A 72,089-nucleotide genomic window follows, 5' to 3' on the forward strand; every position below is an offset into this window, starting at 1 on the left:
CATATGGTCTACCCAGGAGTAGTCATCCATCTATATTTCTAAAATATTTGCTAGGATTTATTACTTTTATATTTATTATTTATTAGCTTTATTACCTACAGACTGTTCCATGGTGAGCTTAATTTAATTTTGGTCGATGGTTGTGCTTATGTTTCCTTGGAAGATAGATATTTATTTTTTATCATTGCACAGATGTATCAGTATGTTTTTGAATTTATGTTTTTGATCCATGTTCATCAAAGACTAAGAACTTGGATTTTCCTTTGCTGTTTACTTCTAAGAGATATAGCATTGTTAATGCACACACAGTCTTCCACACCACCAGGTATTTGTGTAGTTTTACTTCTTAGTTTGGCATCTTAGACTTTGCCTTTGGGTCGGAGTAGCTGATTTAGTCAGTAGTCAGAGACTGTGTTTAAGTCCCTTGTACCAGTGAGAACTACACTGTTGATGCATCTGTGTGTAGCTTGAGGAATGCTTTCACATCTACTCTACTCTTGCTCTGATTACAGTCTAGCACCTGCATACAGGAATTCTGAGTGGCAAGATTGACTGTGATCCCTTATTTCCAGGGAGGGCTCTTCTTGACTTTCTTTTCCCTGTTTCCTTCTATTAAACTTCTCGTTGCTATGCTATGCCATTATTAGTATTTTGGAGCTATGTTTCCTGCTCTCCTAATTGCTCTTCATCCAGATTTCCATTTTAAAAATAACATCTTTAGGTATTCTAAGTTCTCTGTTTCCAATAAAGTCTGTCTTCTCAGGCAGATCTGGAGAGTTCTTTGTCATCATTACCTGCTTATTTTTTAAGATAAAACTGCAGAAGATATTCATCCACTTTTCCCAGAGTGATATCACTGTTCTATGAAGGGACGCTAGTGGGTGATTGGCCAAATTGGCTTACTATTCATAACTTGGAACCTCTGTTTTGTGAGTAATTACCTCTAGTTAGGGTGACTCTCTATGAGGGTGATATGAATCTTATTGACCTATTACAGCTGGCGTATAGTTCTGTGATATGATTTGGGCCTGGTTGAGAAGAGACATCCAAATGGTTTGCCCTTAACATCGCCATGGGAAAGGTACGTCATTGGGATGTCTCATATTCAGTGCAGCAAATCTAATGTCCTAGCTGCTATCCAAGGGTCTAGCTTTAAACTAGCCTGCTTCTGGAAGCTGACAGGGTCCTCTGGGAACTTAAATGGGTGTGTGGGTACTTGTCGAATTATTTCTCCCCAGGGAACTCCAGTGATAAAATAAAGCCTCCAGTTTCTCCCTGGAAGGAGTGGAATGACCCATATAGTGCCACAACTTTTATGGTGGCACCTGAAGGACTGACTCCTAGATTTCCTAACCCTGGGAGCTGACAAAGAATAACATTTACTAGTCCCTTAGGACCACAGGAAAAAGTAGCAGTTTTAAGTGAGGATCCAAGTACTTCATATGGCTCTCCACCCTGACTGAACACAAATGAGCTGCAAACAAAGTCTAGCTTCCTGTCTGTCCCTGAAAGGTTTATACTACACATCTAATGCTCTGACTTTTGAAGGTGCTACCTGAGGATCTGGTTACTAACCATCTTGCATCTGGGAGCCCAGGGGGTCATTTGGGAGCTTGAAAAAGTGTTTGGGAACTTCATGCAGCTTTTTCCTCCAGCTTGATCCATTGATAAAACTGAGACTCTAGTCTCTACCTGGAAGGAGTTGGACTATATAACTAGTTCTCTGACTATTCCAGTTGTTGTCCAAAGGCCTGTCTTCTAACACTTGTCCCTAGGAGCTGACTGTTGCTGGAATTTGCTATGCCTCTCAAGGTGGCAAAGAGTGAAGCAAGAATTTTAAAGAAAGCATGGTCTGAAAGAATGTATGCTACAGCTTCTCTTCATACATTACTGCAGAGCAAGTTGGTGATAAACTCCAGTTCCAGTTTCTTTGTGAGATTAGAAGAAATTAAACTACGTATCTAGTGTCCCAACTTTGGGCTTCTATGTGAGGGATTAGCTTCTATCTTGTCTGTCTCAGACAACTGACAGAATTTGGGATACTATAATCTCCTGGAGGCCAGTAAGAACAAAGACAGTATTTGGACAAACACAGGCACCCGTATTCTTTGGTTAGGTTGATCAGTAAGGTTAATTTCCTATATAAGGCCAGTCTGTAAAGACTGGAAAAGGAGACTGTTTTAGCTAATGTGTAGAAACAAACAACATCAGAGAAAATGAAGAAACAGGAAAATATTTTCCAAATAAAAGAACAAGACAAATCTTGAGAAACCAACATGAATGAAATGGAGGTATATAAGTTACTTGACGTATAATTCCAAATGTAAGTTATAAAAAATGTTTACCAGGGCCAGAAAAGCAATAAATGAACAAACAGAATTTCAACGCAGAAAATATTTTAAAAGTACTAAGTAAAATCATACAGCTAAAGAATTCAATAACTGAACTGAAAAATTCATTAGAGGGATTAAGTGGAAGACTAAATCAATCAGCAAAAAGAATCAGCAACCTGAAAGATAGATAATTGGAAATTATCCTGAGGAGAAAAAAGGAATACAATGTGGAAGAAAGCTGAAGAGATTTACGGGGTTCACTAAGAAAACCAATAAAAGTGTTATGGGAGTCCCAGAAGGAGAAAAGAAAAAGGTTGCAGAAAGGTTATTCAGATAGCTAAAAAATTCCCAAACCTAGACAAAACCTAGATAAAAAAAATGGATATCCATATCCAGAAATCCCAATGGAAATTAAACAAATGAATCGAAAGAGATATTGAGACACATAATCAAACTGTCAAAATTTAAAAACAAAGATAATTTTGAAAGCAGCATAAGAAAAACAGCTGTTTGTATATAAGGGAACCCCCTTAAACTATCAGCAGAGTTTTCAGCAAAAATACTGTTGGCTGAAGGGAGAAGGATGATATATTCAAAGTGCAGAAAGAAATAAATAAAGAAGACTATTAAGACTATTATACCTAGCAAACTTATCCTAATCAATCAAGACTATTATACCTAGCAAACCTATCCTACAAAAATGGAGGGGGTATACTTTCTCAGACACACAAAAGCTGAACGTGTTCATCACCATTTATCATCACCATTTACGATAAATGCTAAAAACAATTATTCAAGTTGAAAGGATGCTACATAGTAACATAAGAGAAAAAGAAAGCATAAAACTTATTGGTAAAGGTAAATATATAGAGAAAATCATAATTACTTTATTAATATATTGCTGTATTACTAAAATTGTGGTTGGTAAATCACTACTAACTCCAGTATAAAAGTAAAAGAATTATAAATAATTATAATTAAACTATATTAATGGATACATAATATAAATAGACATAAATTGTGATATCAATAGCATATAAGGTAGGGGAAGGAGAGATAAACGTGGAGGACTTTTCTATGAAGTAAAATTATTATCAGCTTAAAATAGACTGATATACATACAAGATATCTTATGTAAGCCCCATGGTTTTCACAAGAAAAATATCCACAGAAGCTTCACAAAATAAAAAGAGAAAGGAATCAAATGTATCAATACAATAAACAAACACAAAGGAAGACAGCTAGAGAGAAAAAGAATGATAAAAGAACTACAGACAAACAGAATATATTTAAAAAGATGGCAAGAGTAAATCCTCCCCTATCAAAAATTACTTTAAATATAAATGAATTAAATTCCCTAGTCAAATTATAGAGATTGGATGAATGAATAAAAAAGCAAAATCCAGCTATATGCTGTCTATAAGAAACTGATGTTAAATTCAAGGACACACGTAGGGTAAAAGTAAAGGGATTAAAAAATGGTAACCAAAAGAAAACAAGAGTTCTATACTTAGACAAAATAGACTTTAAGAGAAAACAATCTCCAGAAACAAAGGTCATTTTATAGTGATAAAAAAGAAAATTAAACAGGAACATATGAACAATTTTAAGTATATATGCACCCAACATCAGAGCTCGTCAGTGTATAAAGTAAAAATTGAAATTTCTGAGAAAAAGAAATTGAAAGCAATAATAGAAGACTTCTCTCCCTCATTTTCATTAATGGATAGAACATTCAGACAGAATCCATAAAGAAACAGCAAGCTTAAAAAATATCACGGATCAAATGAAACTAAAAGACATACACAGAACTTTCTGTCCAACAGCAGAAGAATACATAGTCTTGTCAATCACAAATATAACATTCTCCATGATAAATCGCATGTTATATTATAAAACAAGTCTTGGGGCGCCTGGGTGGCGCAGTCGGTTGAGCGTTCGACTTCAGCCAGGTCACGATCTCGCGGTCCGTGAGTTCGAGCCCCGCGTCAGGCTCTGGGCTGAGTTCGAGCCCCGCGTCAGGCTCTGGGCTGATGGCTCGGAGCCTGGAGCCTGTTTCCGATTCTGTGTCTCCCTCTCTCTCTGCCCCTCCCCCGTTCATGCTCTGTCTCTCTCTGTCCCAAAAATAAATAAAAAACGTTGAAAAAAAATTTTTTTAAAAATAAAAAAATAAAATAAAAAAAAAAAAACAAAAACAAGTCTTGACAAACTTTAAAAGACAGAAATCATATTTTTTGACCACAGTGATCTGAAGGTAGGGATCAATAGCATCAAGAAAATGGGAAAATCACAAGTATGTGAAAACAAAACCTCACACTCTTTTTTAACTATTGGGTCAAAGAGGAAGTAAAAAGTAAATTAAAAAAAATATCTAGACAAACAAAACTCAAAACACAATATACCCAAATTATAGGATGCAGCAAAATAAGTACTAAGAGGGAAATTTATAGTGATAAACACCACCATCAACAACAAAAAGAATAATGTCAGATGAATAACCCAATTTTACATTTTAAGGAACAACAACAAAAGAACAAACTAAGCCCAAAATTGGCTGAATAAAGGAAATAATAAAGATTACGGCAGAAAAAATTCAAATAGAGAATAGTAAGATAGAAAAAGAATCCACAAAATTGATAACTTATTTTGTGGAAATGTAAATAAAATCAACAAACCCTTGGTTACAGTAAAGAAAACAGGACAAAGAGCTTAAATAAATGAAAATTTAAAAATAAAAGAGGAGACTTTATAATGTACACTGCAGGAATAAAAAAGATTATAAGGGACTCTAACAATTATATGCAAATTATATGCCCTAGAAGTAACGGGTAAATTCCTAGAAATGTACAACCTATGATGACTATATCAAGAAGAAATAGAAAGCCTGAACAGACCAAAAACTGATAAGGAGATTGAAGCAGTAAAAGCAACAATCAAAATCCTTTCAACAAATAAAAGCCCAGGGCCAATTGGTTTCATGGTGGAATTTTACCAAACATTTAAAGAAGATTTAATATCAATCCTTCTTAAACTCATAAGACACATAGAAGATGAAACATTCTAAAACTTCTTTTTTTGAAGCCAGCATCACCTTGTGACCAAAGCCAAAGAAAGACATTACAAGAAGACTATAGGATGATATTACCAATGAAAATAGATGCAAAAATCTTCAAGAAAATACTAGCAAACAATATTCAACAGCACATTAAAAGGATGACAAAATGGGATCCATGGGATACAACTTACACAAATTGATTAACGTGTTACACAAATTGATTAACGTGATATACTATATTAACAAAAGGTAACATAAAAGCTATATGATTATCTCAATGGATATAGAAAAACATTTTACAAAATTCAACATCCATTCATGATTCACACACATGCACACACACACACAATAGGTGTAGAAGGAACATCCCTCAACATGATAAAGGCCATGTATTAAAAAGCCCACAGATGATATCATAGTTGATGAAAAAAAATTGAAAGCTCTTTCTCTAAAACCTCATACAGGGCAAGGATACTCACTCTTACCACTGCTATTCAACATAATACTGAAAGTCCTAGCCAGAGAAATTAAGCAAGGAAAAGAAATAAAAGGAATTCAAGTTGAAAAGTAAGAAAAATTGTCTTTCTTTGCTATGACATGATCATATATGCAGAAAACCCAGAAGACTCAATGACAACAATAAAAAACTGCTATAACTAATAATTTAAGTATACTTCTAGGGTACAAAATCAGTATAAAAAATTGGTTGAATCTATACACCAACAAAAAACTATCTGAAAATGAAATTAAGAAAATAATTCAATTTACATAACAACATAAAGGAATAAAATACTTAGAAATAAACTTATCCAAGAAAGCATGCACTAAGAACAATAGAACATTATTGAAGGAAATTAAAGCAGACACACATAAATGGAAAGACATCCCATGTTCATGGATTGGAAGGATTAATATTATTAAAATGTCCATACTATCCAAAGTGATCTACAGATTCAGTACAACTTTTATAAAAATCCCAATAATATACTTTACAGAAATATTTAAAAAATCCTAAAATTCATATGGAACCACAAAAGACTGCATAGCCAAAACAATCTTGAGAAACAAGAAAACGGCTGGAGGCATCACACACCTTGATTTTAAAATGTATTACAAAGCTATAATAATCAAAACATTTTGATACTGGCATAAAAAGAGACACATAGATTAATGGAACTGAATATAGAACCTAGTAATAAACACACACATTTATAGTCAACTGATATTTAACAAGAGTGCCAATCCCATACAATGAGGAGAGGATAGTCTCTTCAATAAATAGTGTTTGTAAAACTGGATATCCATATGCAGAAGAATGAGATTAGATCCTTATTTCATGTTATATACAAAAATAAACTCAAAATGGATTAAAGAATTAAAGGTAGGACTCCAAACTATAAATCTGCTAGAAGGAAATATGGAAACATCTTGAGATTTTTCTTGGCAACACTTTTTTTTATCATGACACCAACAGCACAGGCAACAAAAGCAAAAATACGTGAAATTGCACCGAATTAAAATCTTCTGTAGGAGGGAAAGGGAAGATGGTGAAGTAGGAGGATGCTAAAGTCATCTCATCCCATGGGTACAACTATATAACATTCACATCAATGTAAATAGCCCAGAAAATTACCTCAAGACTGGCAGAACAAACTCCATAACTAAAGGTAGAGAAGAGACCATATCAAAAAGAGTAAGGAGGGTAGAGATGCAGCTGGGAGCTAAACAGACCATGGCCATTCATAGGAGGGAGCCACAGATGTGGAGAAGGGAGAGAAACATACTATCACACCAGGGAGCCAGCATGGGGAAGATGAATTCCTATGATATTTAACTTTGAAAACTAGAGGGACCAAATTTTATGAGCTCTTAATAACCAGTGGAACTTAAAAAAATCAGTAAGTTCCAGTCCTGGGAGAGCCTGAAGGGTGATAAGCTGAGTCCCCATCCTTAAAGACACAACATAACAAAGAACCTGCAGAAGTACGGCATAGAAGCAACAGTTTGAAAAAATGCCTGGGGCATATGGCAGAGAGAAATATTTACTAATCTCAGAACCTGTGCCAGAGAGACAGAGATCATAGGGAGACTCCTACAGGAACTAAGGAGATGGCAGGTGCCATTTTCCTCCCCCAACCTCCAGCATAAACTCACAGCCATCTGTGGGAATGGACAGTGTATTGATTTTCACTACCTAAATTGCTTACACAAAGTCCCACCCCTGGCAGATCTTCCCTGTCCTGACCAGCTTGCCTCAATCCTGGTGCTGTGGGTCACTTCCCCAGAAGACAGGCCCAAACCTTGTCAATATGATGTCACCTGGCCTACATGCTTTGTGGGGCCTTGGTCTCAGCAGAAGCAGTGGTGGAGGCAGACCCTGTGATAGACCAGTGTGCGCCTCATTAAAATTACTTACCCCACCCAGCTAGTCAGGTCCCAGGAGCAGCAGCAGCCCATCATCTCTCACTAGTGCCACAAACATTGTGAGCACTATGTGACCTGTTCCCCGACCTCCAATATGCTCAAACTGGGGCTACAAACCTGGCATTGTACAAGCATGACTGACAGGGAACTGCATCATTCCACAGTGATTCCTGCCCTGGTCTGAGGGGAAGAGAACCACACTCAGATAACAGCCTCCAGCAGTGGGCTAGAGGCAGACAGCTCGTCTGATTGTAGACCCTAGTCAGCAGTGAAAGCTTCTCAGGGGACAACACTGGGAAAGTTCCCTGCAATTTGGTGCAACTGCATCTCTGGCAAACATCTGGTCTGATTAAACTCAAGATCCAGGGAGCCCCAGACTAGTCCACTAACACCTTGGGGACCAAACACTGCTCACAAAAGGCAAAGAGAGAGCTACTGCAGATGACTGGACTGAAAGAAAAGCAGCCAAGACTCAACAGCAGGATGCACACAACACATACAGGAGACTCCTCTGAAGTGCCAGGTTCTGGTGAATGGGTGACACTGCACTGCAGGGCACTATAAGACATCTTCTTCATAATGCTATTACTTTCAAAAGCAGGAGTTTCCTAACACACAGAAGCAGACACAGACAGTTAGATAAATGGGGAGGCAGAGGAATATGTCCCAAAAGAAATAACAGGACAAAATCATAGCAAAAGACCTAACTAAACAAAATGAAGATAAGTAATATGCCTGATAGAGAATTTAAAGTAATAATCACAAAGATACTCACTGGATTTGAGAAAAGTGGAGGACTTCAGTGAGAACCCTAATAAAGAGATAAAAAGAAGCCAATCAGAGATGAAGAACACAATTAATGAAATTAAAAATAAACTAGTTGGAATAAATAGCAAAGTAGAGGAAGCAGAAGAATGAATTATCCACCTGGAGGACAGAGGAATGGAAAATAATCAAACTGAACAACTGAGACAAAAAAATTATGCAAAATGAGAATAGACTTAGGGAATTCAGTGACTTCATCAAGTGTAATAACATTTGCATTATAGGGAGTCCCAGAAAAACAAAAAGAAAAAGGGGCAGAAAATTTATTTGAAGAAATAATAGCTAAAAACTTCCTTAATCTAGGGAAAGAAACAGATATCCAGATTCAGAAGGCATGGAGATTCTCCCCCACCCCACACACAAAATCGATCCATGGAGGTCCACAGTAAGAGAAATAGTAATTAAAATGGCAAAAAGTAGTGATGAAGAGAGAATTCTAAAAACATCAAGGAAAGAAGACAGTTATATAAAAGGAAAATCTCATAGGGTATTAGTGGATTTTTCAGCAGAAATTTGCATGCCAGAAGGGAGTGGCATCATATATTCAAAATGCTGAAAGGAAAAAAAAAAAAAACAAAAAAAAAACCTTCAGCCAAGAATCTCTATCCAGCAACGTTATTATTCAAAATAGTTTCCCAGACAAACTGAAGTTAAAGGAGTTCATGACCACTAAACCAGTTCTATAAGAAATGTTAAAGGAGACTCTGAGTGAAAAATAAAGGCCACAAGCAAGAGTAAGAAAAGTAGGAAGGATAAAAGCAGCAGGAAGAAGTATATCAATAAAAATCACAAAATAATAAAATGATAAGATAAGATAAGATAAGGTAAGATAAGATATGGTAAAGTGTGACACCATATACTTAAAATGTGGTGAGGACAGGAATTAAGAATGAATTAAAACTTAAGTGACCATCAACTTAATATAGATTGCTATATGTAGAAAATGTTATAAACAAACCTAATGGTAATAGATCAAAAACTAGTAACAGATAAACAAAAATTAAAGAGAATGCAATCCAAGTATATATTTAAACAAATCCAGCAAACTGTGAGAGAAGAGAGTAATAAAAGAAAGGAACAGAGAAGAACTACAAAGAAAAAAAATGAAGCAAATAACAGAATAGCAATAAAGCATACCTATCAATAATTATGTTGAATGTAAATGGACTAAACACTACAATCAAAAGACATAGAGTGACAGAATGGATTAAAAAAAAAACAAGAACTTTCTATGTGCTGCTTATAAGAGACCCATTTCAGACCTAAAGATACATGCAGATTGAAACTAAGAGGATGGAAAAACATTTATCATGCAAATGGATGTAGAAAAAAAAACAGAGTAGCAATGCTTATATTCGACAAAATGTACTTTAAAACAAAGACTGTAACAAGAGACATAGACTTTTAATAATAAAAGGGGACAATCCAACAAGAAGTAATAACAATTGTAAATAATTATGCACCTAAATGGAAGCACCCAAATACAGGAAACAGTTAATAACAAACATAAAGGAACTAATCAATAGTAAAACAATAACAGTAGGGGACTTTAACACCCCATTTACATCAATGGACAGATCATTCAAACAGAAATCAGTAAGGGAACAGTGGCTTTGAATGACACAAACGACCAGATATATTTAACAGATATATTCACAATATTTCATCCTAAAACAGCAGAATTCACATTGTTTTCAAATGCATATGGAACATTCTTCAGAATAGAACACATGTTAGGCCACAAAACAAGTCTTAGCAAATTCTAAAAGACCAAAGTCATACCATGCATCTTGTCTGACCACAATGCTATGAAACTCACAATTAACCACAAGAAAAATTATGGAAAGAGCACAAATACATGGAGGTCAAATAACATACTATAAAATAATGAATAAGTGAAGCAAGAAATCAAAGAAGAAATTAAAAAAAATACATGGGAAAAAATGAATATAAAAACACAAAGATCCAAAACCCTTGGGATGCAACAAAAGCTGTTCAAGAGGGAAGTTTACAGCAATGCAATAAATCTTATTTCTAGGGGCACCTGGGTGGTTCAGTTGGTTAAGCATCCAACATTGGCTCAGGTTCATGATCTCACTGTTCATGAGTTCGAGCCTTGCATCAGGCTCTGTGCTGACTACTCAGAGCCTGGAGTCTGCTTCGAATTCTGTGTCTGCCTCTCTCTGCCCCTCCCCTGCTCACACTCTGTTTGTCTCTCTCTGCCTCCCAACAATGAATAAACATTAAAAAATTTTAAAAAATCTTATACTTAAAGGACCTAGAAAAAGAACAAGGCACAAAATCCAAAACCAGAAGAAATAAGGAAATAGTATTAGAGCAGAAATAAATAATATAGAAACTAAAGGCAGAAAAACAATAATAGAACAGATCGATGAAGCCAGGAGCTGGTTCTTTTTAAAAAAATCAAGAAAATTGATAAACCTCTAGCAAGACTCAACAACAACAAAGAGAGAGAGAGAGTAAGAGAGACAGAGAGAGAGGACTCAAACCAAAACAGAAATGAAAGAGGAGAAATAACCAATATCACATAAAATACAAACAATTGTAACAGAATATTATGAAAAAATATATTCCAACAAATAGAACAACCTAGAAGTGGATAAATTCCTAGAAACATATAACCTACCAAAACTGAAGTGGGAAGAAATAGAAAATTTGAACAGATCAATTACCAGCAATAACATTGAATCAGTAATCAAAAAATTCCCAAGGACCAGATGGTTTCACAGATGAATTCTACAAAACATTTAAAGAAGAGTTAATATCAATTCTTCTCAAACCATTCCAAAAAATAGAAAAGGAAGGAAATTTCCACATTTATTCTATGAGGCTAGAATTACTCTGATACCAAAAGCAGATAAAGACACCACAAAAAAGAGAACTGCAGGCCAATATTTTTGGTGAACATAAATGCAAAAATTCTCGACAAAATACTAACAAGCTGAATCAACAATACATTAAAAAATTATTCACCATAATTAAGTGGGATTTATCCCCAGGATGCAAAAGTGGTTCAATATTTTCAAATCAATCAACATGATACATCACATCAATAAAGATAAGTATCATGATGGGGGGTGGGAGGGAGGGGAAGGTAGGTGATGGGTATTGAAGAGGGCATCTTTTGGGATGAGCACTGGGTGTTGTATGGAAACCAATTTGACAATAAATTTCATATATTAAAAAAATAAAGATAAGTATCATGTAATCATTTCAATGGAAACAGAAAAAACATTTGACAAAGTACAACATCCATTCATCATAAAAACCTCAACAAAGTAGCTTTAGAGGAAATATACTTCAACACAATATAAACCTATATAAAAAACCCACAGATGGGGCTCCTGGGTTGCTCAGTCGGTTGGGCGGCGGACTTCATCTCAGGTCATGATCTCGCGGTCCGTGAGTTTGAGACCCGCTTCGGGCTCTGTGCTGACAGCTCAGAGCCTGGAGCCTGTTTCAGATTCTGTGTCTCCCTCTCTCTGACCCTCCCCCGATCATGCTCTGTCTCTCTCTGTCTCAAAAATAAATAAACGTTAAAAAAATTAAAAAAAAAACCCCACAGCTAACATAATACTCCATAGTTAAAAACTGAGAGCTTTACTCTAAGCTAAGAACAAGATGGGAATGTCTACTCTCACCACTTTTATTCAACATAGTACTGGTAGTCTGAGCTACAGCAGACAAGATAATGGAATGCAAGACATCCAAATAGGTAAGGAAGAAATAAAACTCTCACTATTTGTAGATGACATGGCACTCTATGTAGAAAACCCAAAAGACTCTACCAAAAACCTACTAGATCTCATAAATGAGTTCAGTAAGGTCATGGGACACAAAGTTAATGTATAGAAATCCCTTGCATTTCTATACACCAATAATGAACCAGCAGAAAGAGAAATCAAGGAATCCATCCCATCTACAATTTCACCCCAAACCATAATATACCTAGGAATAAACATAAACAAAGAAATGAAATATCTGTACTCTGTAAACCATAAAACATTGATGAAAGAAATTATAGATGACACAAAGAAATGGAAAGACACTCCATGCTTATGGATTGGAAGAACAAATATTGTTAAAATATCTACACTACTCGAAGCAATGAATTTAATGCATTTAATTAAGCTAACCAATTAAATGCATTTAAAGCCATTTAATGCAACCCCTATCAAAATACCAATAGCATTTTTTATCAGAACTGTGGGAAATAAGTTTAAGAATTCTGTATGCTAACACCAATGGGTTAACACGGCTTAGGGCAGAAAGATGCCACAGGGCAAAAGCGCTCAAGGCCAGTCATTAAATAAGACAAAGCGTAGAGGCAGAAAGTGCAGCCAACGCCACAGCCACCGGGCAGAAGGGCCCAAGTAAAACAAGGCTTAGGGTGGAAAGCCACCTCCACAGGAAGAAAGCATCCAAGAACAGTTGGAGGTGGAAAGCTGATATGGGGCGAAAGTGCTCAGGGTTAGCTAGTGAAAAGTGCCTTGTTAGCCTTGAGGCAGCATGCTCTGGCAATCTTACACTTTGGAGAGAACAGTTACTTTGCTGTATCTCCCACAGAGAAACACTGTCCATCTGGCATCTGGCACTAATATACCATTGTGCTTTAATCTCAACTTCTAATGCCATTCGCCGCCCCCCCTCCCAACCCTTTGATTATGACACACAAATTAATGGTCACTATCTTACTGTTTTCTTCTGCACATTCACCACATATGTAAAACCTTGAAAGCTCAATAAATACAGAGACAAAACCCATGTTCAGGAATTTGTTTCTTCCTGGACATTAGCCACTCTCTGGTATTCAATTCTGCATTTGCTGTCTTGCTGGACAAAAAAGAACTCCAGACTCAAAGTCTGTGACACAGAACTAGAACAAACCATCCTAAAATTTTCATGGAATCACATCACGATTCCAGACTTTGAGTTATATTACAAAGCTGTAGTAATCAAAACAGTATGCTTACTGGCATCGATATAGACACGTAGATCAATAGAACAGAATAGAAATCCCAGAAATAAACCCACAATTGCATGGTCAATTAATCTTTTCCAAAGGAAACAAAGAATATGCAATGTGAAAAAGACAGTCTCTTTAACAAATGGTGTTGGGAAAACTGAATAGCTACATGCAAAAGAATGAAACTGGACTACTTCCTTATACCATACACAAAAATAAATTCAAAATGGATGAAATATCTAAATGTAAGACAAGAAACCATTAAAATCCTAGAGAATAATAGAGGCAGTAACTTCTTTGACATTGACCATAGCAGCTTCTCTTTAGATATATCTGCCACGGCAAGGGAAATAAATGCAAAAATTGAGATTGCATCAAAATGAAAAGTTTCTGCACAGTGAAGGAAACAATCAATAAAATTAAAAGCAACTTTTCAGAATAGGAGTAGATATTTGCAAATGATATATCTGATGAAGAGTTAGTGACCAAAATATATAAGGCACTTCTACAACTCAACACCAAAACCAAAACCAAAACCAAAAAAAAAAAAAACAACAAAAACCAAAACAAATAATCTAATTAAAATAGGGCATAAGACATAAACAGATGTTTCTTCTAAGAAGATATACAGTGGGCGCCTGGGTGGCGCAGTTGGTTAAGCCTCCGACTTCAGCCAGGTCACGATCTCGCGGTCCGTGAGTTCTAGCCCCGCGTCAGGCTCTGGGCCGATGGCTCGGAGCCTGGAGCCTGTTTCCGATTCTGTGTCTCCCTCTCTCTCTGCCCCCCCCCCGTTCATGCTCTCTCTCTCTCTGTCCCAAAAAAAAAAAAAAAAAAAAAAAAAAAAAAACGTTGAAAAAAAAAGAAGATATACAGTTGGCCAACAAACACAAGAAAAGATGCTCAACATCACTTATCATCAATCATCAAGGAAATGCAAATTGAAACTACCATGAGATTTCACCTCACACCTGTCAGAAATGGATAAAATCAAAAACTCAAGAAACAACAAGCACTGGCAAGGATGCAGAGCAAAAGTAACCCTCTTGTACTGTTGGTGGGAATGCAAATTGGTTCAGCCACTCTGGAAGACAGTATGGAGGTTCCTCAAAAAATTAAAAAAAAAAAAACTACCATATAATCTGGTAATCACACTACTGGGCATTTACCCAAAGAATTTGAGAACACCAGTTTGAAATGATATATGCACCCCTGTGTTTATTGCAGTATTATTTATAACAAATTATGGAAGTAACCCAAGTGTTTATTGATAGTAAAGATGTAGTGTGTGTGTGTGTGTGTGTGTGTGTGTGTGTGTATGTAATGGATATTATTCAGTCATGAAAAAGAATGAAATCTTGCCATTTGCAACAACATGGATGGATCTAGTGTACAATGCTAAGAGAAATAAGGCAGTCAGAGAGACAAATACCATATAATTTTATTCATATGTAGAATTTAAGAAATAATACAAATGAACAAAGAAAAAAGAGACAAATCAAAAAATGGACTCTTAAAAATAACAACAAACAATGGAGGTATTGGTGTGATGAATGAAATAGGTAAAAAGTATTAATAGTACACTTATCTTGATGAGCATTGAGTAATATATGGAATTGTTGAACCACTAATGTATACCTGAGACTAATATAACACTGTATGTTAACTACCCTGGAATTAAAATTTTAAAAATAATAAAATTAAGTGCAAATATATCTTAATAGGTAAACAAAACAATATAATGTCTTCTGCACAACAAATGAAATAGTCATGAGAGTGAACAGTCAACCTATGAAATAGGTTAAGTATTTGCAAGTCATATATCTGATAAACAGTTAATATCAAAAATATATAAGAAACTCATATAACTCGGGGCACCTGGGTGGCTCAGTCAGTTAAGCACCTGACTTTGGCTCTGGCCATGATCTCACCCCTTGAGAGTTTAAGCCCTGCGTTGGGCTCTGTGCTGAAAGCTCGGAGCCTGGAGCCTGCTTCCAGTTCTGTGTCTCCCTCTCTGTCTGCCCCTCTCCCACTCATTCTCTGTCTTTTTCTTTCAAAAATAAATAAACATTAAAAAATTAAAAAAATAAAAAAAGAAACTCATATAACTCAATAGGAAAAAATCCAAATAACCCAATCAAAAAATGGGCAATTGAACTGAATAGACATTTCTTTTATTTTTATTTATTTATTTTGAGACAGAGAGAGAACACCAGTAGGGGAGAGGAGGAGAGAGAGAGAGAGAGAGAGAGAGAGTGAGAGAATCCCAAGGAGGCTCTGTGCTGTCCATGTGAAGCCTGATGCAGGGCTTGATCCCATGAACCGAGAGATCATGACCTGAGCCCCTGAATAGACATTTCGTAAAAGAAGACATACAAAAATAGGTACCATGAAAGGTACTCATGAAGGTACTACATGAAAAGGTACTCAACATCAGTAATCACCAGGGAAACACAAATCAAAATCACAATAAGACATCACCTCACACCTGTTAAAATGGTCATTCTCAAAAAGACCATACATAACAAGTGTCATTGCAGAATGTAGAGCAAAGAGAACCCTTGCATTCTCCAGGTGGGTATGCAAATTGGTCCAATCATTATGGAAAACAGTATGGAGGTATTTCAAACAGTTAAAAATAGAACTGCCATATGATTCAGCAATCTCACTTCTAGGTATATATGCAAAAGAAATGAAATCTGGAACTGAAATGATAGCTGCACTTCTGTGTTTATTGCAGCATCATTCACAATAGCAAAAATATGGAAATAATCTAAATGTCTACCAATGGAAGAATGAATAAAGAATATAAAGATCAATGAGTTATGGAGATCTAATGTACAACATGGTGATAATTAGCAATAGTGTATTGCATACTTGAAATTTACTAAGAATGTTGATCTTCAATTAAATCTTAACACACACAAAATGATAAAACTATATAAAGGTAATGAATACATTATTTAGCTTGATTGTAGTGATCTTTTCACAGTGTATACATACATCAAAACATGAAGTTTTAAACTTTAAATATACATAAATTTTATATTTCAAAGATACGTCAATAAAGTTGTTTAAAAACACCTCTAGAAAGAAGAATAAACATTATATTTTCTAGTTTCTTCTAGAATTCTAAAACTTTGCCTTCCTTTACTTGCCCAATTCCCAGACTTCATTCTGTCATTTCTCACTGTCAGCAAATGTCCTTTGGGAGTGAATGTGAGAAATTTCCCTTTAGAGTGGAAAATTTATTCTGCATCTCAGTCTACTGCAGATTCCAATCTGTTCATTTTTTAACATTTAAATTCTAGTTAGTTAACATATAGTGCAATATTGGTTTCAAGAGTAGAATTCAGTGATTCATCACTTACATACAACACCCAGTGGTCATCAAAAGTGCCGTTTTAAATACACATCATGCATCTAGCCCATCTCTCCACCCACCTTTCCCATCAACCCTGTTTGTTCGCTATCCTTAGGGGTCTCTTGTGGTTTGTTTCCCGCTCTTCTTTTCCTTCCACCTTCCCATGTTTTAATCTGTTTTGTTTCTTAAGTTCCACATATGAATGAAATCATATGGTATTTGTCTTTCTCTGATTGACTTATTTCGCTTAACAAAATACATTCTAGCTCCATCCACATCACTGCAAATAGCAAGATTTCATTCTTTTTCATAGCTGATCAATATTTCATTGTATATATGTATATATATTACATCTTCTTTATCCATACATCCGTTGAGGGACATTTGTGCTCTCTCTGTAGTTTGACTATTGTTGATGATGCTGTTATAAACATTGGAGTCCATGTACCGTTTCCAATCTGTATTTTTGTATCCTTTGTGTAAATATCTAGTAGTGCAATTGCTGGATCATAAGATAGTTCTATTTTTAGTTTTTTGAGTCACCTCCATACTGTTCTCTAGAGTGGCTACACCAGTCTGCATTCCTACAGACACTACAAGTGGGTTTCCCTTTCTTTGCATCCTCACCAATACCCGTTGTTTCTCGTGTTGTTAATTTTAGCCATTCTGACAGGTGTGAGGTGATATCTTATCATGGTTTTGGTTTGTATTTCCCTGATGATGAGTGATGAGCATCTTGTAATTTGTCTGTTAGACAACTAGATGTCTTTGGAAAAGTGTCTATTCATGTCTTCTGCCCATTTCTTAACTGGGTTGTTTTTTTGGGTGTTGAGTTTGATAAGCTCTTCATACATTTTGGATACTAAATCTTTATTGGATATGTCATTTGCAAATATCTTCTTCCATTAGGTAGGCTGCCTTTTAGTTTTATTTACTGTTTCTTTCATTGTGCAGAAGCTTTTCCGTTAACCTCAGCCATAGCAACTTCTTACTAGATATGTAGCTAAAAGGAAGGGAAACAAAAGCAAACATGAACTGTTGGGACTTCACCAATCCTTTCACTTTTAACCAAGCCAAATCTGCCTGTCCACATCTTGATTGAGCAGTTGCCCCACAGAGGTAAGAGGCTGCTGGTGTCTGCTCATTGCAGAAGAGCATATCCCTCCTGGGAATGTAGTTCTCCTAGGCTTCTTTACATCCACATTTCTCTGGTATATTTAAAAAAGATACTTATTTTACTTTATCCTCTGTTATTTTTTGGTTGTTAAAATGGGAAGTTTGATGTTCTTCTTCTTTTTCTTAATGTTTATTTTTGAGAGAGAGAGAGAGAGAGAGAGTGAGCACAAGCAGGAGAGAGTCAGAAAGAGAAGGGGACAGAGGATCTGCAGTGGGCTCTGCACTGACAGTAGCAAGCCTGATGTGGGGCTCGAACTCACAAACTGTGAGATCATGACCTGAGCCGAAGTCAGACACTCAACTGACTGAGCTACTCAGGTATCCGAATGTTATTCTTTTATATATCCTAGCCAGACTAGAAAGTTTTTCTTATATGACATTTTGGAGGGATTATCTACCTCCCTTTCCCCAGTGCATAAAGTCCATTTCGGGAAGCACTTTTGCCTGATGCTGGAACAGACTTAAGGTATGTGGGAAAGATAAATGGAGATAAGACTTACAAAAGTGCTGGTAAGTCATATCCATTAGTTGGGCTTGTTTTGCCTCATTTTAAGCTAGGAAAAGAGTGCTCACCTCTGTTCCAAGGCAGTTTCCTTATACCACTATAACACAGAATCAGTATGTGTCTCATGAGGCCAGTGCCTCCGTTGCCCCATGTACTAGATGAGCTCCATGGATTTGTGGTCCTTAAACACTAACATATTATTCTGTGGATTGAAAAAGAGAAAGATATGTAACTGAGAACGTACCTTAATGCTTCCTTAAAAAAAATGATGATGAAAAATGATAACTCTCACTTGATTTGATGGAAAGAAATTAGAATATGTTTAGCAAACATGACCTACAAACTGATTAATGTCACAGGCAAGGATGCTTTTTCCTCAGGGCATGGCTTTATTGCAGTTGCCATTGAATCCTGCTGTAATTATGCCATTCTTTATTTGATTTAAATTAGAAAACAAAGTCTCAAAGGCTGAAATGGCTTCTAATGTTACACAGCAAATAAGTGACAAAGCCAGTTGTCTAAACTCTGGGGTTCCTGACTCCCATAGCAAGACCATATTCCTTTGACATTTATAAGATGCCTCCTGTTTGATGGGAACCATGCTAGGCCCTATTATACTGGCGCCCCTCTCCCATATACATTCATCCCACTCCTAGATCCTCAAAGGCAGAAAAACTTGTGTTTCTTTCATTCTACTGCCTTTAGTCCTCTACCTAGTAAGCACTTGACAGGTGTTGAGTTCAATTAGAGTTGGGGCCCTGAAGAGGAATTTTTCTTTGTCTTGATTTGGGATATGTTTATGGGTAGAATTATACTTCCCTTCACCAGATCCATAAACTCCAGTTCTAACCCCAGTACCTCAACATGTGCCCTTGTTTACTAATAGGGTCACTGCAGATACAATTAGCAAAGTCATGTAATAAAGTTGTGTCATTAGAAGAATTGTGGTATGGCTCAGCTTCCTGTAATTGAACCCAAGGTCAATAGAAAGGGCTCTAATAAAATATGGCTGCTGTCTTATTAAGAGAGGGGATTTGGATACAGAGGAGGGCTCACATAGCGGGAAGACAATGTGAAGAGATATAAGGAGAAAGCTATCTTTGGGCCTGCAAGAGAGGCTTGGGAAAGAGTCTCCCTCACAGCCTCTGAAGGACCAGCCCTGCTAACATCTCTGCCTCAGACTTCTAGTCTCCAGAGCTATGAGACAAATTTCTGCTTTTTTAATTTAAAAAATTATAAGATAAAGTGGAATTTTTACTGTTCTACTGTGACAAATGACAATCAGAATTAAGGGAGAATAATAGTCAAATTATGGAAGCAGTACAAGTGTCCCTGGGTAGATGAATGGATAAAGATGTGGTATATATATAATGGAATATTATTCAGCCATCGAAAAAATGAAATCTTCCCATTTGTAATGGTATGGACAGAGCTGGAAAGTATCATGCTAAGCAAAATAAGTCAGAGAAAGACAAATACCACATGATTTGACTCATATGTGGAATTTAAAAAACAAGTGAGCAAGGAGAAAAAAGAGAGAGAGACCAATAAAATGAGTCTTAACTATAGAGAACAAACTGATGGTTACCAGAAGGGAGGTGGGTGGGGTGTGGGTGAAATAGGTGATGGGGATTAAGGATGCACTTGTGATGAGCACTGGGTGATGGATGGAAGTGTTGAATCACTATATTGTACACCTGAAACTAATATTACACTATGTTAACTAACTGGAATTTAAATAAAAACTTAAAAAAAAAGAATTAAGGTGTTAAGGCAGAACAAGAAATCATGTCTATTTTCTTACAGGAACCTCCAGGTTATTAGTTGATAATTCTATACCTTTTTAGTTTATGTCAAAAAATGTTTACTGAGCATGTACTATGTGACAGGCACTATGCTGGGAATACAAAAGTAAGGTATGATGCATTCATGAGAAAAGCTAAGAAACTCCAGTATGAGAGGCAGATGAGGATGCTGTTGGAGCCCAGAACAAAGTCAAAGAAGAATTTCTGGGAGAAAATATCTAGGAAGAGTCTTACAACATAAATAAGACTGTATGCTTACAGCCTCATGTTTGGAGCCTCAGCTGCAGATATGGAGGTTTTTTGTAGAGGCTTTTACCATATGAAATAACTCCTGCCCCACTCCCACTTGTGTTACCTTGTGACAGAGGAGCAGGTGCTTCTGTGAAAACATCTGAACATCTACTTATTTCAGGAGATTTGCACACCTACCGAAATAGTACAGAGACAAGTAACTTTATGCTTTAATTATTGCACTAATTGGGGAATGAAAAGGGGGAGAGGAGAAAGAGACACACACCGAAAGAGAGGATGCGCTTGAGGGAGGCAGTGGAATCAGAGTGAAGTGTGAGGTCCTTGGCTGTCCCTGAGGCTGTGGAGGAAGAGCAGTTTGGAGAGGCAGGAGGGTGTTTGAATAAGCGTATTGGCTCCTGCAGGGGACACTTCTGTTGAACATTAGCTGCTTGGGAAGGCAGCCTGTTGGGGAGGAGAGAGCTGCCAGCCTGCTTCAGCAGCAATGAAAATCACAGCTCATTAGAACTAACAATGCTAACAGTTAATGAGCAATGAAAACATTCTGGCGGCCCTGGAGCTGACTATTGTGGTGCTGCCCAGGTGCTTGTAGCTGGAGGGCCTTCCTGTATCACTTACCTGGTTCTGAACACACAGTGCAGTGTTCCCTCAAAGGTTTCTAGTCTTCAGATCAATGAAGTCCAGAGACTAGCAGTGTTCTTCAAACCCTATTTTCCTTGGCAAATTGGACAAGTTCAGGGGTTCCGGGTAAAAGGGCATGAAATGACTTAATTATGCAATTCATAATCATTATGTAATTCATAATAGTGTGGAGCCCTTATCTGACTCCACGTTATTTCAGAGGGAGAGAGCATACAAACATGCTAGTGATTTCACTTCTTGGTATCAGTGGTAAGGAATATACCAAGTATGATTAACAGGCAAGAAGAATGTTTAGTTCAATTTTTAAAATTTGAAGCAAACTAATACTCAAACATAGGAAATATAAAATAAATAAGATAGTTCAGTAGGCTTTAAAATTATAAACTGATGAAAAATATGTTTCAGAGAATGTATTGATACTGGGAATTTTCATGAAATAATGCAAGGTAGAGTATCAGGATATAGAATTGCAAGAGTATGTATTATGTTTTTAACTTAAAAAATAGATATATAAAAAGATTGCTGTCAACATCTTAACAAAAATTGCTTCTGAGAGTGGGATTAATGATTTATGTTTTCTTATTTCTGCTTTTCTGTGGCTTCAAACTTTTATACAAACATATATCACTTTCATTGTCAGAAAACCAACCATAAGCAACATTATAAAAACAAAGTAAAGTGATACACTGACCATCACAAAAAGGAAAGGCCATAGCTCATTTGGTAGGATTATCTTGAATCTCACAACTGCTATGCTTTATAGGTGTTAAAGGCAGATGGTTATGTTAAGATGTCTCCTCCCAGGAACATTATTTTTATGGTAGTTGTAAGGTAGGAAATTTACTTATTTGCTAGGTAAAATTGGTGAAAGAAGCACTAGGGTACATTAGTTTTCTACTCACGCACAACAAGTGACTATAAACTTAGTGGTATAGAAGAATAAATCTGACAGTTCTATAGGCCAGAAGTCTGGGCAAGCACGGCTGAGTTCTGTGCTCATATTCTTGTGAGGTTAAAATTAAGATGTTGGCAAGGCTGTGGTCTCCTCTGGAACTCAGAATCATCCTCTAAACTCATGTGGTTGTGAAAAATTTTATCTTGTGGCTATAGGACTGAGGTTCCTGTTTTCTTACTGGCAGTCAGCTGGGGACTTTTCTTAGCCCCTAGAGATCCTTCACATCATGAAAGTCAGCAAATTAAAATGTCCCTTATGCTGAATCTTACTCATGCTTTGAACCCCCTTTTCAAGGAAGAGCTCAGTATCTTTTAAGGATTCATCTGATTAAGTCAGGCCCACCAAGGGTAATTTCCTTCTCCTAAAATCAATTGATTTGGAACCTTAGTCGCATCTATAGCAGCACCTACATCAGTGCTTGAAAAACAAGGAGATTGTTGTGTGGGAATCTTGAATTCTACCAACCAGGATAACAATGTGGGGCTATTCTGAAAGTTGCTACCTTTCAGTACCCATTTTTTTTTTATAGGTGCTTGCATGAATCCAAAGCAAATCAATGAAAATAAGAGTTGAAAATATGCCATTTGTTGAGTACATTCAGTGCATAGGAACTTTGCTAGGTGCCATAGCTAAGGTGCCACTATTTTCATAGACTGAGTGAGGGAGGATCCCTACATTTCAGAAAAATAAAATAAGACCCAGAGACTTTATACATGTGCATGTTACCCAGCTTGTGAGTAAAAAGTCGGAATTCATATTCAGTCTCCTATTTTTTCTCATTGCTTCCTTAAGACATCAGCAAATACGTTGTTTTCAGATTGAGTGATTGGGCCAAAATTTGAGATACTGAATTATTTCCCTGACCCTGGAACCCTGAAAACCTTAATGCAGTTTTTGCAAGGTCATGTGCCAGTATTCCCACTTGCACTCATGAAGGACAGCACGTTTTAATAACACTGAAGCATTCTACTCCCTGAATCAGGAGGTGTTCAGCCTCACAACTTTTCTCACTGCAGTGCTGTGGGAAGCCCTTAGCTGGGGACTAATTGTAACACAGCAGATAATAACTAGTGTTTGAGAACCTGGACTTTAAATATATTAAGATGAAATAAATAACACAACAGAAAGAGATCTGGGTTTAATCAACACCTTTGAAAGCCATTGTTTCTTGTGTCTATGTTACCACTTGTCTTTCTGGCTTTGAACATTAATGAAATCTCCTTATTCATCACATTTTCTTACTCCTCTCTGTCTTCATCATTATCACTGATTCATCCGCTTTTTTTTTCAGTCATCTATCGGACAAGTACTGACTTCCTCCTGTGTAAAAGTGAATGTGCTAAGTCGAAAAGAGACAGTGGCCTCTGCCCTCTATGAGCTTGTAACTAATAAAAGTCTAATATGATTTACTTTGACTTCATTTTCAAATATTTCTTCTACATTGTGGGAATCCTCTCTGGCCCCTTAAGGATCAAATACCCACTGATTTAGTTGTCTGCGTAGAATTCTAGGGCTTCTTGAAGCTTGGACTAAGAGAAAATTAGGAAGAGATTGAAAGAAAAATTCTGGTAGCTAACTTGAGGCCATTTATTCACTGACTTATTACATACACATGCATTCAACATGTTTTTCCTGGGCTCCTGAGAGTGCTGATAATTGTAGCATGTAAAGGTGAATAAAGCCCAGTACCTGCCCGTAAGGTACTTATGATTCATAGGGAGGAGTTTACAGATATCTACACTACAAAGAAGTGGCAAATAAGTATCATGAGTTTAACAAACACTTACAAGGAAAGAGAAACACTAAAAGCTTTGTGAAATGGCCCCTTCTCCAGACAGTCTTCAGGGTGCCGACTCCCACACCTCCTTCCCCTGCACCCTGTCCTGGCTCACACCTGTCCTTCCCTCTATGAGTCCTGCTTCTGTCCACCTCTGCCAGTCTAGCTTCTTCCTGTGCTGACACACATCTTCCCAGAGCCCTGCATGTTCTTTCACAGTCCCCTTTCTCTGAACCACTCCCTGTGGGACTCTACAGTACTCCCATCATCCTCTTCTGTAGGTGCTGTGCATTAGTCCAAAGCAAATGAATAAGAATGAGAGCTGGCAAGAGGGGCCCCAGGCTTCTCTGCAGGATGCACAAGGCCAGATATGACTTGACCACATCTTGCATTCTAGCTCTGTTACCATTTCCTTCCATAACTCTCTCTGTGCTACAACCATCCCTAAATCCTGGGGCTCTCCCAAGCTTGCCCAGCACACATATCTCCTGCTTCTGCAGTCAGCCCCTGCTTTTCTCAGGCTCTCCTTAAGGTTTAGTTTATGGCTCACATTGGTCTGGGCATGTTGCACACCATCCTGTAAACCCCTGGGAGATCTTACTGCTCATCTCCTGGTGCCCTCACCATACACTACAGAGACAGCAACCCAGATGCCTGTGGTATGTTGCTGGGTGCATTTTTTGTTTATTTACACAACCCTGTCTCCACATCCTTGGAAATGGCTTGAGGAAAAACAACATATCTGCTCTGTGCCCCACAGTTAGATACATGCCCTGTGTTGGATAAGTGGATAATGAATGAATTTACTAATACCCTACTGCAATTAAGAGGAGGGAGAGAAGATGAGTCTGACATAATTGAAGGAAGTATTTTATCCTACAACAAGGCGATTCATTAGAGATGTATTGAGACCTATGTGTGCCAGACGCAGTTTTGGGTTCTGGAAAAAACATTTGAATAAATTTTAGAATTGTCATGGGTGTCATATAATAAGTTTTAGAATTGCCATTTATTAAATGGTGACTTCTGGGTTAAAGGAACAGGGGAAATAAAGTTATAAAGGTAGGTAGGTACAAAATACTCTTAGGAAAGAGAAGTTTAATTTAGCTTCATTTTCTTTTCTTTTTTTTTTTTTTATTCATAAAGTCACTTGTTCATTCATTCCCACAAAGTTTTTTGACTGTCTCCAGTAGAGCACTGTAAGACTAGGATGAATCTGTGTTGTTTTGTGCCCTCATGAAGCTGGTAGATTTCTGAGATAGAGAGAGATGCCCATAAATAATTATAAGAAGCTTTGCTGGGAGGAATTCCTGGCCTCGAGAAAAGAGCCCAGGAAAGATGGTATTTGAGCTGAGTTTAGCTAGATGTCAGTCAGAAAGCCAGCAGCCCTGGCAAGGTGTAAGGTGCAGAAACTCTTGGAAAGCAAGCAGCAGTACATAGCCTCTCACTCTCTTGTTTAAGCTTAGAGTGATAGAAAGCTAAATGTCTTAAAATCTTGTACTTTTGTTGGGTTTTCCACAATGAGAACGTGGTGTTTGATTTTAGGAATGTGACTTCAGAGATCAAACTTGCTTTTATGCTTCAGCGACAGCATACAGTGCCTGTAGCCTGGGTGGGGAGAGGAGAACATTGACACCTGTCAGAGGAAACCTTGCATTTCCCAACAATTACCCCATGCTGAGTGATGCCTGAGCACCATTTGCTGGCAAGAGGCTGGTCTTCTACTAAGGGGTATTTGAAGACTGGGTTCAGGCAAGACACAAATGTCTGCAGCACATTTGAGAGCTACCTTCCAGGAAGACAGAGGGCCTTTGGTGGAAGGCCAAGGGGTGTCTAGCCCAGCAGGGGATGTCAGGGCATATGGGGAGTTATGATATGTTATGGGCTAAATTGTGTCTTTTCTCCCAAATTTTGTAAGTACTAGTCCCTAGTACCTCAGAATGTAACTGTATTTGGAGGTAGGGCCTTTAAAGAGATGATGAGATGATAAAGAGATGATTAAGTTAAAATGAGATCATTAGGTGGGACGTAATCCAATGACTGGAGTCTTTATTAACAAGAGGAGATTAGGGTGTAGACACACACAGAAGGAAGATCATGTAAAGACACAGGGAGAAGAAGACCATCTACAAGCCAAAGAGAGAGACCTAAGAAGGAATTAATCCTGTTGACACCTTGATTTTGGACTTCCAGCCCTTAGAACTATAAGAAAACAAATTTCTATTTAAGCCTCTCAGCCTTTTGGTAGTTTTCATGGCAGCCCTAGAAAATGGATATGTACTGTAATAGATGGCAGATCCCTAAGGCAGAGGGGCTATGGAGAAAGTGTAGCTTTTTTTTTTTTTAAGTTTATTTATTTAGAGAGAAAAAGAGATAAAGAGAGAGTGAGTGGGGGAATGGGGAGGGGCAGAAAGAGAGAGAATCCCAAGCAGGCTCTGCACAGTTAGTGTAGAGCCCAATGTGGGGTTCATACTCACACCACAAGATCATGACCTGAGCTGAAGTCAGACACTTACCTGACTGTGCCATCCAGGCGCCCCAAGAGTAGCATTAAGAGACATTTCAGGACCTAAAGAGTGTTCTCTTATTTAAGGAAAATGTTTTGTGCTCCCAGAAACAGAGGAAGCTTGAGCTTGGTGGGTGAAATAAGCAAACATTATGAGCATATTTTTCATTATCCCACAGCTGGGTGTGCTCTTGTTACTTGGGGCCTGGGCCGAGCCCCTAAGGGCTGCACACCCAATCTCTTCTAAGTGTCTATTTCAGTTTCTGTCATGCTCATACTTTCGGGGGTGGGGGAGGGATGTACAGAGATGACTGGCATGTTGTCTCTCAGCAACTCCCTACATCAATTCTGAATGAAGAAACCTGAGCTACTCTAACCACAGTCAGAGACCCTTCTGATACTCCAGTGCTGGGGAAGTAATGGGCAGTAGGACTAATGACAATCAAGTGCTCTTCAGGGGCGAGGCATGTGCAGGAACTAGAAGTCCTTCTGTGAGGTCAGATGTACAAAGGGAAAGCAGGCATGGGCTGGATCTGTCTTAGATGGATCTCAGTGGGAGCATCCACTTTGTTGCTGTGGTAACAGAACCAAGTAACCGTGGTTCACAGAGGGCATGGATCCCTGCCTTTATCTGTCTTTTTCCTATTAAGCAGTTCTACAGAGGACAGTGAAAGTTGATAGCCTTATAAACATTATGTATTACAGTTCACAGGATGGAATACTTCTATATTCATGTCTCTTCAAATCAACCCTCCTTAGGAGACAGAGCCTATACTCCCATTTTACACAGGAGCAAATACATCTCAGGAAGCTGGTGCATCTTAAGATCTTTGGGCTGTTGAGTCAGACCTGGATCCCTCCTGTACATGGATGCTTGCGCTTCTCCTTGAAGCTAGATTTGAGGCTCAGGCTGATTCCTGGGGTCCCACTCAAGTTAAGTCCTTCACCATGATCACCTGGACCTGTGACAGTGAGTCCCAGAGTTTCTTTGTATCCTATGATGCAGAATGATTTCTCCAGGAAAATGAGCTTCAGAGAAAATTGTCTCTGTTTTCTTATGTATCAGAAGTGGGAGCATGTTGGCACACTACAGTGGTGACCCCAGCATGAGCCTTGCGTTGAGTTCTGACCTCTCTCTGGCATTTAGAGAAAGGGACATGTAGTAGGAAAGTCAGTCTAGGTACTGGGAGGCCAACTTGGCAGGCCAGCTCCACCACTACGTGCTCCAAGCTGTGTCACAGGTTGTTTTGCTTAACTTTTCTGAGCTTCAGTTTCCTCATCTGTGAAATGGGTGGATAATTCCCATCACTCATGACTATTGTAAGAATTAAAGCAAATGGAACGTATGGGAAGTGACTGATATACAAGTGGGCCCAAGGTTCAGGCTTTTCGGACAACAACACAAAATAGAACAAAACACAATCCCATGGTATTCATTGTACTCAAACTACTATGTGTCTCTCCCATGAACCAAGCTCATCTGTGTTCTGGCTTCTTTGGAAGTTATAAAATATACAAAGTGTACATAAAAATATACTTTGTCAACTGTTAGCATTTTGCTGTTTTTTTTGAAATCAAGAGTCGGACGGTTTACTGACTGAGCCACCCAGGTGCCCCAATGTTTTTGAATTTATAAATTGGGTAATAATTGACATTTTTATGATATTGAATCTTCAAGTTTATGGACATATCATATCTCCATATATTCAGGTTTTTTAAAAATAGCTTTCAGTCATGAATTTTAAGTTTTTGTACAACTGTTTTTCACATAATTCTATAAATGTGAAAGTTTTTTATTACATATTGTAATTGGTAATTATTGATGTGCAGAAGTACTATTTATTTCTGAATGTTAATCTTATATCTAGTCAGCATGTTATTCTTCCTCCTTAGTTATGATTTTATACATAGCTCCTTTTTGATTTTTTACATGGCCTATCATAATTTCAAATAAGGAATGATTTAACTGCTTCCTTCACAATTTTGATACATCATTTTGTTTAATTTTACAGCCACATCTTTAATGAACATACTTTTTGCAAACTTATATGTACACTGGTTAAAAGTTTTTAAACTACAGAAAAGTAGAACGAAGAAAATGAAGCCCAGGATGCTGCTACCAGAGTAGACTATTACTTATTTTTTACTATTTAGAAACTTAAAATATGTATACGGTAAAATTTATTGTTTTTTTTTACATACACTTTTATGAATTTTGAGAAATGTATAGAGTCTTGATACACTACAATCAGGATACTGAAAAGTTCCCTCATTCCCAAATTTTCCTTCTTGCTTCCCCTTTGCAAAGAAACCCTCCTTTTACTTCTAATCTCTGGCAACTACTGATCTGTCCTCTCTCCTTACAGCATTGATGTTTCCAGAATGCCATACAAATGGAATCATATTGTATGTAACTTCTTTCACTTACAATAATGGATTTTAGATTTATCCATCGATAGGTGTATCAATCATTCATTTTTTGAATGTTGAGTAGCATTGCATTGTATAGATATACCACAGTATGTTTATCCATTCAAGCAGTGAAGGATTTGAATTGTTCTAGTTCTTGGCAATTATGACTAATGCTGCTATAAACATCCGCATGCAGGTTGTTGAGTGAACATAAGTTTTCTTTTTGGATAAATACCTAAGAGATATGAGAAGTATACATTTGAAATATAAAAAACAAAACAAAAAAAAAAAACCAGCCTATTTTCCATAGCAGCTTTACTGTTTTGCATTCCCTCCAGCAACATATGAGATTTCTAAATGCTTCGTATCCTTACCAGCACTTGGCATTGCTTTTTTTTCCTTATTTTCTTTTTTAAATTTGAACTTTTCTCATAGGTGTATAGTGGTATCTCACTGTGGTTTTGCTTTTAATTTTCCAAATGACTGATGATGTTTAGCCTCTATTTATAAGCTTATTAGCCATCTGTCTTCTTTAGTCATGTGTTTTTTCAAATCTTTCATCGATTATTTAATAGTTCTGAAAAAGAACTATTGAAAAAGAACTTATTGCTGACTTTTGAGAGTACTTTATATAAATTCTGAATACAAGTCCTTTGTCACATTTGTGATTTGCAAATATGTGCTCTTCGTCTCTAATGTGTTTTTCCATCCTTTCCACAATGTCTTGCAGAAGGTGAAAGGTTTTTTTTTTTATTTAATGAAGTCCAATTATTATCTTTTCTTTTGATTATTATGCTTTCGACGATGTATCTTAAAATCTTCACTAATCCAAGGACACAAAGATTTTCTTCAATATTTTTCCTCAGAGCCTTATAGTTTTTTACCTGTTAACTTTAGGTCTATGATCCATTTTAAGTCACTTTTGTATAAAGTTAGAAGTATAGGGTAAGGTTTATTTTATTTTAAAGGATACACAACTATCCCAACATCATTTTGGAAAATACTTCCTTTTCTCCACTGAATTGGTTTTGAATCTCTGTTCAAAGTTCAGTGGCCATCTTTTGTGACTCTATCTCTCGACTTCCTTCTATTCTGTTGATACGTGTCTGTCATTTCCCCAGTACCACAGTCTTTGTTACTGTGGCTTTAAGCACTATGTTTTTTTGATGACTACATTTCCCCAGGTTCCAGAGAAAGAGATTTCCTGAGCTGTAGAACTAACAAGACACTGGGGCAATATTTACATACATTTCAAAATGGACAGCGAGGGGACTTATAAGTTTCCTAAAATAAATGCTCTAAGGAATGGGAGGGCAGGAGCCTATGGGCAGAAAGAAGACTAAGGTTTGGTCAAGCTAAGGGACACTTGAAATCTGTCTTGGTTACCCCTGTGAGAAACAATTTTATCATTAAGAACTCAGTGCATAAATGCAAATGGTTTTGCCATTATAGATGCCACACATTTTCAAAATTACTTCCTTCAGCAACTTTTTCTCCACTCTCTTCAGTAAGGTTGTTCTGTGTGTTTGCAATAGAGTTAGATTTTTTTTTTTTTACATTCTTCTTTTCATACTGGGATGCTTCAACCTCCTAATTTAAAAATAATTTGTGTATATTAAGGTTTACTTTTTGTGTGGTGAAGTTCTATGGGTTTTGGAAAATAAATAATGTTATGAATCCACTGTATTATTTTCCTAGGGCTGCAAAGTACCACATGGTGGGAAGTTCAAACAACAGAAACTTATTTTCTCAGAGTTCTGGAGGTTAGAAGTCCAAGATCAAAGTGTCAAACAATTTGGTTTCTTCTGAGGTCTCTTTCCTTGGCTTGTAGCTAGCCACCTTCTTCTTTCTGTGTTTCTCTGTGTCCTTATTTCTTATATGATACCAGTCATATTGGATTAGGGCCTACCCTAATGACCTCATTTTAACTTAATTACCTCTTTACAATCCTGTCTCCAAATAAAGTCATCTTCTGAAGTATTGAGGGTTAGAACTTTAATATATGAATTTTATGGGGACACAATTCATCCATATCTACCATTAGAGTATCATGCAGAATAATTATACTGCCTTTAAAAATCTCATAAGCTTTATCCATTCCACTGCCACCCCAATCCAAACCCCTGGAAATCACTGATTTTTTTTTTATTGTCTCTGTAGTTTTGCCTTTTCTGGAATATAATAAAATCACACCATATGCAGCCTTTTCAGACTGACATCTTTCAGTTAATGATATGTATTTAAGATTCATCTATGTCTTTCTGTGGTTTGATACCTCATCTCTTTTGGTTGCTGATTCTTTTCATCTATTTGATGAATGCACCACAGTTTGCATGTCCATTCGTTTACTGAAGATTATCTTTGTTGCTTTAAGTTTTTGGCATTTATGAATAAAGCTGCTATAGACATGCATGTGCAGGTTTTTATGTGGATGTAATTTTTCAAATCAATTGGGTAAATATCTAGGCACATGATTTCTGGATTATGTGGTAAAACTGTGTATAGCTCTGTAAGAAACTATCAAACTGTCTTCCAAAGTAGCTATAGAACTGTTTTTTTATCTCACCACCAATAAAAAGGGTTATTGCTCCACACTGCTGTTAGCATTTGGCATTGTCAGCTTTGGGATTTTAACCCTTCTAAAAGAATGTAATGGTCACTCAAGTTTTAATATTATATTCCTGAATACCAAATAATGTTGAGCACCTTTTATCTGCTTATTTTCTACCTTCTCTGTATGTGCTTTGGTGAGATGCCTCTTCAGGCCTGTTGCTTAATTTTATTTATTTATTTATTTATTTATTTATTATTTAATTATTTAGAGATATAGGGATTATTTTTATTGGCTTGTTCACTTTATTACTTTTTAATTTTTGTAAATTTTATTTTGCTAGTTTTTTGAGGATTTTTGCATCTATGTTCATCAGGGATATTAGCTTGTAGTTCTCTTTTTCAATGGTGTTTTTATCTAATTTTGGCGTTAGGGTTAGACTGGCATCATAGAATGAATTTAGAAGTTTCCCTTCCTTTTCTATTTTTTGGAATAGTTTGAGAGAATAGGTTTTAACACTTATTTAAATGTTTGGTAGAATTGCCTGTGAAGCCATGTGGTCCTGGACTGTTGTTTGTTGGGAGTTTTTTGATTATTGATTCAATCCTTTCTGGTTACCAGTGTGTTCAAGTTTTCTATTTATTCCTGTGTCAGCTTTGGTAGTCTATATGTTTCCAGGAATTTATCCATTTCTTCCAGGTTGTCCAATTTGTTGGCATATCGTTTTATGTAATATTCTCTTTTCGTATTTTCATAACTGTATTTCTTTGGTGTTGCTTGTTATTTCTCCTCTTTCACTGGTGGTTTTATTTGAGCTCTCCCTCCCTCTCTCTCTCTCTCTTTAGTCTGGCTAAAGGTTTACCAATTTTGTTGACATTTTCAAAGAACCATCTCCTGGTTTCATTGATCTCTTCCATTGTTCTTTTAGTTCTATATCATTTATTTCTGCTTTAATCTTATTTTTTTCTTTCTTTCTGCTTGTTTGGGGTTTTGTTTGTTGTTCTTTTTCTAGTTACTTTAGGTAGCAGGTTAGGTTGTGTATTTGAGATTTTTCTTGCTTCTTGAGGTAAGCCTTTATTACCAATACCTTCCCTCTTAGGATGTCTTTTGCTGCATCCCAAATGTTTTGGCCCATTATGTTCTCATTATCATTTGCTTCCATGTATTTTTTAAATTTCTTTTTTGATTTCCTGGTTGATCGATTAATTGCTTAGTAGCATGTTGTTTAACCTCCATGTATTTGTGACCTTTCCAGATTCTTTTGGGGGGGTTGATTTCTAGTTTTATAGTGTTGTGGTAGGAAAAGATGCATGGTATGACTTAGATCTTTTTGAATTTGGTAAGATTTGTTTTCTGGCCAAACATGTGATCTACCCTGGAGAAAGTTCCTGGTGCACTTGAAAAGAATGTGTATTCTGCTGTTTCAGAATGGAATATTCTGAATATACATGTTAGATCTATCTAGTCCAGTGTGTCATTCAAAGCCACTATTTCTTTGTTGATTTTCTGTTTGAAGGATATGTCCATTGATGTAACTGGGTTGTTAAAGTCCCCTACTATTATTGTATTACTATCAATAAGTTTCTTTATGTTTGTTATTAATTATTTTATGTATTTGGGTGTTCCATGCTTGGTCATAAATATTTACAATTGTTATATCTTTTTGTTCGATTGTCCCCTTTATTATTATATAGTGTCCTCTTTGTCTCTTGTTATAATCTTTGTTTTCAAGTCTTTTTCTTTCTAATATAAATAATACTTCTCTTTCTTTTGAAATCCATTTGCATGATAAATGTTTCTCCAGCTGTTCACTTTCAATCTGTAGGAGACTTTAGATCTGAAATGAGTCTTTTGTAGGTAGGATACAAATGGGTCTTGATTTTTATTCACTCTCTTAGTCTATGTCTTTTTATTGGAGCATTTAATCCATTTACATTCAAACTAATTATTTATTAATATGTATTTATTGCCATTTTGTTACTTGTTTTGTAGTTGTTTTTGTAGTTTTTCTCTGATGCTTTGTCTATTTCTCTCTTTCACGGTTTGCTGGTTTTCTTTAGTGATATACTTGGATTCCGTACCTTTATTCTTTGCATATCTATTACTGTTTGTTGATTTGTGGTTATCCTGTGGTTAATATATAACATCTTTATAGAGCAGTCTATATTAAGCTGATGTTCGATTAATGATGAACTCATTCTTTACTCCTTTCCTCTCCACATTTCCAAATATATCCAAATGATATATTGGTATCATTTTACATCCTTTTATTTTGTGCTTCTGTTGACTGATTTTTCAAGTATACTTATTTTTATTTATTTATTATTTTGCTTTTGTACTTCCTATTTTTCTTACTCTTACTTATGATTTTGTTTTCCACTGACAGAGTCCCTCTTAACTTTTCTTGTAGTGCTGATTTAGTAGTCATGAATTCTTTTAAATTCTGTTTGTTAGGGAAACTACCTTTCCTTCTATTCTGAATGATGGCCTGACTGGATAAAGTTTTCTTGGATGCAAATTTTTCCCGTTTAGCACTTTGAATGTATCATGCCACTCTCTTCTGGTCTACAAAGTTTCTGTTGAAAAATCAGCTGATAGCCTTATGGAGTTTCTTTTGTGTGTTACTGTCTTCTTTTCTCTTGAAACCTTTAAAATTATTTCTTTATCAGTTTTATTTTTTGTCATTCTAATTACTATGTGTGTTGTTGGTGTGGACCACCTTGGGTTGAATTTGTTTGGTGATCTCTGTGCCTCTTGAATCTGGATCTGTTTCACTCCCCAGACTGAGGAAGTTTACAACTATTATTTTTTTCAAATGCGTTTTTTTGCCCCAACTTTCTCTCTCTTCTTCTGGGACCCTATAATGTGAATGCTATTATGCTTGATGGAGTCACTGAGTCCTCTAAGCATATTCTCATTATGCAGTAATTTTTGTCTCTCACCTGTTTAGCTTGATTGCTTTCCATTGACTTTATCCCACAGCTCGATGGCACATTCTTTTGCTTCCTGTAGCCTATATTTACACCATCTATTGTATTTTTAATTTCATTGATTGCTTTCTTCATCTCTGATATGTTATTTTTTATCCTTCTGTCTAGGGTCTCACTGATGTCCTTCATCCTTTTCTGAAGTCCAGCAAATAACTTTATGATCATTACTCTAAATTCTTCATCAGGCATATTACTTATGTTTCTCTTAGATTTCCTACTGTAATTTTGTCCTGTTCTTTCATTTTGGGATATATTCCTCTGTCTCTTAATTTTATCCACCTAACTGTGTCTATTTCTCTGTGTTAGGAAAGTCAGCTACATCTTCTGCTGTTGAAAGTAGTGGTTTTATGAAAAAAGGTCCTGTAGTTCCCTGAAGTGGAATATACTTTGTTCATCAGAACCTGACGCTTCAGAGGAGTCTCCTATGTGTGTAGCTTGTGTCCTGCTATTATGTCTGAGTTGCTTTTTGCAGTCCAGATGTCTTAGCTGACTTTTGGCTTGCTGTGGACCATGGTTGCTCTCTGTGGTGTTAGTGAGACCCAGACAGACCGGTTCTGAGGGGGCATGACCACAGGAGGGCTTGGGGACAGGGTAGTAGTATTAGCAAAATCAGTGTTGAGCTGCTAGTCCTAGGCTGAATTCCCCAAACGTGGTGGCTGCCAGGAAGTATGGCATTTAGCAGTCAGGGCACAGTGCCTGTGAGCATGGTAGCTGGGTGGGGCACACACAGCATTGACAAAATTTGTGCTGATCCCAGGAATGAGGCCAGCATGCTTGGAGTGGACAAGTCCTCAGGATAACTTTTGGGTGGGGCACACTGCTAGCAGGTTAGGTGGTGTCTGTGCAGTGCTTCTTCCCACAGGTTGTTGCCTATTTTTTGAGTGGTTTCTTTTGTTATTTTTGAGTTTTAAGATTTTCTTTGTATATTTTGGATTTCTTATCCTTTATTAAATTTGAATTTTTCACATATTTTCCCTCATTCTGTGACTTGTTTTATGTTTTTAGTATTGTTTCCATAATGCATAACTTTTAATTTTAATAAAGTTGCATTATCCATCTTTTGTTTTTCAAGGATCATTCTTTGTTGTTGCATGTAAATACTCAACACCAAATCCAGCCTGAGATAGTTGAGTCCACAAACATTGTTCTTCTTATTTGGTATTGTGTTAGTTACTCTAGGTCTTTTGCCTTTCCATATACACTTTAAAATTTGATTGTTGATATTTATGAAAACTTGGCATAAGGTTTCTAGGGATCCCAAGTAGCCAGAACAATCTTGAAAATAAGAGAAAAAATTTAGAGGACCTACACTTTCTGATTTCAACACATACTACAATCTTACAGTGACCTAAATAGTTTGGTACTGACATAAGAATAGACATACATACCAGTGGCATAAACTGAGATTCCAGAAATTAATCATTATATTTATGGTCAGTTGACCTTTAACAAGAATATCAAGACCATTCAATAGGGGAAAGAATAGTCTCTTGAGTAACATGTGCTAGGATAAATGGTTATCCACTTTCAATACAACGAGTTTAGCCCCTTATATCACAACATATACAAAAATTAACTAAAAATACAACAAACACCTAAATGTAAAAGATATAATTATAAAACTCCTGGGAGAAAACCTAGGAACAACTGTTGTTGACCTCAGACTTGACAATTGATTCTTAAATGTGGCATCAAAAATATAAGGGACAGAAGCAAAAATAAACACATTAGATTGATTTAAAATTAAAAATGTTTATTTATCAGTGGACAATTTCAAAAACATGAAAAGTTAATATATAGCATGGAGGAAATATTTGCAAATAACATGTCAGATAATGGTCCAGGATCCAGAATAGATGGACCCTTAAACCTCAACAATGAAAATATAAACAACCCAATTAAAATCTGGAAAATAAATAAATGTTTCTCTAAATAAGATATACAAATGGTAAAAAAAAAAAAGCACTTGATAGTATAGTCAATATCATCAATCTTTAGGAAAAGGTAAATTAGAACCACAATGGGATAATAGTTCACACCTGCTAGGGTAACTATAACAATAATTTTAAAATAGAAAACGTTGGTGAAGATGTGGAGTAATTGTAAGTTTTGTACATTTCTGGGGGAAATATATAATGGTGCACCTGCCATGAAAACAGTTTGACAGATGCTCAAGAAAGTAATGTAGAGTTACTATTTGACCTAACAATTCCACTCCTAGAATTTAACCCCAAACTGTAAACATATATTCAAACAAATGTCATGCAGAAATGTTTATAGCAACACTATTCCAAGGAAAAAATGAAGTACTGATACATGCAATAGTGGATGAGCCCCAAGCAGAGTATATGAATTAAAAAAATCCAGACACAAATGATCACATATGATTCCATTTGTATGAAACATTCAGAAAGATAAATCCATACAGACAGAAAATAAATTAGCTATTGCCAGGGGATGGGAAAGAGAGGAAATGAGAAGTAATTGCTCTAAGGACAAAAGAAGTAACTGCTTTAGGGGTTTCCTTTTTTATTTTAATGTTTATTTTTGAGAGAGAGACAGAGAGCAAGCTGGGGGAGGGGCAGAGAAAGAGGGAGACACAGAACTCAAAGAGGGCTCCAGGCTTCATACTGTCAGCACAGAGCCGACTTGGGGCTCAAACATATGAACTGTGAGATCATGACCTGAGCTGAAGTTGGACGCCCAAAAGACTGAGCCACCAAGGTGCCCCAGGGGTTTCCTTTAAAAAAAATGTTTATTGGATCTGAGAGAGGACAGAAGCAGGGGATGGGCAGGGAGAGAGGGAGAGAGAGGATCCCAAGCAGGCTCCATGCTGTCAGCACAGACCCGAACACGGGGCTAGATCCCATGAACTGTGAGATCATGACCTGAGTCAAAATCAACAGTCAAATGCTTAACTGACTGAACCACACAGGTACCCCCTTTTTCTTTTATTTTCTGAATTCTGTGAGTTTCCAACATTTTCCTGTTGTCAGTCATTTATTCTGTAAGATTTCTTTGTTTGCTCTTGTTTGAAACATTTTATCGTTCTTTCTTAACTGTTTTTATTTTATTTCTGATTTTAATTTGCTTCTAACTCTCTAAATTCCTATTTTTTTAAAAAAATTCTGTCTTTATGAGCATGTGGCATTATTTTGTATGAATAATTGAATGAGTTGACTCATCCTGGGTCATTTGCTAGCAGAAGAACCATATTGTTGGGGTATTTAAAGCCACTTTTCCATTTGTCCACTAAAGATCTCTCTCTTTTTGTATTGTATCTTTCATATTCAGCTGTCTCTTTAATTTTCCTGCATTTCTGTTATCTCAACTTTTCCTTTTTTGTTTTTTGTTCTTCTCTATTGGTTTTCAAATGTATGTGATAAATTACCTATATTGGTCATAGATGTATGGTATTTTTTTCTGGATTCTTAACTGATTCTATTTCATTGGCCTGTATGTCTATACTTGGGCCAATATCACACTGTATTGATTAATACAAATCTGTAATAAAATTTGAAATTTGGAAGTGTGAAATCATCAGCTTGGTTCTATTTTTTCAATATTATTTTGCCTGGGAGTCACTGATAATTCCATATGAATTTTTAGTATTATACTTTTTAATTCTTCAGAGAAGGCCATAAGGATTTTGATAAGAATTGCCTTGAATCAGTGGGTGCTTTGGGAGTTTGCCATCTTAACATTAATTCATTCAATTTATGAACATAGGGTATTTCTGTTTACTTAGGTCTTCTTTATTTTCTTTCAATAATGTTTTGTGGTTTATAGTCTGGGTCTCTTCAGTAAAATTTATTCTTAAGTATGTTATTATTTTAAATGCCATATAAATTAATTGTTCTCTTAATTTTCTTTCAGATTGTTTATTGCTGGTATATGGAAACACAACAATTTTTGCATGTTCAGATTCTATGTTGACATCATGCTACATTAATTTATTAGCTCTCAAAGGTTTTTTTTTTTTTTCTGGTGTATTATTTAGAAGTTTTTACCTATAAGATCATGTTATATGGAAATAGAGTCATTTTACTTCTTTCTTTCAATTTGGATGCCAATTATTTCTTCTTCTTACCTGCCTTCTCTGGCTAGAATTTCTAGTGCATGTTAGAAATATCAAAAGGATACTAACCCTTTAACAGATATGTCATTTGCAAATATCTTCTACCATTCCAAAGGTTGCCTTTTAGTTCTGTTGACTGTTTCCTTCGCTGTGCAGAATCTTTTTATCTCGATGAAGTCCCAAAAGTTTATTTTTGCTTTTGTTTCCCTTGCCTCAGGAGACACTGCTAGTAAGAAGTTGCTACAGCTGATGTCAAAGAAGTTACTGCCAGTGTTCTCCCCTATGATTCTGATGGTTTCCTGTCTCACATTTAGGAATTTCATCCATTTTGAATTTGTTTTCTTGTATGGTGTAAGAAGATGGTCCAGTTTCATTCTTGCAGATAAAGGGGAACCCTCTTGGGAATGCAAACTGGTGCAGCCACTCTGGAAAACAGTATGGAGTTTCCTTAAAAACTTAAAAATAGAACTACCCTATGATGCAACAACTGCACTGCTAGGTATTTATCCCAAGGATACTAAAATACTGACTCAAAGGGACAAATGCACCCCTATGTTTATAGCAGTATTAGCAACAATAGCCAAATTATGAAAAGAGCCCAAATGTCCATGAACTGATGATTGGATAAAAAAGTATATATGGAATGTTACTCAGGCATCAAAAATAATGAAATCTTGCCATTTGCAACAATGTTTGGATGGAGATGGAGAGTATTATGGTAAGTGAAATAAGCCAGTCAAATACCATATGATTTCATTCATATGTGAGATTTATGAAACAAAACAAATGAGCATAGGGAGAGAGACAGACAGAGAGAGAGAGAGAGAGAGAGAGAGAGAGAGAGGCACACCAAGAAACCAAGAAACAGACTTTCTTAGAGAGAACAAACTGCTGGAGAATAGGTGGGTGGGGGTGTGGGCTAAATGGGTGATGGGTATTAAGAAGGGCAGTTGTTTTTAAGAACACTGGAGGTGATGAATACCTAAATTCTACATCTGAAACTAATGTTACAATATATTTATGTTAATGTAATTTTAATAAACACTTGAGAAAAGAGTAATTCAAAGCCATAAAAAGAAATATCAAAAAGAGGCACCCTCATCATGATCTCAATCTTCAGGGAAAGCTTTCAGTATTTCACCATTGAGTATTATGTTAGTTGTGAATTTTTCATATATTCCTTATTAATGTTGAGGAAATTTCCTTCTATCACAAGTTTCTTGAGTGTTTTTATTGTGAAAAGATGTGGATTTCTCAAATGCTTTTTCTGTATCAGTTGAGATGATCACGTAGTTTTTCCTTTATTCTATTAATGTTGTATATTACATTGGTTGATTTTCATGTGTTGACGCAGTCTTATGTTCCTAGGAAAGCCCACTTTGTCATGATGTGTCATTGTCTTAAATATACTACTATATTCATTTTGCTAGTATTTTGTTGAAAATTTTGCATTTGTATTCACAGAGATATTAGTATGTAGTTTTCTTTTCTTGTGATGTCTTTGGTATTGGGGTAATTCTGACCCCATAGGATGAGTTAAGAAATGTTACCTCCTCTTCTATCTTTTAGAAGAGTTTGTGAAGTTTAGAAGAATATTAAGTCATATTTAAATATTTGGTAGAATCATCAGTGCAGTCATCTGGTCCTAACTTTTTATATTTTGTGAGATTTTTGGTTACTAGTTTAAAATCTTTACTTTTTATATATCTATTCAAATATTCTCTTTCCTTTAGTCAGTTTTGATAGTTTTATATTTCTAGAAATTTGTCCATTTCACCTAAGTTATCTAATTTTTTGGATACAATTGTTTACGATATTCTCTTAAAATACTTTTTATTTCTTTAAGGTCTGTGGTAGTGAGCCCACTTTCATTTTGTTAGGCAACTTAAATTTTTCCTCTTTTTCAAGTTTAGATAAGAGTTTGTCTATTTTGTTAATATTTTGAAAGAACTGACTTTTGATTTTATTTTCTCCATTTTTTTAATATACTCTATTTTGTTTACCTTTAGTTTTTATTATTTGCTGCCTTCTGCAAGTTTGGACACCACTTTTTTTTTAACTTTTTTAAGGTGTAAAGTTAGGTTTCTGATTTAAGATTTTCTCTACGTTTTGGCACTTACAACAAAACATTTCCCTTGAGCACTTCTTTCACTATTTCCCATTAGTTTTGATATGTTGTGATTTCATTCATCACAAAGTATTTTCTAATTTCCCTTATAATTTCTTCTTTTATTTCTTAAGAGTATGTTGTTTAATTTTCACATATTTGCGAATTTTCCAGTTTCCTTTCTGTTATTGATTTCTGGTTTATTTCTATTGTGGTTAGAAAGATATTTTGTATGATTTTAGTCCTTCAAAATTTTTTGAATCTTGTTTTCAGGCCTAATGTATGTTCTATCCTGGAGAATATTTTATGCACGCCTAATAATAATGTTTATTTTGTTGGTGTTGGGTGAATTGTTTTATCTATGTCTATTAGGTTTCATTGGTTGATAGTATTTTTCAAGTCCTCTATTTACTTGTTGTTCTTCTCTCTAGATAGTCTAACCATTACTGTAAGTAGGATATTGAAGTATCCAACTATTATGGTAGAACTGATTATTTCTCTATCCATTTCTGTTAATGGGTGTTTTAGACTGTTGTTAGGTGTCTATATGTTTGTAATAGCTATATTTTCTTCACTGATGGAACTATTTCTCAATATATAAAGTCCTTTAACTCTTACAACAATGTTTAACTCAAAGTCTATTTTGTCTAATATTAGTATAGCCCCTCCTACTTTCGTTTGTTACTATTTGCAAGAAATACTTTTTTAAATTTATTTTACTCTTATAATATTTGTATCTTTGGATTTAAAGTGAAGTTATTGTAGACAGAATATAAATGGATTCTGTTGTTTTATTCATCATGTCAATCTCTGCCTTTCAGTTAGAAGTGTTAATTCATTTACATATAAATAATTATTGATAAGAACAGATTATTTCTGATATTTTTGTTTGTTTCATATGTTTGTTTTCTACATGCTTTATATCTTTTTTATTCCTTAGTTCCCAATTATTACTTTCTTTGTTACTTAATTGATGATTTTTTTTTTGTATTACAGCACTATATTTCACTTTTAATTTTTTCCCTGAGTACTGTTGTTGTTGTTTACTTGAGAGTTACTTTGAAGTTTAAATTAAGATCTTAAATTTATAACAGCTAATTTAAATAAATACCAATTTAATTTTAACAGTATACAAAAAGTCAACTCTATACATCCCTGTGGCTCCTTATTTTGGTTGGTATTATCACAAAATACATCTTTGAACATTGTTGTGCCCATTAATATAGATTTACAGTGAATTTATATTGTCTTTTATATAATATAGAAAAAATAGGAATTACAAAGCTATCAAAGATATGCTAATACTGGATTTATATTTGCTATGTGGTTATCTTAACCAGGTATTTATGCTCGTTCAGATTTTTTTTGTTAAATGGTTGTAAGTCTGTTGTATGTCTAATTATAATTCCATGGAAGGTGATATAATTTGACAAATGACAGCTCTTAAAATTGGGCAGTCTTTGACAGTTTTCAATTTTTACTACAATGTATTTACATATTATCTTCTTTTTATTTAGTTGCTGTAATTCATTGTTTTTCCTGAATGTGAGAAAGGATGCTTTTAATCATATTTGAGAAATCTAGGCTGTTTTCAAATATTGTTACTCTTCTATTAAATATTTCCCAAAATTCACATGAGGCATAAATTAGATCTTGTAAGTCTATCTTTCAAATATTTTAATTTCTCTCTATATCTCTGCAATTATTTTAATTTCTGTTTTTTTGTAATTTTGGAAATTAATTTTTTTCCTAGTGTTTTTTTCTTACCATTTTGATTTCTTTTATAGATTTAATCATTTAAATATATTAATTGTATACTCTTTTATTATCTGAAAATTGGATGACTATTTTGATTCTCACTGAAGATCATGAATGATTATTTATCTTATGCATTTTATTACTTTGGATTATGTTATTTTTTTAAAAATTTGTTTAAGTAATTTCTACACACAATGTAGAGATCAAACTCACAACCTGAGATCAAGAGTCTATGGTCTTCCAACTGAGCCAGATACCTCATGGATTGTGAACTCATTTTAAAATGGTGCTTAATCTGTGGGAATTCTTCATATCCTGCACTGAGAAATTTCTTAACAATAAGCTTTGGAATTGGCTCTATAAAGCACTCTAGGAGCATCACTGGACTAAGACCAATTTTTATGTTAATGTTGTAGGACCATGTATTATTCCAGGTTCTTCAGAAAACAGAACCAATAGGATATCTATTTTTCTATATATTACCTATATTTCTGCCATCTACTATCTTTTTTTATATATTTATCTATTTATTATCTTCATCATATATAATGAGACTTATTATAAAGAATTGGACAATGCAATTATGGAGGTCACCAAGTTCAAAATCTACAGGGCCAATGTCTCAGGTTGAGTGTGAAGACAGAAGATCCTATAGAACCAGGAAGAACTGATATCCCAGTTTGAGTCCAAGGCTGTTGTAGAACCAGGAAGAGCTGATGTCCCAGTTTGAAGGTATTCAGGCAGGAGAATTACCTTTCACTTGAGAAAAGGTCTGCTTTTTGTTTTATTTAGGCTTCCAAATGATTGAATTAGGCACATCTACATTATGGAAGGTAATTGTTTTACTCAGTCTACTTATTTAAATGTTAATGCCATCCAAAAGCATACTCAATGAAACACTCAGAATAATGTTTCACCAAATATCTGAAAACCTGTAGTCCAGTCAAGTTGACACATAAAGTTGACTATCACAGACTATGATGATAGAATAAACTCAAATTTCAGTTACAAGTGTGAAACAGTTATATTATGTATTCTTAGGGGAGAATTATTTTGTCTTCTACCCTGAACCAAGGTGAAATGAACAGTTTTTTTTCCCTGTCATGTTGGTGGGTTAAATTATTTCAAATTAAATAATTGACTAAAAATATAGATATATCTAAATAATGGCTTTAGTTCCAATTTCCTATCTAACGTTCCTCTAAGATATAGTCTATTATCTCAAAGATAATATTAAATTTCAGTTCTTGAGTTGCAAATACTGGAGACCTCCTCAGCCTATCCTTCTCCATATTGCTGTTTATTGGTCTTTATTTACTTTCTCTTCTCTTAGATTCTGAGGATTTTTTCATCGCTCACATAATTTTGTGCCAGCTAACTTCTGCATTTAATGTAATGTTTATTAAATAACTCCCTAACTTTTCTAGGTGTTTGTCATAGGAAATTTTCAACATATTTATTGTCTATTATGCTAATACCCAGAAATCAAGTCAATTATTGCTATTTTGCAATTTGGGGAACCAGTCTACACAAATATAGCATTACTATGTTATAAAACTAGTGGAGTAGAGCCCGTAGTTTCTGAAACTACCTAAACCAAATCATGATCCCATTCAGTTAAATTCCTTTCTTTATTGTAACAGTTCTGTATTCTTTACTTCTAAACTTGAATTTTTAGCACAGTTTAATTGTAAAATTGTACATGGGTAATTAGGCAAACATACTTTACTTTTATTTATCCTCATAGATATAAAATTAAGATTAAAAGAAGAGGTAAGTGTTTTTGTTTAATTTTATTCAGAAAAATTATGTTTAATGGTTTTATTGTATTTACTGGGAAACAAAATCACAAGCTTTAATAAAATCTCTTGATACATACTTGATGTATAGCAGTCTATGTTTTAAAAGTCAATAGGAAAAGTGAGATTTTATTCCCAAGGATGATATATTATTCCCTATAGGGTCACCCAGGACACAGAATGATAAAATACTCCTTGCCTCAATTCCTACTGAGTCCCTTGTATGGAGACTTTTAATTAGATTCTGGTGTTGGTTTGATCTTCCACAGAGAGAGGATTGCTGAATGTGGTTATTCATTGCAGAGTTAAAGCTCAAAGCAGCTGGGAGATCCAACTGAGAAATTGTAGAAATATGGATTCCAACATGGCATTTGCAGGAAAGACCATTATCCCAGACCTAACAGGAATAGTCCAGGGTTACTTTGGTGGCTCAGGAAGTTAAAGATAGGGCTACTTTTTAAATGTATTAAATAAGCTATTTTATAATGGATTTTAGTTTATAGAAAAGTTACAAGATAATACATAGATTTCCCTTATAATATAGACTCAGTTTCCCTTATTATTATTTTTTTTATTTTTAAAATTTGTATTTATTCTGAGAAAGGTGGGGGAAGGGAGGGAGGGAGAGAGAGAGAGAGAGAGAGGGAGAGAGAGAGTTCCAAGCAGGCTCTACACAGTGCAGAGCTTGACACAGGATCTGACTCATGGACCACGAGATCATGACCTTAGCCAAAATCAAGAGTCAGTTCCTCAACTGACTGAGCTACACAGGCACCCCAATTTCCCTCATTATTAATATTTACATTACTATGGCAAGTTTTCACAATTAATGAACTACTACTGATACATCATTATTACCAAAGTCCATACTTTATTCAGAATTCCTAGGTTCTGCCTGTAATCTTTCAAGATCCCACACAGGATAACACATTACACATAGTCATCAAGGCACTTCAGGCTCCTTTTGGATATGATAGATTTTCAGAGTTTCCTTGTTTTTGATGAAATTGAGTTTTTAGGAGTACTGGCCAATTGGAATTTGCCAGGTAATTTTCTCATGATTGAGATGGAGTTATGTGTTATGAGTTCACAAATGTGAAGTGTCATCTTTATCACATCATATCAAGTGTGCACACTATCAATATGACTTTGTCACCTTGATCACCATGCTAAAGTAGGTTTGCAAAGTTACTCTTCCTTCTTTTTAATACCATACTCTTTGGAAAGAAGTCAATATTCACACTTTGTACTGTGGGGAACTATACTCCACTACTTGAAAGCATAGCATCTACATAAATTATTTAGTATTCTGCTTGAGAGATTTTTTTTTATGTTTCCCTTTTTAAGAAATTAATTTTAGGGGAGCCTGGGTGGCTCAGTTGGTTGAGCGTCCAACTTTGGCTCAGGTCATGATGTCACAGTCTGTGAATTCGAGCCCTGCATCCAGCTCTGTGCTAACAGCTCAGAGCCTGGAGCCTACTTTGGGTTCTGTGTCTCCCTCTCTCTCTGTTCCTCCTCCACTCGTACTCTGTCTCTCTCTCTCTCAAAAATAAATATTAAAAAATATTAAAAAGAATAAATTAATTTTAATTAAATTAATCATTTATTTATGTAATTATAGACTCATGGATATTTATGTCATACTTAGGCTTATAATCCAAAACTAACTTACTTGGCTTTTTTCTTTTTTTTTTTTTTTTCTGATTTGTTTCCAGGTTTGAGCATTGGGGATCACTTATGTTTGCTACTATGTCATTTGGATATATCCCTATCATTGTGGTTTATTGTTTGAGAACTTCATTAATTTTTAAATTTTCCACACTCATCTTGTGTATTTTCTAATCCAGTTCTAGAATCAGCCATTTTCCCAAGGATTGATAGTTCCTTTTATTAGAGAATGGTATTAGAAACCAAGATTTAGGCACTAGGTGTGCTCATTTTCTCTGAGGTATCATGGTTTTTAGGGCCTCTCAGCTGAAAGAGAAATATGTGTGAATGTATACATGTATACATATATCAATAAATATATCTATTTTTACAACCTACGTAAAATAACCATGAGTTTATGCTGTCTCCAACTTCAATTCATTACCTTTCCCTACTTATCTGGAACCTTCTACTCTAATAGCGAGAAAATGGCTCCCAATGTCTGCCATGTATTTATTTAATTTTCCAATTCCAGTACACATGTATAGTTGTTATAAAAGTGTTTAATCCACACCCTATGTGAAACTACTTTATCAATTATTACAGTTCTTATGTGCAGAACCTTTTGCCTTTAGTTTACAGACTTCACACTTCCAAAGCTACTTCAGTCAATAGGTTTCCTCACATTCCTTTCAGTGATGGGAATTAGGTTATTTCATCATATTCTGAATTCCTGAGGTCTGCTGACTTCCACATTTTTAAACTTTGCATACATAAGTAGTCATGCTTCTGGCTATAGAATTTTATGAGTTTTGACAAATGCTTAGTGTCATACATCCATCATTACAGAGTCATATAAAATAGTTTTCCCACTCTAATAAAAATTTCCTATTTATCTCCTACTGAACATTTCTCTCCCTGAACTTGGGGCAACCATTGATCAGTTTCTCATCTCTGTAGTTTTCCATTTTTTGTAATGTCATTAACTTGAGTCATACACTATGCAGTCTTTGCAAACTGATTTCTTTCACTTAGCAATATGCATTTAGACTTATCATGTCTTTGTATTACTGGATAGTTCTTTTTATTGCTGCATAGTATTGCATTGTATGGATATACCACAATTTGTCTATCTACTCCTTTACTGAATACTGGTTGCTTCCAGTTTTTGGTGATTATGAATAAGCTGCTACAAACATTAACTTGCAAGTTGTTGTGTGAACATAGCTTTCAAAGGGGTAAATGTGTAGATGTACAATTACCAGATTATAAGTTATGGTAAGCTGAGTAAAGACCCCCAAAGATATCCACAGCCTAATCTTTAGAACTTGTAAATGTTACCTTTATGGAAAAATGGACTTTTCAGATGTGATAATTAAGAATCTTGATGAGGAGATTATCCTGGATTATCTTGCTAAAGTCTAAATGCAATCACAAATGTTTTATATAAGAGGAAGAGAGAGAATTGATTACAGTGTAGAAGATGGTGTGACAAAAGCAGTGATTTGAAGATACTACAGTGCTGGCCCTTGAAGGTGGAAGAAAGGGTCAAAAGCCAAGTAACGCAAGGAATGCAGCTCTAGAAGCTGGAAAAAGCAAGGAAATGAATTTTCCCATAAAACTTTTGGAGGGGGGCTGGACAACACCTTAACTTTAGCTCAGCAAAATTGATTTTGTGTTTATGGTTTTAAGAATTATAAAAACTAAATCTGTGTTGATTTTAAGTTAATAAATTTGTGCTGATTTTTATAGCAATTTTAGAAAATGTATATGGTAAAACTATGTTTAGTGTTGGAACAATCTGTCAGCTGTCTTCCATTGTGACTGTACCATTTTGCATTCCAACCACTGGTAAGCGAGAGCCAGTGTTCTTCCTTAGCATAGCCAACAACGGGTAACATCAGGTTTCGTGTGCGTGCACGTGTGTGTGTATGGTGTGTGTTTAACTTTAGATATTCCATTAGGTATGTAGTGGTAATTCATTATTGTTTGAATTTGCATTTCCTGATAACAAATGGTGTTAATGATTTACTTACATGCTTGTTCTCAATCTACATAGTTGTTTTGATGATAACCGTTTGGATCTTTGGCAAAGGTATTAATTACATTACTTGTTTTGTTATTGTTGACCTTTATTTTATTTTCTTTAATTTTTTAAAATTTTATTTTATTTTATTTTTAATATAATTTATTGTCAAGTTAGCTAGCATACAGTGTATACAGTGTGCTCTTGGTTTCAGGGGTAGATTCCCATGTTTCATCACTTACATATAACACCCAATGCTCATCCAGCCAAGTGCCTGACTTTTAAAAGATTTTTGTGTACATTGGGTACAAGATATTTATGACATATGAATTTTTCAAATACTTTCTCCCCATTTATAATTTGTATGCTTATTATCTTATCTGTGTGTTTCACAGAGGAAAAGTTTTTATTGTAATAAATTCTAATTTATCAACTTGTTCTTTTTTTGGATTATGTTTATGGTGTCATGTCTAAAAAGTTATCATTAAAATAAAGTTACTTAAATTTTCTTCTATTTTTTCCTATAAGTTTTAGATATTTACATTTTGCAATTAATTTTATAATACATTTTGAGTTAACTTTTACAAAAGGTATAAGATTTGTATGTATGGAAATTTATTTTGTATACTGTGGTAGAAAATTTGACTTTAAGATTCAATATTATGCACTGTCTTTGTATCTTTTAAATTGGGAGGGTCTTGGATAACCAAACTGAAAGTCTTCTTCCCCAGTCTGCTCACATCGATATGGTCTCCCAGCCAAAAAAAACAAAAACCAAAAAACAAAATAAAAGGGAAAAAAACACTTTCCTTATCATGGGAACAAGGCATAGTCTCTTGTTATTCCTGAGTAGTGGGCTTCAGTTCACTGTCAGCCTAAGGAATTAAACCAATCAAGGCCTCCAGAGGTGACCAGGGGTCTTTCCATCTTTTTGTGAATATAAAGCCTGCCCCTCACAGCCCCTGCTTTCTCCAAAAAGTCTAACTCCTTTGCGATACTGCATAGTTCAATGTCCTTTTCTTCCAGGCTGTGTTCATATATGAGTAGTAAACTGTCACTCTCATCTGTCTGGTGTCAGATGAGTTTGTCCATCTAAGGAAAGGAATGGCAATCTGTTACTCACCAACAGGTTGAAGATGATTCCAGTAATATTTGTTGAAAAGATTGTCACTTTCCCATTGGATTGCTTTCATGCTTTTCTGAAACATCCGTTGACTGTATTGTTGTGGGTCTATTTATGAGTTCTCTATTCTAATTCATTGATATACATACCAATATCATTCTTCACCAACCACACTGTCTTGATTACTGTACCTTTGCAGTAAATATTGAAATTATATGGAGTGCATTCTTCAATTTTGTTTTTCCCCTTCAGATTTGTATTCTAGATCTTCTTCTCTTTTATATAAATTTTAGAATCAGTTTGTCAATATCTACAAAGTAGTTTGTGAATAATTTGATTAATATTGGACTAAATCTTTATGCCAATTTGGGAAGCATTGACAACTTAAGAATACTGTGTTTTCCAATCCAAGAACATGGAAAATCTTTCATTTATTTAGATCTTTGATTTATTTCCTCAGGGTTTTATAGTTTTCTGCATAAAGATCCTATACATGTTTTGTTAGATTTATAGTTAAGTATTTTATTTTTAAAGTGCTAATATAGTTGGTATTTTTCAAATTTCAATTTCAGTTGTTCACTGATGATACATAGGAAAACAACTGACTTTTAATGTCAACTTTACATCTTTTGACCTTGTAAAACTCAGTTATTGGTATTAGAAGGTTTTTTTTTCTTTCTTGATAGATTTTTAATTGTTTCTAATGTAGATCATGCTATTTATAAACAAAGATAGTTTTATCTGTTTCCTTTTTAATCTATATACAATTTATCTTTTACTTGCTTTATGATAACTGGGTAAGAATTCTGGAATGATATTGGATAAGAAGTGGTGATAGACAACATTCTTACTTTGTTCCTGACCTTAAGAGGAAAGCATATCCTTTTTCATAATACTAAAAAAATAAACACATCTATCATCTCACAATGTTATATGTTGTGCATTAGATCCTCAAGACTTATTAATCTTAAAATTGAAAGTTTGTAACCTTTGACCAACATTTCTTCCACTCCCCAGCTCCTGACAATTAGTATTCAATTTTATTCTACTGAGTTATTTATTTATTTTTTTAAAGGTTACACATAAAAGTGATACCATACAGTATTTTTATCTTTCTCTATCTGGCTTATTTCACTTAGCATAATGCCGTGTAGGTTCATCCATGTTGTTGCAAATACCAGTATTATTATGTTGAGGTAGATTCTTATATATTTATTGATTTTATTGAGAGGTTTGATCTTGAAAGAATGTTGAATTTCTCAAGTGCTTTTACTGCATCTATTGAGATAATCATGTGATTTTTATTCTTGATTCTGTTAATGTGATATACCACATTTACTGATTTATATACATTGAACAAGTCTTAATTCCTAGGGATAAATCCCACTTGATTATGGTGTATGATTTTTTCTGTATACTGTTGAATTTGCTGTAAATTTGTTTCTTGTAGTGTGCTTGTCTGGCTTTACTATCAGGGTAATTGTGATCTTGCAAAATGTGTTTGGAATTGATCCTTCCTCTTCAGTGTTTTGGAAGAGTTGGAGAAGGGTTGCCATTAATTCTTATTTGAATATTTGATACAATTTACCCATGGAGCTCTTTTTTTCTGGGTGTTTCTTTTTTGAGAGGTTTTGATTACTGATTCAAACTCCTACTAGTTCTTGGTCTTTTAAGATTTTATTTTTCATCATGATTCAGTCTTTGTATGTTGTATGTTTCTATGAATTTATCCATTTCTTTTAAGTTGTCCAATTTGTTAGTATATAATTGTTCATACTATTTTCTTATGATCCATTGTATTTCTTTGGTATCAGTTGTAATGTTTCCCCTTTTCCTCTCTAATTTTATTTACTGAGTCTTTTCTCTTTTTTTCTTAGTCTACTTAAAGGTTTGCCAATTTTGTTTATATTTTCAAAAAGAAAACTCATTTCATTGATCTTTTCTATTTTTTTTTTCAGAGTATGAAGAAGTACTTTAATAGCTCAAACTCAAAGTCATTGTGCCCCCAGTTCTGAAGAGATTCCTAAAAGAGGCAACTTCGGCCGTTTGGGAAGCCAAGAGTCACCGGCCTGTGGTCTCTGGTGTCCATCTCTTCTGGGTGCTGACCGCGAGAAAAGCAAAAACGTGCCCAGGACCATTCTGGCCCCCATGGGGCCTTCCTCCACCTATGCGTTATATCAACTGCCTTAGTTGGACTAAGATGATGACTCAGTTAAAGCGAGAGACAAATGTCGACTGTCTAAGCAGGAACAGTCCAAGCCGGCAAGGAAAAGCACACTGCATACATAGGAATACAGAAGGGCGAGCTTCTGCCTACGGATCTATTGTGTTTCTAGTCTTTGTTTCATTTATTTTTACTCTGACCTTTTTTGATTCCTCATTTTGTCAACTTTAACCTTATTTTATTGTTCTTTTTATAGTTTCTTGAGGTCAAAAGTTAGGCTGTTTATTTGAGATCTTATGTTTATTAATGTAGGCATTTATCAATGTAAACATCCTTACATGTATATCCTTAATGTAGGCATTATAAACTTTCTTCTTAAAACTGCTTTTGTTACTCCCATTAGTTTGGTGTGTTTACATATTTGTCTCAAGATATTTTTTACTTCCTTCTGATTTTTTTCTTTTACTCATTGGCTGTACCTCAGAATGTTAACTTCTGCATATAAGTAACACGTATTACCAGTTTTCTTCCTGTTATTGATTTCTAGTTTCACACTATTGTGATTAGAGAGGATATGCCAAATTTTCAATCTTCTTAAATTTGTTAAGATTTCTTCCGTAGCCTAACATAGAATATGTCGTGAAGAATGTTCTCTGTGCACTTGATAAGAATGTGTATTCTGTGGAATGCTCTGTATATTCTGTATTCTATCCAATATGTTCAAGCCTAAAATTTCCTCATTTATATTCTATCTGGACTATCTACCAATTGTCAAAAGTGAGGTATTAATCCCTATTATTGTGTTGTTTTCTATTTTCCTTTTCAAATTGTTATTTGCTTAATATATTTAAATGCTTGATATTGAGTGCATACACACTTAGAATTGTTAAATTCTCTTGATTATTTGCTATCTTTGTCATTATATAATAACTTTCTTTGTCTCTTGTCATTTTTTAATTTATTTTGTCTGATAAAAGTATAACCACTCTCTCTTTCAGTTTTCATCTGCGTAGAATATTGCTTTGCATCCCTTCACCTTAAAGCTGAAGTGAGTCTCTTGTAGTTAATCTCTTGCCTTTTTTAAATTCCATTCACCCAACTCTATGTCTTTTGATTGGATAATTTAATCTACTTAATTTAATGTGATTATTGACAGGTGAGGACTTACTCTCCCCATCTTAATTGTTCTCTGACTTTTATAATTCCTTTCTTTCTTCCTCTTTTGTGTCTTTCTTCGTAATTTGATTATTTCCGTAGTGATAATGCTTTGATTCTTTTTTCTTTATCTTTTATGTATCTACAAGTTTTTTCTGTCATTACCATGAAGCTTACATAAAATATCTTAAACTCATAACAATCTATTTTAAGCTGATAATTTCAACTGCATAAAAAACTTTGCCTTTATTCTCACTCATTATTTATTTATTTAATGAATATAATTTATTGTCAAATTGGCTTAATACAACACCCAGTGCTCATCCCAACAAGTGTCCTCCTCAATGCCAATAATCCATTCCCTCTACCGCACCCCCCACCCTTAGTTTGTTCTCTGTATTTCATAGTCTCTTGTGGTTTGCCTCTCTCCCTCTCTGTTTGTATCTATTTTTTCCCCCTTCCCTTCCTCCATGGTCTTTTGTTCAGTTTCTCAAGATCCACATATGAGTGAAAACATACAATATCTGTCTTTCTCTGACTGACTTATTTCACTCTCTCTCTCTCCATATTTTATGTTTTTGGTGTCAAAATTTACATCTTTAATATTGTGTGTCTATTTTTTAAAGTTTATTTATTTATTTTGAAAGAGAGTTGGGAGGAAGGGGGGAGAGGCAGAGAGAGTGGAAGAGAGAATCCAAAGCCCTGAATTAGGCTCCATGCTGACAATGCAGAGCCTTATGTAGGGCTCAGTCTCATGAACCATGAGATCATAACCTGAGCCAAAATCAAAAGTCTGATGCTTAACCAACTGAGTCACCCAGACACTATATTGTATATCTATTAAAAAATTATTGTAGCTAAACTTATTTTTAAAATTTTTGTTTTTTAACTTTTACACTAAAGTTAGGTGATTTACACACTACCATTACAGTACTAGAGTATTTTGAATTTGACTATATACTTATCTTATCAATGAGTTTGATACTCTAATATGTTTTCATGTTACTAATTAGTGCCTTTTTATTTCTGCTTGAAGAACTCTCTTTAGCATTTCTGATAAGGCAGGGAGGCCAAATGGTGATGAATTCCCTTGTCTTTTGTTTGCCAGGGAACATATTTATCTTTTCATTTTTGAAGGAGAGCTTTGCTGGGTAAAGTATTCTAGGTTGACAGTTTTTTTCTTTTAGCACTTTGAAAATATCAATCTACTTTTTTCTTGCTTGGAAGTTTCTGCTGAGAAATCTACTGATAGTTTTATGGAGTTCTCTTGTATGAGATGATTTTTTTTCTCTTGCTACTTTCAAGACATTCTTGTTGTCTCTGATTTTTGTCAGTTTCATTATAATATATCTTGGTGACGTCTTTAGATTGAATTTGTATGGAGACTTATAAGCTTCATGTATTTGGAATCCATATCTCCTCTCAGATTTGGGAAGTTCAGCCATTATTTCTTTAAATAGGCTTTCTGCCCCTTTCTCCTCTTTGACTTCTGGGGCTATGATAATTTAAATATTGTTTAATTTGATGGTACCCCAGAATTCATGTAGACTTTCTTTAGACTTTTTAATGTTTTTCTTTTACTTCTCTGACTGGATAATTTCAAATTACTTGTCTTTCAGTTCACAGATTCTTTTTCTGCTGAATCAAGTCTACTGTCAATGCTATCTATTATGCTTTTCATTTCTTTCATTGTGCTCGTCAGCTAATAGACTTATTTCTTTTTATTAGTTTTATTTCTTAGCTGAACTTTTCATGTTGTTCATTCATTGTTGTTCTGATTTTGTTGAGTTGTCTGTGTACCCTTATAGGTTTCTGAGCTTCCTTAAAGCAATATTTTTTAATTCTTTGCCAACTCAGTCTTTTTTTTTTTAACATTTATTTATTTTTGAGACAGAGAGAGACAGAGCATGAATGGGGGAGGGTCAAAGAGAGGGAGACACAGAATCTGAAACAGGCTCCAGGCTCTGAGCTGTCAGCACAGAGCCCGACGTGGGGCTCGAACTCACGGACCATGAGATCACGACCTGAGCCGAAGTTGGCCGCTTAGCCAACTGAGCCACCCAGGCGCCCCAACAACTCATAGTCTTTATTTATTTAAGGTTTGTTAGTTTCTTATTGTGTTACCTTGGTGGTGTCTTATTCTACTGATTTTTTGTGTTTCTTGTAGACTTTCATTGATAACTATGTTTATGATGGAACAGACAACTCTTCCTGTCTTTACAGGATGGGTTTTAAGGGGAAAGGCTTTCATTTGTGGGTGGATATGAGGGTAATGGTTGAGTGAAGTATGGCAGTCATAGTTCCAACAACATAGTCTCCATGCCACTCCATAAATGGAAGTCAGCTTTGATAAGTATTTTGGGGATCTTCAATGGCCAAAGTGCAGGTAGGCTACAGTGTTGGTAAAGGCTGTTGTCATTTTCAGTGGCAAAGTCTCTTGTGAACCACCTGATCCTTTTGTCTCCCATAGGGGTGGTTATGGCCAAGAGGATCCTCCTCAGCACGTGATCTGGTTTGTGAGAGCATTTATGCTGATGATAGTACTAATATCTGATATGTGGGAGTCTGGAGCACTGGCTAGCCTGCAGAAGTTATGGTTCCATTGCCTGAGTCATGGGCACCTAGAGCAGCCATAGAGGCAGAGACTGCAGTGTGGGCTCTTGTGGAGTGACAGTGGCTCCTGGATCTGCAGTCATGGCTAATTAAGAGTGGTAGTGGCTCTGGTAGTGTCTCTGGTGGTGATGAGGGTGCACACTGAGCAGTCAAAGCGTTGTTACATATGGAGAGACAGCAACTTTGAGGTTTGGGACACTGGTTAGCCTGCAGCAATTGTGCTAGTTATACCCAATACACAGGTGCACATGGAGAAGCCATAGAGCCAGATATTGGAGCTTGGGCATGTACAGAGAAGCTGCAGAGCCAGCCATGGAGTGTGAGCTGTTGTGTACCTCAGTGGTGAAAGCTGTGAATGTCTTCTGTGGAGCAAGCTGCTGGGATCCACACTGATGAACACTACCTGCTTCTCTATTGTGAAAGCTGTGGATTCTCCACAGCTGTTATGGGAGCTGTTGAGGCCCTTATTGGCAAAGTCTTCCAGGGTTCTCTAAAGAGAAGCCCTCAGGTGGGCTGTATTGACACCAGCTACATGTCTGATACAGATAGTGCTCACATTTTTTCCTAGTTGTCATCTTTAGACTTCTCAGTTTTATGTAATTCTTTCCCAGTGATTCTTTGTGTATTCTCTCTCCCTCTCTCTCTGCCTCTCTGTCTCTCTCTTTGCTCCACTCTGTTGCCATATGTTCTTAATTGGACTCTTGGGCCTTCCCAGGACTAGTTTTGTTCATGGTTATCTATCTATCATCTATCTAGCTATCATCTATTTATTTCATGTTGGGGGACAAAGACCGGTATTTCCTACTCTGTCATCTTACTGATATCACTCAGTCTGCAGAGATTGATTGACTTTTGAATGTTGAACCAGGTTTGTATTTCCATACTGTATTTCCAACTTAGGCTGAGAATTAGAGTATAATTCTCTTTTACATTGTTGGATTAAGTTCACTAATGTTTTGTTGAGGATTTTTACATGTGAGAAATTGGTCTGTAGCTTTCTTTCCTTGCATATTACCTGATTTTGGTCTTACAGTAAAGTCAGCCTCATAGAATGGGTGGGAAATGTTTCCTCTGCTTCTATATTATGGATATGATTGTCAGGATTCAGTATTATTTCTTATTTAAATATTAGGCAGAATTCACCAGTGAAAGTATTTTAGTCTGATAATTTCTGTTTTTTGAATAGTGATTATTAATTCAATTTCTTTAATTAGACAAAGGATTATTCAGTTTATTTTTCCTTGTGTCCTTTGTATCTTTTAAGAAATTGCTCCATTTTATTTAAGTTATAAAACTTAAAGCAATAGAGTCATCCATAACTTTTCTTTATTTTTCTTTTAATGTTCAAGCCATTAGTTATGATGATATTTTTTCATTTCTGATACTGTAATTTGTAACTTTCTCTTTTCTCTTGTCTAGCTTGACACAAAGTTTTTCACCTTTATTGATCTATTCAAATAATCATTCTGTTGATTTCATCTATTGTCTTATTTTCAATTTTTCTATCCTAATTTTTGTTATTGATTTATTTTTCTGCTTGCATTAAGCTTAAATTACTCTTCTTTCTGTAGTTGACTAAGGTGAGAGTTTATATTACTGATATGGTGTTATTCTTCTTTTCCAATGCATGTATTTATTACTATAAATTTACCCATAAGTATTGCTTTCACTGTATACTACAAATTTTGCTGAGTTTTTTTTTAAATTTACTTATTTAAAAATGTTAAAATTGTTTTGAGAATTATTCTTTTACTCAGGTGTTATTAAGATGTATATTTAATTTTCAAATATTTGGGAATGTTTCAACTATTATTAATTTCTACTTTAATCCCACTATGGTCTGGGAACATACTTTGTATGATTTCTATTCTTTTAAATTTGTTACAGTGTGTTTTATGGCCCAGATCTTGTTGAATGTTCCACTTGAACTTGAGAAGAGTATGTGTTCTGCCATTGTTGGATAAAGTATTCTATACATATTAGATCCAGTTGATTGATGGTGCCATTCTGTTCAACTATATATTATTACTGATTTTCTGGCTGCCTCATCTATCAATTACTGTAAGAGGGATGTTGAACTCTATAACAGCTGCATTGTCTAGTTCTCCTTCAGACTTATCAGTTTTTTACTCAGGTATTTTGATTCTATTTTGTTTTTATTTTTTCAGTACCTGCATGTTTCAGATTCTTGTCTTTTTAGTGAATTAAATCCTTTATCATTATATAATATCTCTCTTTATCCTTGATAATATTGCTTGTTCTGAAGTCTGCTTTGTCTGAAATTAATATAGCTGCTCCACTTTTCATTTGATTAGTGTTAGCTTGGTACTGTATTCACTATTTCTTTACTTTTTATCTTTATTTTTAATTTTAAAGTGGATTTCTTATAGATAACTTAGGGTGAGTCTTATTTTGTTTTAGTCAACTATGACAATATTTGTCTTTTCATTGATGTTGCTAGATCATTCCCATTAAAATGATTATTAATATACTTGGATTATCTGTGTAAATGTTTTCTATTGATTGCATTTCTTCCTTATCTTACTTTTATCCTTCATTCTGCCTTCTTTTGTTTTATTTGAGCATTTTTATGAATCCATTTTGTGTCTTCTCTTACCACATCAAACAATATTTTAAAAATATAGTGCTTGCCCTACAGTTTACAATATACATTTTTAACTAATAAAAGTTCACTTTTAAATAACAGTTTATTATATTTTGGAAAGTTCTTGGACATTACTACTTTAAATATTTCTTCCGCTCCATTCAGTCATTCTTTATCTGATATACTAATTACTCACATACTATATCTTTTGATGTTATTCCCCATTTTATGAATAATTTGTTTTGTTGTTCTGAATAAATTCTTTGTTGTATCATCAAATTATCATTTGATGATAATGCTAATTACTATCAACAGTCATTTTCTTTTACTGTTCTTCTTTCCTCTGCACTTATTTTGGCAAGTTTCTGTAGTCTTGTCTTCAAGTTCATTGATTCTTTCCTTAGTTTCATCAAGATTACTAATGAGCCCATGAAGTTGGGCTGTGGTTAATTTTTGCTGAAGCTATGAGTACCAGGGCCTTCAAATTCCTCTCATGTCCTTGTTTATGCCTCTACTTGACCTTATTGCTTTCCTATGTACTCCTCCTCTGAGAGTGTGTGTCTTGTAACTTTTTAGGTTTTAATTTATGGCTATTATTATATCGTGATCTCATTAGTATAATGGTAAAGTGTTGGTTAGGAGTAACATTCTATAATTATTTTTTTTATTAAATCTTAGTTGTTGGTTTTTTCAGACTTGTGATCTTTGAAAATATTTTTCCATTGATATAACTTTTTGTTTTTCTGTTCTCTACTCCATTCCCTTGCTAAAGTACTCACAATCTATTTCCTTGAAGCTCTGAGCCTTTTTGATTATTTTTTTCTCCTTAGATGAGACATGAAATGAGGGGCCTGGAGTGGGAGTAAGTCCATTTCCCATGTAGGATAAGTCTCTGACAAGTTCTTCTCCTTGGAGACTAGGCTTTTGTTATGGAGAAGTTTGTGGATTGGTTTCACAAAGGTTAGTCTTCCCCTCCCTCTGCTGGAGTCCTGAGAACAACTTTCTACATTTTCACCATAAGAATCTAGTGAGTTTCCTAGAGATAAAGCTCAGAAAATTCTAGGGTCCCCTAAGACTGTGGCCTTTAGGAGGATTTCGGTCTTAAGCTGGTCCACTCTTAACCTCCAGCAATATGTCAAATTAGCATTTACACTTTTCTACTAGGTTTTGGTTCCAGCAGCTTCCACTTGAGGTAAGTGATTGCCACTGTGTCTGACTCTATCTACTGGTTTCTCCACATTATGGGGTGGCAATTTGCCCTTCAATGTTCGTTCTCTGATAGGTCTAAGCAAAGTTGTTGGTTTTCAGTTTATCCTGTTTTATATTATAGTAAGAATGGGAGTTACTATTCAAGCTTTTTCATATTAGAACGAAAACTGAAAATTACAGAGGACATTTTTTACTTTACCTTGGAGTTTGGATGTAGCTTCTGCAAATCTACTGGAAAATGCTTGAGTTTGTTTATAGTATTTTTTTTTAAATTTTTTTTTCAACGTTTTTTATTTATTTTTGGGACAGAGAGAGACAGAGCATGAACGGGGGAGGGGCAGAGAGAGAGGGAGACACGAATCGGAAACAGGCTCCAGGCTCCGAGCCATCAGCCCAGAGCCTGACGCGGGGCTCGAACTCACGGACCGCGAGATCGTGACCTGGCTGAAGTCGGACGCTTAACCGACTGCGCCACCCAGGCGCCCCTGTTTATAGTATTTTTTTAAAAAACATTTTATTCACTATGTGGGCTTTTATTATGATCCAAAACCAGTGCCACAAAAGAAAGAAAAATGGAATTGAATGATCAGAAGTAGTGCTGATATCAGGAAATAATCTTAAAGTCTTTAAAGACAATTAGAAAAACACTGTACATTTAATAATTGTGTGTTGATATTTTGGTGCCTGCATCGGACCTTGCCTCTCACTAAATCCTTTCCCTACCTCTGGGTCCCCAATGTGATATAATAATAGCATTAAACTGTTTTTAATAATATCTGGGCAAATTTTTGCCACCTCAAAACCAGGTTCTGGTGAAAGTTAGACTGGGGAAGGTGGTTTTGGTTAACCCTCACCTTCTCCACATGTATGTGGGGCTAAAACAGCAGGTAAGAGACAGAACTAAGCGATGATGTTGAATACCTTGAATGTGTTTATAGGCATCCTTCTGTGATTCCAGAATCCTAAGTGTCTATGGAATGTAATTAAAATTCCTCAGTAGACCTCACCACTCAAGTGCAGCATTTAACTTGAAGTGATGGAAAGAATCAACTTTGGGGTCAGATAGGAGGGGTCTCTTTGACACTACTGTTACTCTACTGGTATGGCAGCACTGCTCAGACCTCCCTGTAAAGAGTGCAGTTAGCTTATAGCCCTCAGCTGTTAAAAGTTTTAAGACAACTTTAGCTTCCAAGCTGAGGTTGCTTTTCCTGGGCAGCTTCAGCCAACGGCAAAGCATGTCTGTGGTTTCAGAGTCTGGCCACTCCATCAGGCAGTGTTTGCTCTGAGCTTACAGTTGGACTGGTGGGGATTGTTGGATGTCATTGAGATGTGAGGCTCACCTTGCCCCATCCTGATGTCTTAGTCTCATTAAAAAAAAAGACAACAAAAAACTTTTTAAAAAATCTTTATTCTTGAGAAATAGAGCAGTAGCAGGGGAAGGGCAGAGAGAGAGAGGCAGACACAGAATCTGAAGCAGGCTCCAGCCTCTGAGCTGTCAGCACAGAGCCCAATGTGGGGCTCGAATCCATGAACTGCGAGATCACGACCTGAGCTGAAGTCAGACACCTAAATGACTGAGCCACACAGATGCCCCTTTCTCAGTCTCATTTTTATTCTCAAGTGTTAATCTTTCCTTCCCAAACTTCTTACACTTCTTACTCTTTTTCAGTGTTTGCTTCTGGGGAACATTTCTGAAACAGAGTGTAATCTTGGGCAACTTATATAACATTATAACTATATATTAATAAAAAGGATAATCACTGCTTCAAAAGTTTGCTGTGAAAAAAATAAGATGTGGGAAAAGTATTAATGGATCATTTATATAATTCCTGTAACTCTTTTACTTAGATGGCATTTGACAAGTAGGGTACCCCCCCACACACACACACTGTGCACATTCTTTGTATTGTAGGATGGGTGTGCAAGCTGAATTGAAGTGAGAAATGGGAGGTAAAAGAAGAGGCAGATCATGAGGCAAAATGAAAGTAGAAGGAAAAAGACAACTGGTTCTGCAGATTAAATTTACCACTAAAATATACTTATTAATGAATATCAGGTTTAGTTGCAGGATAACCAGGTGTCTGTCCTGCCTTGTCCTATAGGAGTCATTCCTATCTAATTCAGGACTGATTATCTGATCTAATAGAAGCAAATATTTTTGCTTCTTTAAACAACTCATTGTTAAGAGAGTTAGAAAAGAAAGTAGTTAGAGGCCCTGGGATTTAAGATAAACACAAGTGAATGAAGTCTGAGGTCTGCAGAAAGTACTGGGGTTGGGATCATTGAAATAAAAAAGCACAAGTTATATCTTAAATTACTACTGCAACTGTCTGAAAAACAGTTGTCAAAATATACTAAATTTATTAAAAGTCCTTCACATAAATTGTGTCTGGTCTTACAAGAGTCTTGAAAATTAGATATTATTTTCTCCATTTTTTAGAAGAGTAAAATCACGCCATACCCCTTTCCCAAAGTCACACAAGGGAAAGTGGCTAAACCCAAAATGTCAAGTCAACAGCATCTGCACCATCACCTTTATTTCAACATGTTTCCATGGGCAAGATGATTCTCTTTAAACGAAACAGATCGTCTGTCCAATTCCTGCTTAGAAACTTTTATTTCCAACATAGTGGAGGAAGTGTTTATCCTCGAGTTAAGTTTATTTACTAAGTGGAGAAACAATGAACTTTTCCCATCAGAGAATCTGGCAAGTGCATGTAGATAAATCTTGGGCTTGGCCTGAACTAGCATCTCAAGAATTGATCAATAAACACAATTCTAATCACCCCGTGTTATGGCCGCTGGTAGTGGTGGAGTCCGGAAGCTGCGGCGCCAGGTGCCTATGCCTGTGCACTACCAGTTCCTGTCCTGATACTGGAGATTCTCCGCACTGACATTTAGCTCATTTAGCCAACCAAGAGTTTTCCAAAAGGTAAGCTTATTGGAAGTTACTTATTGCAAGTTACTAAAACAATTATATAACACAATTTCCAGTATGTAACCTAAAGTCTAGTATACACTAAATGCTTAAATGCTTCTTTAAAGAATGAATCAATTATTTAATATTATGAGACTTCTATTTTCCTACATAGCTTCCTAAAGAGGCAAATACTTAGCAGTTGGGATAGTTTTCAATGAAGATTAAGCAAAATCATTAATATTTATCAAATGTTTACACTGATGCCCTTCGACTATGTTGCTTATACAATTTCATTTAATCCCCACAATCATCTCGTTATTTTTTATTTAACAAGAAAGTAAAAGGATATTCAGATAAATTAGATAGTGTACCCAAGGTTACCTGCAAGTAAATGACATTGGAAGAATTTGAATCCAGTGCTGACTAACTTCAATGTCAAAGCATGCTTCCTAGCACACCAGTGATTTCTAGGTGTGGTCCCCTGGACCAGCAGGAACAGCATAAAAGTGGGTTCCAATCTGGACATACTGAATCAGAAACTCTGGGGATAAGGCCAACAGCCTTGTTTAGGCAGTTCTCCAGGAGATCCTGATGCAGTGGAAGTAGGAGAGCCATTGTGCTACTGTCTAAACTTCTCTGTTCCTATTTGCTGGCCTTTTGCTCTGTCTTTTCTTCATATATATATATATATATATACACACACACATACTGTAGTGACAAAAAATATCTTCTCTTGATTTTAGGAAATTGTCAGAGAATTTCTGCAGTGGGAATGTTTTCCTCATATAAAAACTGAATTTCATGGCACATTTTTTCTGGAGACATTACATATCTTGGAAAACACAATTTTTAAGTAGTCACAAAGATAACTGCTACTCTTTATAATTTTATCAAAAGTATTCTTTTAATGTTTATTTACATGAGAGAGAGAGAAAGAATGAATGAGCGGTGGAGAGAGAGAGAGAGAGAGAGAGAATGAATCCAAAGCAGACTTTGAGCTGACAGCAGAGAGCCCAATGTGGGACTCAAACTCATGAAACATTACATTATGACCTCAGCCAAAGCTGGATGCTTAACTGACTAAGCCACCGAACCACTGCTATCACAAGTAAGAGTGTTGTTTTACTTGTCAAATTATTTCTGCATGAAAAATGATCCTACAATTAAATGCTAAGCAGTGATGTACTGTGCAACATTTCTTAATAAAGATAAGAATGATCAAGTAAGTAAATGAGTCATTGAGGTGGGACATGTTCACCATGACTGCAAGTGATTCATGTGCTTACTGGTGTGAGCTGAAGTGACACTCTGTGGACAGCCTCTGTCTTCCCACACCCACATAAGGCCAGAGTCAACACTTCACTGCACCCATCACTGACCACAACAAAATAATGTAGCAGCAGAAGCCCTGATTCCAACTCCACAGCAGTGTATGCTGACGGAAGTTTTCTTGGGGAAGCCAGAGGGTGGGTATTCTTGCCATGTGCACAGGAAAATGGAATTTTGTTCTTAGAACCTGCCAGCCCCAGGTCTGCTATCTCTCTAGGATTCTCCATATGCTCTGTTCTACTGTGCTGGCTCCAGCCTCCTCCTCTCTAATCTTTCCCCTCTGTCTCTTCCTGTTCTTTTTCAAATAAAGGATCTTCCCTGAGATCTACCTTCCTAATACACAGAGCTAAGCATAAATAACTTTTTCCATCACACATATTCACAAAGAAGAAAAAGATGTAATTTTAAAAACCACTGATTTTTAAATTTCTAATTCTAAGACTACTCCATTGTATGACATGTAAACTTCATAAAGATTGTTGAATAATGGCAAGGAGGGGCAATGGACAGTTCTTGCCATCATGATGAAGTCTGCTGTTCAGACATATCAGCTGAGGCTGCACCTGAATGATGCTGCTGGCCCCAGGATATGACAAAAGCCTTCCCTTTAGATAGAACCATCCAGAAGATGAGGCATCCTTTTGCATATGAAGTTAGGTTTTCGGTTTCCTCTCAGCTCTCTGATAGTTCCCTGTTATCTTTCTCTGGGGGAGGAATGACCTTGATGACAAAAACAGACCTCCTCCACCTGTGATTACCCCTGCCTAATTTGGTGCTGATTATTATTGAGTCTGTTTAAGAAGCACAATGTGATTATACATTTTACTGAACAGATCTTTATACTCTATTGTGTAATTAAGGAAACAGACACTACAGCTTTAGGGAAGGAAAACATTCAGCAACCAAGAGGAACACGTCAGGCGCTATGAAAATCATAGTGCTGGTCTCATGAGTATTGCACACAGAGGTCTCTAAAGTGCAGAGTTTAATAATGAAGGTAAAGTAGCTGAATGGGAGCTAGGACAGAACATAAGCACATCTGGCTCCACAACTTTTTTCCTTCCATCTAGTTTCTGCAACAAGTTATATAGAACACTGGTTAGGAGCAAGTATTCTGGAACCAGACAGTTTGGGGATTAAAATACTGGCTCTGCCACTGAGTAGCAGCATAACCTTGAGAAAGTTATTTAATTTCTCAGTATCTCAGTATCTTTATTGATTAAATGGGGGATAATAAAAGTTCCTGTGTCATAGGTATTGGTTATCTATTGTTGCATAATAAATCACCAAATGTAGTAGTTTAAAATGGCAGAAATCATGTTATCTCAGTTTCTCACGTTATCACACAGTAGGTCATCAGTTCATGAAGGTCTCTGCTGGACAGTTCTAGCTCGGGTTTTCTGCTGGGATTGTGGTGGTCAGACAGTGGTGGGAGCTGGAACCAGAGGTGAGTAGTGAAGCAGCTAGAGATGGTTAGAACTGCTCTCCTCTTGCAACCTCAGGGCTTCATCATGCTGTCCCTCCAGGTGAATTAATTTGAACTTCATCATAGCATGGCAACCTCAGGGTTTATATGGCAGTGAAAGGCTTTGAAGAATATTCTAGTACACAAAGTGGAAACTGTCATATTTTATAAACCAACATTGGAAGCTATCCACTGTCACCTCCACAACATCCTACTGACTGAAGAGTCACAAGAGCCCCACCCTTAAGGAGACACAACTTCTCCATGAGAGGAGCATCAAAGTCTCATGCTACAATTACCTGTAGGATGGGCAGCAATTTTGTGGTCACCTCTGCAAAGCACAATCTGCTGCAACAGGGGTGTTTCAAGTTAGTTCATGTAAAGCACTTAGATTGTTCACCCCTGACAAAGGATGGACCTTACAAAGATTTGCTATTAAATCTCCAAAGCAGGGTTAGGCAAAGATTGAAAAAAACAAGATGAAAAGTCCACTCTCTGTACCTGGAGAGAAGTTCTCAGGAGCATCTACTGCCAACTCAGCACTAGAGAGGCTGTTCTCATTTATGGACCTCCATGCTCAGGCCTGGGGCACTTCACTATGTAGGAGGAGAAGAATAGCCAAGAGCATTTGCTAAATGGCTGGAAAGTTCCATGTGTTATTTGGACCCACCCATATTGACTGCCTATACTTGTCTGAGATTTAAATATAATATTATTGAAATTTCAGAGACATGGTTTCAGAAGTTGCCTCAGTATCTACATGTTCATGTTACTTGGGGCCAGAACTTGCACAGAGTTGCCATGTGCAGGCATTTTTTCCATGGCCTTTGAGCCAGATGGACCAAGTCAGGTGTGAGAATTGTCACTCAATGGCCATGGGACCAAAGAAAAATGGAGAGGGAGGAACCAGTTGGTTGCCTAATACCACTGGTGGCTCTTGCAAAGGACTACCACTCTCATCCTGTGCACTTGACCCTGCCTTTCTCAGGCTTGCCCTTGGAATTTTGCCATTGATTCTGGCTTGGCCCCATCAGGGTTTACTCTGTAAACTATCTCCAAGTATTCCTGGTTCTACATCCACATCTCTATCTATCTCTGCTCCCTCCCTACTGCTTCTGCCTATTCATTTCTCTTTACTTCTTTTTTTCTCATGTCTGTGTCATCTCTCCTTCTAACTGGTTCCATCATCCTTGGGTGCCTCCACCCCATTCTCTGCACTGTTAATCTTACCATGAACACTTTAAGTACATATTTCACCACTACAAAAAAATACTATTATTAAACAGACTTCTTTTTGAGAATAAGAAATAGATTATGAAAAATATTAAAATGTTGTGATTTGAACTACATGCTTTGACTACATGCTATATAGTTTCAAATTAGCACTTACCCATGAAATGTAAGGATGATATTCTTTACCATTCCCCATCAGCTTCCCCCTGCAGTTCATGATAGTAGTCAGTTATTGTTTTTATATTGTCAATATTTATAATGTTCATGTTCTATTTTATAAATGTTATTTTGATTATTTAACATTGATACAATGTGTAAACTTGTCTGAGGCTCAGGGTCCTTTCTGGCTTCCCTATGCCCAAATTTTTCAATTGACTGCCTTTCACTATTGGTAGGTTTTTTGTTTGTTTTTGTTTTTATTTTTGTTTTTGTTTTGTTTTGTTTCAAATTGAGCTTAAGAATGTTGGGTTTCTTGAGATCTATCACCTTTGAGATGATCTCCCTAAAGCTGTAATACTTGAATGAAATAGTTGTTTAGTATACTATTATTGGTCATAGTTTATTTCCCTCAGAATATTTAGAAACACTTTTATGTACTCACAACACTAAATAGTGCCAAAGAGAAATCTGACGTGATGTCCATCCCTTTCACCAAATGACCTACTTGAAGTTAATCAGTTTATCTGATTTTCATGGGACATGGTATGAACGTTTATCTTCAGAATTGGGAAGTTTTCTCTCTGTGGATGTTTCTCTGTGGATAAGAATATGTGTTTTGTTCCATTTGTTGGAGGCTCCTTTTCAGAGACCTAGTTATCATTAGATTATATCATCTTTGTCTGTCTTCCATATCTGTCATCTTTCCTCTAATTGATTTACTTATTTGAAACCAAGGTTTTCTTCTTGTAATTCAGTTGTCAGTGGTGACTATTTAGTTCTTTGTTGTTTATACAACTTTACTGGTTGTGAGATAATATGATCATGCTATTGTTTTTGGTATGTTATGGTATTTTGGCTAGCTTATTCAATACTTCTTTTGGTCCCATTCTTTGGTTTATTAGGTCTTCTTTGAACTTTTGAATTTATATTCTTATTAACCTTATTCTATAAAGGAATAATGATTAATTTCCATGTATTTTTCTGCTTATGTTTTCATAGTTTTTATATAACTTTGATATAATACATTACATGTATATATATATTTGCTGTAGGAGGTTGTTTCTTTTCATCTTGCTCAGGCTTGAGCAATGCTTCTGTGTTTATATAGCTCAGTGTGGATGATTGATTCATTCCCTCTCACCACATAGCATTAGAGGCCAGCTTGTTTCCTCTTTTCAGTTACCATTGGAAGGTAGGTGTTGAATGCTTTGAATTCTGGTAGGTCTTGGTAGCCTGAGGGTATGGTGAACACCCAAAAGGAATCTAGGATCCCACTGTAGACACCTGAGTTGAATGACCTAAGCTCTTCGTGTGAATTTTTTTTTTAATGTCCTATATCAGGACTTCTCAACCTCCCAAGTTGGGATACACATCCCATTTGTAAGAGGGAGTACTCTTAGGCTTTGGATCTTTTCCATTAATTCAATTGGAATGCTGAGATAGAGCCAACACTGTTCTGTACTGTTCTTTCCACACATTTCACCCCAACCCCTACTATCTCTCTGCTTTAAGGTAAGAGGAAAATGGAAAGGTTAACCTCTCACTTTGTTTCCCTTCCATTGTGGAGTTATTAGTACACATTTTAAGGATTACTGGGCTTTTGGGATATGGGAACAAGATTAGCATTCAAATCTTTCTTTGCTTCCCCAGGCACTTTTGCATGGCATATTTCTTTCATTAGTCAACAGTTTTTGCAACTTATTACATTATATTATAACCCCAATCAACTGTACTTGCTGTTGGTCAGTGTTCCTGCTATGTTGCAATTTCAATCTGCCATCTTAACCAGTAACTTTTCTTTGAAATAAAATCTTTCCTAGAAAGATGTAGCTCAATCTCTAAGCAGTTGAAATGCTTTCCACCAAAGCATTAGTTCCAAAAACAACTAATGAAACAATCTTAAAGGACTCTGTTCCTTACTTGCACCTCCTGAAGGGTGTTAAGTGACAGGTAGTACATTCATCACACACCCATTCCCACAACATCCCTTCTTATTCTTCCTCTCCTCTCTCACTTTCTAACCCCACACACATTCTTCCAAACCCAGAAACTCTTCAATCAATGTTAGATTAGCACATCTTTTGTCCTCATCTTGTTTCCTCCTCCCAATTCTACTATGCAGAAGTTAAAATAACCAGTTAGGAAGAACTCTCTCCCTCCTTTGAGGGCAAGACAAGGGAATAAGCTGAACTCTGCCTAACAGGGAGAAAAGCAGAGGCTGGAAAATTTCATATAATAGTCTCCTTTGTCCTGTGATATGGAAGCAAAACACAGCATTACACATCAGTGGAGAAGAGTATAGACTTCTCAGCATGTTGAGACAACTGGCTTGCTTATGGTAAAATAAAATAAAATGAGCTCATACTATACAAAATGTGGGCTTCCTTGTGGGCTAAAGATTTAAAGGTGAAAAATAACAGAAGCCACCACAAAAGTTTAGAAGAAAATACATCTGTATTGCATCAGGGCAGGAAACAATTTTTTTAAAAAGACAAAACAAGGGCACCTCGGTGGCTCAGTTGGTTAAACATCCAACTCTTGCTTTCAGCTTGGGTCATGATCTCATGATTTGTGCGATCAAGCCTTGCATCAGACTCTGTGCTGACAGATTTGATGTTTCAGATCACTCCATATTTATAATCATTATATGTCATTCCCACAAATAGACTGAGAACATGCTGAGGGCTGAGCTTCTCTCTTTCCCTCTGTCTCTGCCCCTTCCCCACTCATGTGCATGTTCTCTCTCTCTCTCTCAAAATAAATAAATTTAAAAAATAAAATAAAAGGACAAGACAACACAAAACATAAATGAAAAGATTGATAAGTTTCATGCATTAGAATGATAAGATGGTTTTGCTCTAAAAATCCAAAATAAGCAAAATTTTTAAAAAGCCATTGGGTAAGAGGAAATATTTGCCAAGTAAACTTATAATGGTAACCACAATACATAAAGAACTCCTACAGATCAGGGCAAAAACAACAATACAAGAAAATAAGTGGAGGATGACATGTGTAGGAAATTCTCAGAAGAAAAACAGCTGGCACATCAACACTTATTAAGATGCATGTGCTCCTTAGAAATCAGAAAAACTCAATAAAAACAACAAAAGGATACCATTTCATTCTCATAATATTGGAAAAAGGAAAACAAACAAGTCTTATAGTCCAATGTGTTGGTAGGGATGCAGGCATGGGGGCTCTGCTGGGAAAAGTGCAAACTGGTATAACTGTGTCAGAAAGCAATGTGGCAATGTCTATCCAAACTAAGGTTCACTCCTTAAGTCTTGTCAATTCTACCTGCAGGTAAATATCCTCCAGATGCTCCTGCTTGTGTGTACAAGGAGGCATGTCAAGGAGGCTCATTGAAGGCTTGTTTGCAATAAAATAGAAACAAATAAAACATAAACACTTACCAGCAAGAAAATAGGTAATTAAGTTTTGGTATATTAATACAATTAAATATCATGCAGATTAAATGCATGATCTAGATACACATGAATCAATCTAGGAAAATAAAATCCAATGAAAGATGCTAGCTATAGAAAAAGCATAGGATGCCATTTTTATAAATTTAAAATACCCATAAAATATAATATGCTTCTCATGAATTTATATATATGAGGTACTAATATACAAACACTAACTTTAGAGTAGTGAATACCCTAGGGAAGGGGGAAGAGGAAGCATAGGGGATTTGGTAGAGATGGTAAGGATACCATAACAATTCAAAATGATTTATTTGTAAAATAAAACATGAAGCAAATATGACAAATATATCAACACTTTGTCATGTAACTCACTCTGCTCTTTGAATGTTTGAAATATTTCCTAATAAACACAAGGAAAAAGAGAGGACAGGAAGCAGGCTGAAGTTCAGCTGCTATGGGCATTCCAAGTCCCAAGGACACAACTCAGCCTGCACGTTCAGCCTCATCCTGATGCAAATGACACTTGTGCTTTTAAGGTATGAATCTTTGGTGGATTTTCATGCAGTGATCCTCCCTCATATCTCTATCCTCCTGATCCTTCTGGGTCCTCAGTCTTCTTTCTGGGAAGCTGACCCTCCCATTTGGGTTAAGTGGCTCCTCTCCAGGTTGATGGTTCCAAATCACTTCATATTTACAACTGTTATATGTCAGTCCCACAGATAGACTGAGAACATGCTGAGCACTTGTGTTTAAATCTTGTCTATATCTCAGATTCAGTCTAGAACCCAGTGGAGCTCAACGCTTGCTGAATTCAACGGACTTGACTTCAGGCATGCAGCTGGCTATCTTCTGGCCTGTCAGCTGGAGCCACCACAGGATCCAGTGCCCCCTGACCTTTGGCTGGTGGGGGAGGGTTACAATTATGTTCCTATGGGTGAAGATGTTACAAACAAAGCTGACCTTGTCTCCTCACTTCTGGGGATTTTCCCATTTAAAAAAAAAAGTCTTTTATTCATGTTGCAGGTTTGAGAGTTTGTAAGAGGCTCCCCCCAACCCCCAGCCGGCTCCCACCTTGGCTGCTTGCTTTTAGGGACTGGATTCATTTATCCTGCTCTAATGATTGAAAGGTAACTTATTGTGGTGGGTTTTTGCTCTCTACCAAGCACCTTTCATAATTATATATTTAATCTTCTGGCATCCCTGTGAAGCACATAATCATTGTCTCCATTACACAAATGAGTAAACGGGGACTCAGAGAGGCAAAATGACTCTTGCAGTCATACAAGACCCAGGTCCAGAAATTCTCCCTTGGATGATGTGATTCTGCACCCAGGGCCCTGCATCTCCCCATCAGCCTGCTCCTTCCCTGCAGTTCCCCACGCCCACTGCTTCTGCCCCCGGGGGTCAGCAGTGCCCAGTGTCAATGCTGTCTAGGACTGAACCAGCAGAACAGACATGAAAATAGCATAGAAGTGACTAAGCCTGGAGAAAAGACAATAATAAACAGCTTCATCACTCTGGGGCAATCACACACAATTAAAAGATTTGCTAATTTCATATTCTTACCTTTCCAATAAATTTGCAGTTTCTTATGGGGAGTTATTGTTCATTTATTAACACAAGATTGCTCTACTTTGAAGTATAAGTGAAGAAGCAGTGGGATGGGCCTGAGCCATGTCCAGGTGCCACCTGAGCAAGGATGGAATATGCACTTTCCATAGGCTTTGTCAGTAAGCTGGCATCTCTGAGGGCAGAACACTCTATGTAGATGGAATCATTAGTGAAATTACATAGATAATGAAGGGCAAATTAATGAAACTCTGTAACATTTTATAAGCCTGTACAAACAGCAACTTGTCATACATCATTGGGAAATAATTGCCAGAGAGTTGCTTGGAGTGTACTCATTAAGTCTTAACAATACCAACTGGATAGTTTGTCCCTCATGGAGCAGCTCATTCAAATGCACTTTATCTCATGCTGAGAAGTGGATTTCTGGTCTCAATCTCAGGTGAGCATCTAGCCTTACCTCCCATAGTAGGATGGGCATATTTGAGGAAATCATCATAAGAGCTAGAGGAGGTGGGGAAAGATGTCCCACTCCCAGCAAAGGGCACCAAGACATCAAATTGCAAAAATGTTGTATGTGTTGTTTTAAAACAATTAATTCTCTGCTCTGCTCTCTAATAAGCAAAAGAGAACAAAGGAATGATAACACCTGTTTTGATCAGTGAGCACTCCTCTCTGCATCTGGACAATGCCCTGCAGCCCCATCATACATATCACGTGGTGATAATAATTTAATAGTGTAGCATGTGCACAGATATAAGTCTTAAAATAATTAACATTCTTGCCATGCACTCTCATTATGTTGGAATATAACTAGCCTAAATTTGAAAATTCTTTTACAAATATTCATAAAGCCTCAAATTAGAACTGTTCGTTCTGGAGCTGCTAGTGGAAACACAATTGCAATCATCCCAAAGACATCCATATATTGGTCTTGCCATGCATGGGGCCAGTGTAGAATGATGTGTCTGTCTAAACATCTGTGTTTGTCTTCTGGTCCCAGCCTATTGAGGACACTGTGGGAAGGTTAGTTGTCGTGGTTCTGTGGGAGAGGCAAGGATGCTGGCAGGACATTCATGGTTACTGAATTAGGAGAAAGAAAAAAGGGAGAACAAAACAAGAGAACACCATGGGTATCTCCCTAGTCTT

The sequence above is a fragment of the Panthera uncia genome, assembly GCF_023721935.1.
Source record: "Panthera uncia isolate 11264 chromosome C1 unlocalized genomic scaffold, Puncia_PCG_1.0 HiC_scaffold_3, whole genome shotgun sequence".
Taxonomy (NCBI): Eukaryota; Metazoa; Chordata; class Mammalia; order Carnivora; family Felidae; genus Panthera; species Panthera uncia.